The following is a 60,948-nucleotide window of genomic DNA, read 5'->3' as shown; positions in this document are numbered from 1 at the left end:
AACATGGACAGAAAATAACAGTGACCCCTGACCCCGGACTAGGACAGCCCACAACCTCCCCACCCTGCCCAGCCCTGGGGAAGGGCCCCTTTGTCCTCGGGCCCTGGGTCCACGGGAAGGAGGCCTCCCGCCACCAGGAGTGACTCCCACACAAGACAGAACCGAGTCCCCACAGAAGGGGAAGCGCCCCCACGGGGCTGTGCCTGCTCTGGCCCTGACCTGAGCCCTGACCCTGGTCTAAGTGTTGGTGCAGGAGATGCCACTTGAGTCCTGACCACGGACCAGCCCGGGAGCTGTGGTCAGACTCCCCCTGAGGACGCCGAGTAGAGGCTGAAGGTGCCCCGAGGTGAGGGGAGGCCATAGAGGGGAACCTGGCCTGGCCCTAGGGCAGGGGCAGTGGGCAGGGCAGTGGGAAAGCAGAGGTGGCCTCTCATGGGTTCTGGTCCCCATGTCACTCAGTGGTGTGTCTGGGCCTGGACACTAGAGGGCGCTGGGGGTTTGCTCCTGAGGGATCTGGGTGCTCAGAGCTGGGACCAGCCCCTGACAAAGCCCAGGACCATCTGCTCAGGGCTGTCAGCTGGGACTTCCCCAAACCTGGGCCCCACACAGCCCCACCCCCGCCCACACCAATGGCCATCCTCAGGCTGAGGGCCCTGCCCAGGGTCCAGGGAGAGATCAGATAGATGGGGTCTCATTTGCATGAATGGGCCCTCCCTCCCGCAGACTATGAAGAGGGGAAGGGAGAGGTGTGGGGAGCTCTGCTTCAGCTGTGGGGCCTCAGGAGGCAGGACTCAGGGATGACCTCCACCATGGCCTGGGCCCCTCTCCTCCTCACCCTCCTGGCTCACTGCACAGGTGACTGGATCAGGGGACGGGGGAAGGGGCTTGGGGAGACACATGGGCCCTGCTTCCTCCTCTTGTCTCTAGACCCAGACTCACCATCTCTGTGTCTCCCCCTCTTGCAGGATCCTGGGCCCAGTCTGTGCTGACTCAGCCATCCTCAATGTCGGGGTCCCTGGGTCAGAGGGTCACCATCTCCTGCACTGGAAGCAGCTCCAACATTGGGCGTGGTTATGTGCACTGGTACCAACAGGTTCCAGGAAAGGCCCCCAAACTCATCATCTATAATAGTAGCAACCGACCCTCAGGGATTCCGGACCGATTCTCTGGCTCCAGGTCTGGCAACTCAGCCTCCCTGACCATCACGGGGCTGCAGGCTGAGGACGAGGCCGACTATTACTGTGAGTCATGGGACAATAGTATCAACGGTCCCACAGTGCTCCGGGCCTGTGGGGAAGTGAGACAAAAACCCCTCTGGTCTGTGAGGGGGTGAGCTCTCCAGTGGCTTCTGCTCGACCTATGAAGCAGGAGGTCACTGTTTCATTCTTCATCAGGGCACAGGCCCGGGCTGCGGTGGGCAGGAGGCAGCCAATCAATGATTCTCTCTCACCATGATCTTTCACTCTCTCTCTCCCTCTCCCTTCCGCTCTGACATCAATAAGAACATATTGAAGAAGGGGATGTGATTCACAGTGTGATTCTAAGGACCAAAGTTTGGGAGAGAAAACTCTAGATTGAGCTTGAACAGATTTTACCAGAAGAAGAATCTGTCGATGTGAACCCAAGTCTTCCTTCAGGGCAATGGGATTGTGACCAGGACACTGTAATGACAGCTCAGTGACCCGGCTCTGTCCCGTCCATGGAACCTCACAGTGACAGAGCCTGAATGTGTCCCCAAAAGGTCCCTGAGGATGTGGAGGGACTCCCAGTGGATGCGGAGTGTGAGCAGGGCCTCCTGTTTGCACATGAAGTGTGAGCACCTCCGGGAAGGTGGGAGCTGCTGGCCTCAGGCCTTGACAGGGGAGCCTGTGAGCCTCAGGCAAAGGGCGTGAGCTGTGTCACGTGGGCGTCTCTGAGCCCCTGGGCAGCCCTGCGCTCTTCATGCCCGGGGGACATTTGAGGGGGTGGCCCTCTTATGGGATTTGTAGTTGAAAGTCTCAGTTTTTCATGCTTTGTTCTGATATTGTTTACTTCTCTGTCGCTTATCTCTTTCCTCTTCCTGAGGAGGTAACTCTGAATTCTTGGTCAGAATATTCATGCGCCTCCATTTCCTGGGTCCCTGAGGGCCTTTATTGGAGCCCGAGCCTGCTGTCCTAGGTGCTGAACCCACAGGGCCCGCAGCCCCGCAGGGCATTCATGCATTTGAAGGAGCAGCACCCCCACCCCCGGGAGGTCACGTGGCTCTGTGACTCCCAAGGGCTGATGGGATCGCCTCTCTGATGGCGGTCAGCAGGGGCTGTGTGCCTCACGGGGCTGCAGCTGGGCCTTTCCTGGGAGCTCCGTGGCTGGCTGGCCTGCAACCGGCCCTCAGGGGGGTGTCCTCATGTCCGGCCCCTGGTGGACAGGCCAGCCCCAGCGTCAGGGTAACAGCGCTGGTGCTGGGAGAACATCAGGCTCAGGGCCTCAGTGGAGTCTGCACACAGCCGGCCTGTGACCAGGTGTGGGGAGGGCTGGTTCCCAGGGTCCCTGGGAAGGTCCCTGCAGGGACAGGATTTGCCCCTGAACCGGGATCAGAGGGGCTGCCCTGAGGCTGAGGGTGGCTTCTGGGGCCTGAGCCAGCAGGTCGGGGCGGGCTCGGCTCTGCAGCCTCCTGAGCAGCCTGGTCTGCTCCCTCCAGGTCCAGGGCAGCGACGGTACAGCCCCAGCCAGGTCCCCACGGAGGCGGTCACGGCACACAGTGGCCAGCGAGCATCTTGGCCAGCGCAGTGACAGTGGGTGAGGGTGGCGGGGGCCAGGGGAAGGGCTCCAGGCTGTGCCACACCCACCCCTCACCCCAGGAGAGGGCACCAAGGCCAAGGGTGGTGAGCATCGGCCCCACCCCACACCTGCCACTCCCAACTCTCAGCAGCCGCGCCCACCGCTCAGAAGCCACGCCCACCGCTCAGAAGCCACGCCCACCGCTCAGAAGCCACGCCCACTGCTAGCAGCCATGCTGCCCCTGCCTCCCAGGTGCCTGTCATATTCACTCTTCCCTTAAGTCTCTTTCAACCACAATCATATAGGGCAGTGGTCCTCAACCTTGGCCGCACATGAGAATCACCTGGGAATCTTTCTAAAATCCTGACTTCTGGGCCTTATCCACTGACATAGGGCATGTGAAGGTGGCTGAGTGCTGACTAATATATAAAGTTATTAAATGAGCCCTAGCACAACAATTAGAAATTTTAACCGCATTTGTGCTCGGCACTTCCTGCATGTTCCCCTTTTCCTCTCAGACAAATGCCAACGTCTGACTGTGCGTTGAGAATGGATCCCATGAGTGACCACAGCCCACGGCTCATGGAGAATGATGGTGTCAGGAGGAGGAAATATGGACAGAAAATAACAGTGACCCCTGACCCCGGACGAGGACAGCCCCCGAGGGCTTCCTCCCACCCTGCCCAGCCCTGGGGAAGGGCCCCTTTCTCCTCGGGCCCAGGGTCCACGGGAAGGAGGCCTCCCGCCTCCAGGAGTGACTCCCACACAGGACAGAACCGAGTCCGCACAGAAGGGGATGCGCCCCCACGGGGCTGTGCCTGCTCTGGCCCTGACGTGAGCCCTGACCCTGGTCTAAGAGTTGGTGCAGGAGCCCTCACTTGAGTCCTGACCACGGACCAGCCCAGGGAACTGTGGTCAGACTCCCCCTGAGGACGCCGAGTAGAGACTGAAGGTGCCCCGAGGTGAGGGGCGGCCATAGAGGGGAACCTGGCCTGGCCCTAGGGCAGGGGCAGTGGGCAGTGCAGTGGGAAGGCAGAGGTGGTCTTTCATGGGTTCTGGTCCCCTTGTCACTCAATGGTGTGTCTGGGTCTGGACACTAGAGGGCGCCGCTGGGGGTTTGCTCCTGAGGGATCTGGGTGCTCAGAGCTGGGACCAGCCCCCTGACAAAGCCCAGGACCATCTGCTCAGGGCTGTCAGCTGGGACTTCCCCAAACCTGGACCCACACAGCCCCACCCCCGCCCACACCAATGGCCATCCTCAGGCAGAGGGCCCTGCCCAGGGCCCAGGGAGGGATCAGATAGATGGGGTCTCATTTGCATAACAGGACCCTCCCTCCCGCAGACTATGAAGAGGGGAAGGGAGAGGTGTGGGGAGCTCTGCTTCAGCTGTGGGGCCTCAGGAGGCAGGACTCAGGGATGACCTCCACCATGGCCTGGGCCCCTCTCCTCCTCACCCTCCTGGCTCACTGCACAGGTGACTGGATCAGGTGACGGGGAAGGGGTCTTGGGAAGACACATGGGCCCTGCTTCCTCCTCTTGTCTCTAGACCCAGACTCACCATCTCTGTGTCTCCCCCTCTTGCAGGATCCTGGGCCCAGTCTGTGCTGACTCAGCCATCCTCAGTGTCGGGGGCCCTGGGCCAGAGGGTCACCATCTCCTGCACTGGAAGCAGCACCAACGTTGGGTATGGTGACTATGTGTCCTGGTACCAACAGCTCCCAGGAACGGCCCCCAAACTCCTCATCTATGAGAGTAGCAAACGACCCTCAGGGATTCCGGACCGATTCTCTGGCTCCAGGTCTGGCAGCTCAGCCTCCCTGACCATCACGGGGCTGCAGGCTGAGGACGAGGCCGACTATTACTGCGCGTCCTATGAAAGCAGTCCTGCTGGTACTCACAGTGCTGCAGGCCTGTGGGGAAGTGAGACAAAAACCCCTCTGGTCTGCGAGGGGGTGAGCTCTCCAGCAGCTGCCTGTTCAGCTCAGCCTGTGACCTGTGGCTTCTGCTTATTCCCTCGCTGACGCCCTGGGCCAGTGATGGCGAACCTTTGAGCTCAGCATGCCAGCATTTTGAAAAACCCTAACTTAACTCTAGTGCCGTGTCACATATAGAAGTTTTTTGATATTTGCAACCATAGTCAAACAAAGGCTTATATTTTTGATATTTATTTTATATATTTAAATGCCATTTAACAAAGAAAAATCAACCAAAAAAATCAGTTCGCGTGTCACCTCTGACAGGTGGGCCCTGAAGGGGGTGTCCCAGTGGGTGAAGGGTCCAGGAGGAGACACTTCCGGCTGTGACCACCTGGCTCTGGGAGTGTGGACAGCATGGGGACCCGGCAGGGAGCGCTGTCACACTGTGTCTGTGAAAGCAGCCGAAAGACTGGCTCTTAAGTGTCCTCAGCACAAGAAATAGCAGAACTTGTCGCCACGTCTGATGGCTGAGGTCAAGGAGACGTATTCTGAGATGGCTTTGCAGTAAACACCTCACAGCGTCATTATGTCGTACACCTGACACTAATTAAGGTCAATTACATCTCAGTTAAAACTAAATTAAAATAAATCTGAATCTTCTGTTTCCCAAAAACCAGCACGAGGAAGTCTATAGCAGCTTTATTAACGCCCTAGACCAGCGGTTCTCAACCTTGGCTGCACATTTGAATCACCTGAGAATCTTCTTAAAATCCTGATTTCCGGGCCTCACCTCCAGAAATTCTGTTTCTTTGTTATGGGCGGGGTCACAACAGGCAGGTGCTTCTCCTCCTGGGACGGACGGAAGCTCCTAGAACCTCCCCGTGGGGGTCACTGCGCAGCGACTCGGGGTTTTCACCATCAGGACCCGATCACCGTGGTTTTAAGCACAAAAATGGGCAACTCACACTCTCTAACTATAACCTATTGGGGGTGTCAGAGGTCCAGCTCCCAACGCACGACTGAGATGTAAAGTGATGTTAGAAAAATGTGTCCTCACACCTTCTCACCCCAGAGCAGAAGGCATTTCATTTCCAAAGCTTTTCCATCAACACTTCTACCCACCATTTTCATCAATATGCATCATCCTTGAATTTTACAATCAGCCTTATTGTGACTTTTTACATATAATAACATACATGCATTTAAAAAATTTATTCATTTCTGAGAGGAAGGGATAGGGGGAGAGAGAAAAACATCAATGATGAGAGAGAATCATGGACCGGCTGCCTCCTGTGTACCCTGTACTGCTGAAGGATTCCTGAAACCTGGGCATGTGCCCTGACTGGGAATCCAACCCTGACTCCTGATACATAGGTTGATGCTCAACCACTGAACCGCCCCGGCCGGGCCAACATGCATGTGAAGGTGGCTGAGTGCTGACTAATATATAAAGTTATTACATGAAGCCCTATCACAGCAATTACAAACTTTAACCACAGTTTTGCTCAGCGCGTCCTGCATGTTCTCCTTTTCCTCTCAGATAAATGCCAACGTCTGACTGTGCGTTGAGAACGGATCCCAGGAGTGACCACAGCCCACGGCTCATGGAGAACGATGGTGTCAGGAGGAGGAAATATGGACAGAAAATAACAGTGACCCCTGACCCCGGACGAGGACAGCCCCCGAGGGCTTCCTCCCCACCCTGCCCAGCCCTGAGGAAGGGCCCCTTTGTCCTCGGGCCCTGGGTCCACGGGAAGGAGGCCTCCCGCCACCTGGAGTGACTCCCACACAAGACAGAACCGAGTCCACACAGAAGGGGACGCGCGCCCACCGGGCTGTCCCTGCTCTGGCCCTGACCTGAGCCCTGACCCTGGTCTAAGAGTTGGTGCAGGAGCTGCCACTTGAGTCCTGACCACGGACCAGCCCAGGGAGCTGTGGTCAGACTCCCCCTGAGGACGCCGAGTAGAGACTGAGGTGAGGGGAGGCCATAGAGGGTACCCTGGCCTGGCCCTAGGGCAGGGGCAGTGGACAGGGCAGTGGGAAGGCAGAGGTGGCCTCTCATGGGTTCTGGCCCCAATGTCACTCAATGGTCTGTCTGGGTCTGGACACTAGAGGGCGCTGGGGGTTTGCTCCTGAGGGATCTGGGTGCTCAGAGCTGGGACCAGCACCCTGACAAAGCCCAGGACCATCTGCTCAGGGCTGTCAGCTGTGACTTCCCCAAACCTGGGCCCCACACAGGCCCACCCCCGCCCACACCAATGGCCATCCTCAGGCTGAGGTCCCTGCCCAGGGCCCAGGGAGGGATCAGAGAGATGGGGTCTCATTTGCATAAAAGGTCCCTCCCTCCCCCAGACTATGAAGAGGGGAAGGGAGAGGTGTGGGGAGCTCTGCTTCAGCTGTGGGGCCTCAGGAGGCAGGACTCAGGGATGACCTCCACCATGGCCTGGGCCCCTCTCCTCCTCACCCTCCTGGCTCACTGCACAGGTGACTGGATCAGGGGACGGGGAAGGGGCCTTGGGGAGACACATGGGCCCTGCTTCCTCCTCTTGTCTCTAGACCCAGACTCACCATCTCTGTGTCCCCCCTCTTGCAGGATCCTGGGCCCAGTCTGTGCTGACTCAGCCATCCTCAGTGTCGGGGGCCCCGGGCGAGAGGGTCACCATCTCCTGCTCTGGAAGCAGCTCCAACATTGGGGGTAACTATGTGCACTGGTACCAGCAGCTCCCAGGAAAGGCCCCAAAATGCATCATCTATGAAAATAGCAGACGACCCTCAGGGGTCCCTGACCGATTCTCTGGCTCCAAGTCTGGCAACTCGGCCTCCCTGACCATCACGGGGCTGCAGGCTGAGGACGAGGCCGACTATTACTGCTCAGCATGGGACAGCAGTATCGATGGTCCCACAGTGCTGCAGGCCTGTGGGGAAGTGAGACAAAAACCCCTCTGGTCTGCGAGGGGGTGAGCTCTCCAGCAGCTGCCTGTTCAGCTCAGCCTGTGACCTGTGGCTTCTGCTTATTCCCTCGCTGACGCCCTGGGCCCAGGTTCATCCGGGGACCCTGCCTGGGGGTGAAGGTCCTCCCTCCCCTCCGGCCTCCATGTCACTCAGAGCAGCGCTTTCCCAGCTCAGGGTCCTGGAGGAAGGGAAGGCCTCTCCCCACCCACAGGGCCCCGTTCCCTCCCCCTGGGCTGCACTCACTGCGCCTGTGAGGCTGAGATGAGTGACAGCTGGCTGGCCCGCCCCTGCCTGGGGCTCAGCGCTGTGTGCTGTGCTGGAAGGACCCTGGCCCTGTCCCATCCCATCAGGATCTACTCCCTTAAGCCATGGGACTGGTTTCCATTTGCTCTGTGATTTTAAGCACAAAAATCGGCCATTCACAGCTGTCACTATAGCAGATTGGGGGGTGCCATGGTGGCGCTGAAGGGGGTGGTCCAAGTGGGTGAAGGGTCCAGGAGGAGACACTTCCGGCTGTGACCACCTGGCTCTGGGAGTGTGGACAGCATGGGGACCCGGCAGGGAGCGCTGTCACACTGTGTCTCTGCAAGCAGCCGAGAGACTGGCTCTTAAGTGTCCTCAGCACAAGAAATAGCAGAACTTGCAGCCACGTCTGATGGCTGAGGTCAAGGAGACGTATTCTGGGATGGCTTTGCAGTAGACACCTCACAGCGTCATTATGTCGAATACCTGACACTAATTAATGCCAATTACATCTCAGTTAAAAATAAGTTAGAATAGCCCTAAAAGGTTTGGCTCAGTGGATAGAGCATCACCTTGCGGACTCAAGGGTCCCGGGTTTGATTCCGCTCAAGGGCATGTACCTTGGTTTCGGGCACATCCCCAGTAGGGGTTGTGCTGGAGGCAACTGATCAATGCTTCTCTCTCATTGATGTTTCTAACTCTCTATCCCTCTGCCTACCTCTCTATAAAAAATCAATAAAATATATGTTAAAAAAATAAGTTAAAATGAATGTGAATCTACTGTTTCCAAAAAACCAGCACGTGGAAGTCTATAGCAGCTTTATAACTCTCCTAGAGCAGTGGTCATCAAACTGCGGCTCGCGAGCTACATGCGGCTCTTTGGCCCCTTTAGTGTGGCTCTTCCACAAAATATTGACTTCTGCGCACGGGCCATGAAGTTCAATCGCACTGTACACGCGCGCCTACACGTGGTAGTTTGTGGAAGAGCCACACGTTGCCGACCACTGCCCTAGACCTGTGGTTCTCACCTTTGGCTGCACATTAGTATCACCTGGGAATCCTGTTAAATCCTGATTCTGGGCCTCATCATTAGTAATAAAGAAGCAGAATTTCTGGCAGCAGGGGGGGGGGGGGGGCTGGCTGTGGGGGGCCTGTGAGGAGCCCAGGCTGCCAGCTTCATCCCAGGGCAGGAGCGGAGGCTCTGGCCCAGCTGGTTCTGCGAACACCCCGAGGGCGGGCACCTGTGGGCTCCCAGAGCCTCCTCAGCGTAATTACAGCCTCACCCACGCTCGCCAAGCCTCGCTCCCTGGCTCCCCAAGCTCCCCGGGCTGGGCTTGGTTAAATGTGGGGGGGCGGTTGAGTCCTGGTGTGTGATTAAGTAATTACGCTCAGGAGGCTCTGGGAGCCGCCAGTGCCTGCCCTCGGGTCTTCGCAGAACCAGCTGGGCCGGAGCCTCCACCCCTGCCCAGGGATGAAGCTGGCAGCCTGGGCTCCTCCCAGGCCCCCCACGGCCAGGTTTCCCCTCCCAGCCGCCGCCAGGCTGCTGTAGCTGCCATGACATGGGCACCGCCCCTGCCCTGCCTCACCTGAGCTCAATCCCGGGTGGCCGTGACGCCGTTGCCCAATTTTGCTTCCGTTAAAAATGTCTGTGTATTTCCAACCCTCAGCACCCGGCTTCCGCCATCGGAGGCAGCCTGCGCCCTGGGCGAGGTCACCCCTGAGGAGCCCAGGGGCCTGTGGCTGCGACAGAGGTGGTTGTGAGCACAGGGGCTGAGGTTGGGGCCACAGGAAGACTCCGAGGGTCTTCACGGCCCTCCCCCACGGGACCCCGCTCAGAGGAGAGGGACGCCGGCCTGGGCGGGGAGGGGCCCGGGTGCTGAGACGGCGCCCCTAGGATCGCTCTGGCTCAGCCTGCCTGGCTCCCGCTGGCATCGGCCAAGCCCCCTGGGCCGGGCATCAGCCACCAAACAGGAGCAGGAAGCCGGCCTCAGCGGGTCCCCCGTGCTGTGCGCTCCCTCCTCCTCCAGAGGGAGCCACCGAGGCGGAGGGAGGGAGGGCGGTGCGCGGTGCGGTCTCACCTGGCGCCTCCCAAAGCGGTGCTGGGTGTTCGGGTGGATGTTGGATGAGAGGTCCGGCTCGTTCTTCCAAGAACCCACAGTCCAGTGGCTCTTCGTCGTTCCCAACAACAGGAAGGCCACTGAAACGAACACTCCATTTCTCACCCCGCAGATGGGCACACCCACCAGAGGCCAGGGGCACTGGGCCAGGCTGGGAGCAGGCGCTGCACCCGAGGTGGGTGTGGAAGCGGCAGCATCGGGAGGGATCTATCTTGTCCCCACAGGTCGGGAGACACAGGGACCCGCAGCCCCAGCTCGGCAACTCGGTCACACCGGCCACCTGCACAGCGACCTACATGTACCATGGCTCCCGGGGCACAGCCCGCAGGGCAGAGGGCGGGAGGGCCTGGGTTATGGCGCCTGGGCTGCTGGGACGCCAGGCAGCTCTGAGCAAGAGCGAGAGCGAGAGCGAGAGTGAGCTGCCTGCTGCTGTGAAGGTCTTCAGAGCATGAGGCCAGGTGAGAAGCAAAATACAGACCTGCAGGTAGAGGGAGGAATGTGTCAAATGTGCTTTTATTTACATACACAAACAACAAATGATACAGCTGATGAGGGAACTGGGTGTGACAGAGATCTTGAAGATCATGCTGAGCTTTGAACTTCAAGCTATCAGCCGGTCACATGGTGTGGCTCAATGGATTGAGCATCGATCTGTGAACCAAGAGGTCCCGGGTTTGATTCCCAGCCCCCTGACAAAGCCCAGGACCATCTGCTCAGGGCTGTCAGCTGTGACTTCCCCAAACCTGGGCCCCACACAGCCCCACCCCCGCCCACACCAATGGCCATCCTCAGTCAGAGGGGGTCTCATTTGCATGAGTGGGCCCTCCCTCCCCCAGACTATGAAGAGGGAAAGGGAGAGGTGTGGGGAGCTCTGCTTCAGCTGTGGGGCCTCAGGAGGCAGGACTCAGGGATGACCTCCACCATGGCCTGGGCCCCTCTCCTCCTCACCCTCCTGGCTCACTGCACAGGTGACTGGATGAGGGGACAGGGGAAGGGGCCTTGGGAAGACACATGGGCCCTGCTTCCTCCTCTTGTCTCTAGACCCAGACTCACCATCTCTGTGTCTCCCCCTCTTGCAGGATCCTGGGCCCAGTCTGTGCTGACTCAGCCATCCTCAGTGTCGGGGTCCCCGGGCCAGAGGGTCACCATCTCCTGCACTGGAAGCAGCACCAACGTTGGGTTTGGTGACTATGTGTCCTGGTACCAACAGCTCCCAGGAACGGCCCCCAAACTCCTCATCTATCAGAGTAGCAAACGACCCTCAGGGATTCCGGACCGATTCTCTGGCTCCAGGTCTGGCAGCTCAGCCTCCCTGACCATCACGGGGCTGCAGGCTGAGGACGAGGCCGACTACTACTGCGCGTCCATTGAAAGCAGTCCTGCTGGTACTCACAGTGCTGCAGGCCTGTGGGGAAGTGAGACAAAAACCCCTCTGGTCTGCGAGGGGGTGAGCTCTCCAGCAGCTGCCTGTTCAGCTCAGCCTGTGACCTGTGGCTTCTGCTTATTCCCTCGCTGACGCCCTGGGCCCAGGTTCATCCGGGGACCCTGCCTGGGGGTGAAGGGTCCTCCCTCCCCTCCGGCCTCCATGTCACTCAGAGCAGCGCTTTCCCAGCTCAGGGTCCTGGAGGAAGGGAAGGCCTCTCCCCACCCACAGGGCCGGTTCCCTCCCCCTGGGCTGCACTCACTGCGCCTGTGAGGCTGAGATGAGTGACAGCTGGCTGGCCCGCCCCTGCCTGGGGCTCAGCACTGTGTGCTGTGCTGGAAGGACCCTGGCCCTGTCCCATCCCATCAGGATCTACTCCCTTTAAGCCATGGGACTGGTTTCCATTTGCTCTGTGATTTTAAGCACAAAAATCGGCAACTCACAGCTGTCACTATAGCAGATTGGGGGGTGCCATGGTGGCGCTGAAGGGGGTGGTCCAAGTGGGTGAAGGGTCCAGGAGGAGACACTTCCGGCTGTGACTGCCTGGCTCTGGGAGTGTGGACAGCATGGGGACCCAGCAGGGAGCGCTGTCACACTGTCTGTGAAAGCAGCTGAGAGACTGGCTCTTAACTGTCCTCAGCACAAGAAATAGCAGAACTTGTAGCCATTTATGCTGGCTGAGGTCAAGGAGATGTATTCTGGGATGCTTCTACAGTAGACACCTCACAGCGTCATTATGTCGTACACCTGACACTAATTAATGCTAATTACCTCTCAGTTAAAAATAAATTAAAACAAACCTGAATGTTCTGTTTTCAAATAACCAGCAGGTGGAATCTTTACCAGCTTTACGAAGCCCCTAGCAGTGGTCGGCAAACTCATTAGTCAACAGAGCCAAAAACAGAGTCAAAGATTGAAATTTCTTTTGAGAGCCAAATTTTTTAAACTTAAACTATTATAGGTAGGTTCATTGTTATTAACTTAATTAGGGTGCGTCTAAGGCTAAGGAAGAGCCACTCAAAGGGCCAAAGAGCCGCATGTGGCTCTGAGCCGCAGTTTGCCGACCCCTGCCCTAGACCAGTGGTTCTCAGCCTTGGCTGCACATTAGAATCACCTGGGAATCCTGTTAAAATCCTGATTTCTGGGCCTCATCGTTAGTAACAAATAAACAGAATTTCCGGAGGATGAGGCCCAGAAATCAGGATTTTAACAAGATTCCCAGGTGATTCTAATGTGCAGCCAAAGTTGAGAACCATTGCCCTAGACCAGCCGTCGGCAAACTACGGCCCCCGGGCCGGATCCGGCCCATTTTAAATGAATAAAACTAAAAAAAAAAAAAAAAAAAAAAGACCGTACCCTTTTATGTAATGATGTTTACTTTGAATTTATATTAGTTCACACAAACACTCCATCCATGCTTTTGTTCCGGCCCTCCGGTCCAGTTTAAGAACCCATTGTGGCCCTCGAGTCAAAAAGTTTGCCCACCCCTGCCGAAACCGGTTTTGCTCAGTGGATAGAGCGTTGGCCTGCGGACTAAAGGGTCCCGGGTTCGATTCCGGTAAAGGGCATGTACCTGGGTTGCGGGCACATCCCGGTGGCGGATGTGCAGGAGGCGGCTCATGGATGTTTCTGACTATCTCTCTCCCTTCCTCTCTGTAAAAAATCAATAAAATATATTAAAATAAAAAGTTTGCCCACCCCTGCCCTAGACTCTCTACTAGACCCGTGATGGCGAACCTTTTGAGCTCGGCGTGTCCGCATTTTGAAAAACCCTAATTTAACTCTGGTGCCGTGTACATATAGAAATTTTTTGATATTTGCAACCATAGTAAAACAAAGACTTATATTTTTCATATTTATTTTATATATTTAAATGCCATTTAACAAAGAAAAAACCAAAAAAATGAGTTTGCGTGTCACCTCTGCCACGCATGTCATAGGTTTGCCATCACTGCCCTAGACTGAGAGCAGCCAGGAGTCGGTGCCTGGCGTCTGTGACAGCTGTGAGTGGCGGGATTTCCTCCAACAAGGGCCTGATTTTAAAAGGCGGTGTGGCCCAGGGGTTGAGCGTCAACCTATGAACCAGGAGGTCATCAGTCAATTCCTGGTCAGGCAGGACACATGTCCGGGTTGTGTCCTCCATCCCCAGTGGTGGGTGTGCAAGAGGCAGCCAATCCATGATTCTCTCATCATTAATGTTTCGGTCTCCCTCTCCCTCTCCGTTCCTCTCTGAAATCATAAACATATATCTTAGAAAAAGAAGAAGAAAGGCTGGTTTGGGGGTTTTTAATTCCTAGATCTTAAAGGACATGAAGCACCCTTCTCCCTGCTGGTTAGGGTTCCTCCTACCTCAGACCCCGCACCCCCATGTCCTGTTAATGACTTAATTCCCCTCCGGCCTCCATTGGTTTCAGCGAAAACTGCCTGAATGTGTGGCCCAAAGGTTGAGAGGCCCATTGTCCGTGTGACCATCGGAGCTGGGTCTCTGCTTCCTCACGTGGCCCCCAGGCTGGTCACCCCGAGACTTGAACCTGCGGGTCTGCTGGTGACAAGGCCTCTCCAGTGTCCACCGTGGGCGTGTCCCGGTTCCTGCAGGAGCCTGGGGAGCAGGCGACAGATCTCTCAGCAGTGCCTGCGGTCCCTGTGCCGGCTGCTGGCTCCTTGGTCATTGCCCATCAGCTCATCCTGACCTGGAACCTCCATACTGACATGTTACTTAGGACATCTGTGTCCACATCTAGCATGATTGTCCTGTCATTTTTGGGTTTCTATCATTTCCAGGAGCATTTGTCGCTGTGATAACAGCTTTGAAACCAACCAGGACAGGTTACATCTTGTTAAATGTTTTAGAGAAATTTGGATGAAAATGAATTGGAACCATTTGTTCTGCTGACCCGTGAGAGGGCCTGTGAAACTGTGCCTTTCCCATTCCGTGAAGTTGTTGCTCAGCATTTTCTTTCTTTCTACTTTTTAAAATATTTTATTGATTTTTTACACAGAGGAAGGGAGAGGAACAGAGGGCTAGAAACATTGATGAGAGAGAAACATCGATCAGCTGCCTCCCACACATTCCCCAATGGGTATGTGCTTGCAACCAAGGCACACGCCCCAGCCTGGAATCGAACCCGGGACACCCGAGTCCACAGGCCAACGCTCTATCCACTGAGCCAAACAGGCCAGTGCAGCATTTTCTGTTTTATAAGAACATTGGTCTCGTACTTATTCCATTGTTGATGGAGCCACACTTGTGTCTTCCAAGGAAAGTAAGCATGTTATCTATCTATCTATCTATCTATCTATATAAAAGGCTACTATGCAAAGTGTCCCCGCTGAAGTTAGACTGGGAGACCTGAGTTCGATTGCTCGCTATGACGTGAGATGACCACCAGAGGGCGGTGCGGAAAATGGAGGGGGAGCAGGGTTGGGGTGCTGAGGGAGTGAGGGAAGGAGGAGGTGCAGAGGTGGGGAACCTGATCGGCACTGATCACCAGCAAGGCCTAGGGACCCTTCCTATGCATGAATTTCGTGCACTGGTCCTCCAGTCTTTAAATTAAGGTTAGAAAACTTAGCATTTTCATGTTTCTTTTTTGCACATGTGACCAGCAGGTGGCACTGTGGGACTGCCCTGAGGTTCATGCAAGCTGCTCAGTGAGGACCATTTACTGACAGGAGCCCCATGGCCATGCTCTGTGCTCCCTGAAGGGAAAGCAGCAGCCACATCCTCTGAGCAGGGACCCTGGTGTGGTCCCAGCAGGTGCTTCCTCCCGGGGCCCCCAAGGGGTGAGCCCACTTTCATGCTCCTCAGTCTGGGGTGTGAGCTGAGCTCCAGCCCCAGGGCCCAGGGAGGGGCTGGGCAGTCCCTGGAGGGACCCCCATTTGCATGGCAGCCCCTCCCCTGGCAGAGGGTGGGGGAGAAAAGGAGGCCTGGGCAGCCCAGCCCCACTGTGGGCTCAGGGCTGTGAGCACCATGGCCTGGACTCCTCTGCTCCTCGCGCTCCTCTCTCACTGCTCAGGTTGGGACAGGCCTGGCACCCGGCTTCTTCCCTTCCTGCTCAGGCTCCTGGGAAACGTCCCCTGGTCCCTGCCCATCACTGACAGTGTCTGTGTCTGCAGGGTCCCTCTCCCAGCCGGTGCTGACTCAGCCGCCCTCCCTCTCTGCATCTCTGGGAGCCACAGCCACACTCACCTGCACCCTGAGCAGTGGCTTCAATGTTGGCGACTATGGAATGGTTTGGTACCAGCAGAAGCCAGCGAGCCCTCCCCGGTACCTGCTGTCCTACAAATCGGACTCAGACAAGTACCAGGGCGCGGGCGTGCCCAGCCGCTTCTCCGGATCCAAAGACGCCTCAGCTAACGCGGCTGTTCTGCACATCACTGGGCTGCAGCCCGAGGACGAGGCTGACTATCACTGTGACACATGGGACGGCAACTTCAAGACTCTCACAGTGGCCCAGACCCACAGGGAAGGGAGACAAAACCCTCCTCTCTGCTCCCTGGGCCTGGCCTGGTCCCCCTGCTGGAGGCTCTGACCAAGTGCAGCTCAGCCGGAACTTGTGCTGTCAGATCCCCACCCAGCACCTGACTGTGGGTGGAAAGTCCTTTTGACAATGTCACACCTTTGTCCTCACCTTTCTGGTTGACGTATTGTTCTCATGTCCTTGCTGTGTTCATGTTTCAGAGACAAAATCTCCTTCCTGGGAGACAACACTGTCCCATGGGAGACACTGAGGAGGTCAAATCAGGGTGATTCAGGCCAAGCTCAGTGCAGGGTGCAGCAGGGGCTGAGAGAGGAGTCAGGTCTGAGCCCTGGAATCTGAATTCCGTGATACAAACCCACACACAGCAATAACCTCATCTCGACACACAGGCAGCGAGCCCTCCAAATGCACAGAATGACAGCAGCGCTGCCACCTGGGCAGCTGCCGGCGGGCGCCGAGGGCCGGCCACTGGGAGGAGTCCCCCCTCGGGCAGCACCGGCCAGGCGGGGCCTCTGCTGCCGAGGTTCTGTCCCCACCCAGGGCCCGGGGCTTGGGACACAGGGACACGGTCCCCGCTTGTCTTTGAGCTTTTTCATGACTCAGACACCGAATCACTGACAGAAACGCCTGCGGCCAGTGGGCCTCAGCCGCTGCTGCTGGGAGCTGAGGGAACGCGTTCTGTCCTGCGGATGCTGGACGCCAGGGCCAGCGACTGTGGCTGTCCCCCCAGAGACAGGCCTGGCGCCGACACCGCTGTGTCCTGGGAGCTCTGCCTGCGGCAGGACCTTCTGTTCCTGGGACAGATGGAAGCTCCTAGAAACTCCTCGTGGGGGTCACTGGGCAGCGACTGGGGATTTCCAACAATAAGGACCAGACCACAGCGCACAGCTCCCAACTCACCACTGAAATGTAAAGTGATGTTAGAAAACATCTACTCACACCTTTTCAATTCAGAGCAGAAGGCACTGCGTTTCCATGCTTTCCCATCAATTCCTCTACCCACAGTTTCCAGCAATATGCATCATTCTAGAATTTATAAATCAGCCTTATTGTGACTTTCACATGTAATAACATACATGCATGCGAAGGTGGCTGAGTGCTGACTAACATAGTGTGAAGTTTTAAAGAAGCCCCAGCACAGCAATTAGAAAATGTCAACATTTTTTTGACAAGCAGGTCCCACATGTTCCCCTTTTCCTCTCAGACAAATGCCAACGTCTGACTGTGCGTTGAGAACAGATCCCAGGAGTGACCACAGCCCACGGCTCATGGACAACAATGGTGTCAGGAGGAGGAAATATGGACAGAAAATAACAGTGACCCCTGACCCCGGACTAGGACAGCCCCTGAGGGTTCCTCCCCACCCTGCCCAGCCCTGGGGAAGGGCCCCTTTCTCCTCGGGCCCTGGGTCCACGGGAAGGAGGCCTCCCGCCTCCAGGAGTGACTCCCACACAAGACAGAACCGAGTCCCCACAGAAGGGGAGGCGCCCCCACGGGGCTATCCCTGCTCTGGCCCTGACCTGAGCCCTGACCCTGGTCTAAGAGTTGGTGCAGGAGATGCCACTTGAGTCCTGTCCACGGACCCGCCCAGGGAGCTGTGGTCAGACTCCCCCTGAGGACGCCGAGTAGAGACTGAAGGTGCCACGAGGTGATGGGGAGGCCATAGAGGGGACCCTGGCCTGGCCCTAGGGCAGGGGCAGGGGACAGAGCAGTGGGAAGGCAGAGGTGGTCTCTCATGGGTTCTGGCCCCCATGTCAGTCAATGGTGTGTCTGGGTCTGGACACTAGAGGGCGCTGGGCGTTTGCTCCTGAGGGATCTGGGTGCTCAGAGATGGGACCAGCCCCCTGACAAAGCCCAGGACCATCTGCTCAGGGCTGTCAGCTGGGACTTCCCCAAACCTGGGCCCCACACAGCCCCACCCCCGCCCACACCAATGGCCATCTTCAGGGAGAGGGCCTGCCCAGATCCCAGGGAGAGATCAGATAGATGGGGTCTCATTTGCATAACAGGACCCTCCCTCCCACAGACTATGAAGAGGGGAAGGGAGAGGTGTGGGGTGCTCTGCTTCAGCAGTGGGGCCACAGGAGGCAGGACTCAGGGATGACCTCCACCATGGCCTGGGCCCCTCTCCTCCTCACCCTCCTGGCTCACTGCACAGGTGACTGGATCAGCAGATGGGGAAGGGGCCTTGGGAAGACACATGGGCCCTGCGTCCTTCTCTTGTCTCTAGACCCAGACTCACCCTCTCTGTGTCTCCCCCTCTTGCAGGATCCTGGGCCCAGTCTGTGCTGACTCAGGCATCCTCAGTGTCGGGGTCCCCGGGCAAGAGGGTCACCATCTCTTGCTCTGGAAGCAGCTCCAACATTGGGGGTAATGGTGTAGAGTGGTACCAACAGCTCCCAGGAAAGGCCCCCAAACTCCTCATCTATGATAATAGCAATCGACCCTCAGGGATTCCGGACAGATTCTCTGGCTCCAGGTCTGGCAACTCAGGTACCCTGACCATCACGGGGCTGCAGGCTGAGGACGTGGCCGACTATTACTGCTCAGCATGGGACAGCAGTCTTGGTGGTGCCACAGTGCTGCAGGCCTGTGGGGAAGTGAGACAAAAACCTCTCTCATCTGCCAGGAGGTGAGCTCTCCAGCAGCGGCTGTCCAACTATGAAGCCGGAGGTCATGGTTTGATTTCTCATCCGTGGACATGCCTGGGTTGTGGGCTCCATCCTCAGGTTGGGGAGGGCAGGAGGCAGCCCATCCATGATTCTCTCTCACCATGATCTTTCACTCTCTCTCTCCCTCTCCCTTCCGCTCTGACATCAATAAAAATATATTGAAGAAGGGGATGTGATTCACAGTGTGATTCTAAGGATCAAAGTTTGGGAGAGAAAACTCTAGATTGAGCTTGAACAGATTTTACCAGAAGAAGAATCTGTCGATGTGAACCCAAGTCTTCCTTCAGGGCAATGGGATTGTGACCAGGACACTGTAATGACAGCTCAGTGACCCGGCTCTGTCCCGTCCATGGAACCTCACAGGACAGAGCCTGAATGTGTCCCCAAAAGGTCCCTGAGGACGTGGAGGGTCTCCCGGTGGATGCGGAGTGTGAGCCGAACCCTCCTGTTTGCACATGAAGTGTGAGCACCTCCGGGAGGGTGGGAGCTTCTGGCCTCAGGCCTTGACAGGGGAGCCTGTGAGCCTCAGGCAAAGGGCGTGAGCTGTGTCACGTGGGCGGGCGTCTCTGAGCCCCTGGGCAGCCCTGCGCTCTTCATGCCCAGGGGACATTTGAGGGGGTGGCCTTCTTATGGTATTTGTAGTTGAAAGTCTCAGTTTTTCATGCTTTGTTCTGATATTGTTTACTTCTCTGTCCCTTATCTCTTTCGGCTTCCTGAGGAGGTGACTCTGAATTCGTGGTCAGAATATTCATGCGCCTCCATTTCCTGGGTCCCTGAGGGCCTTTATTGGAGCCCGAGGCTGCTGTCCTAGGTGCTGAACCAACGGGACCTGGAGCCCCGCGGGCATTCATGCATTTGAAGGAGCAGCCCCCCCACCCCCGGGAGGTCACGTGGCTCTGTGACTCCCAAGGGCTGATGGGATCGCCTCTCTGATGGCGGTCAGCAGGGGCTGTGTGCCTCACGGGGCTGCAGCTGGGCCTTTCCTGGGGGCTCCGTGGCTGGCTGGCCTGCAACCGGCCCTCAGGGGGGTGTCCTCATTCCGGCCCCTGGTGGACAGGCCGGCCCCAGCGTCAGGGTAACAGCGCTGGTGCTGGGAGAACATCTGGCTCAGGGCCTCAGTGGAGTCTGCACACAGCCGGCCTGTGACCAGGTGTGGGGAGGGCTGGTTCCCAGGGTCCCTGGGAAGGTCCCTGCAGGGACAGGATTTGCCCCTGAACCGGGATCAGAGGAGCTGCCCTGAGGCTGAGGGTGGCTTCTGGGGCCTGAGCCAGCAGGTCGGGGCGGGCTCGGCTCTGCAGCCTCCTGAGCAGCCTGGTCTGCTCCCTCCAGGTCCAGGGCGGCGGCGGTACAGCCCCAGCCAGGTCCCCACGGAGGTGGTCACGGCACACAGTGGCCAGCGAGCATCATGGCCAGCGCAGTGACAGTGGGTGAGGGTGGCGTGGGCCAGGGGAAGGGCTCCAGGCTGTGCCACACCCACCCCTCACCCCAGGAGAGGGCACCAAGGCCAAGGGTGGTGAGCATCTGCCCCACCCCACACCTGCCACTCCCACCCCTCAGCAGCCAAGCCCACCTCTCAGCAGCCACGCCTACCGCTCAGAAGCCACTCCCACCGCTCAGCAGCCACGCCCACCGTTCAGCAGCCAGGCCTACCGCTCAGCAGCCACGCCCACTGCTCAGTAGCCACGCCCACCGCTCAGCAGCCATGCTGCCCCTGCCTCCCAGGTGCCTGTCATATTCACTCTTCCCTTAAGTCTCTTTCAACCACAGTCATATAGGGCAGTGGTCCTCAACCTTGGCCGCACATGAGAATCACCTGGGAATCTTTCTAAAATCCTGATTTCTGGGCCTTATCCACTGACATAGGGCATGTGAAGGTGGCTGAGTGCTGACTAATCTATAAAGTTATTAAATGAGCCCTAGCACAGCAATTAGAAATTTTAACCGCATTTTTGCTCGGCACGTCCTGCATGTTCCCCTTTTCCTCTCAGATAAATGCCAACGTCTGACTGTGCGTTGAGAATGGATCCCATGAGTGACCACAGCCCATGGCTCATGGAGAACGATGGTGTCAGGAGGAGGAAATATGGACAGAAAATAACAGTGACCCCTGACCCCGGACTAGGACAGCCCCTGAGGGTTCCTCCCCACCCTGCCCAGCCCTGGGGAAGGGCCCCTTTCTCCTCGGGCCCTGGGTCCACGGGAAGGAGGCCTCCCGCCACCAGGAGTGAATCCCACACAAGACAGAACCGAGTCCGCACAGAAGGGGATGCGCCCCATGGGGCTGTCCCTGCTCTGGCCCTGACCTGAGCCCTGACCCTGGTCTAAGAGTTGGTGCAGGAGCTGCCACTTGAGTCCTGACCACGGACCCGCCCAGGGAGCTGTGGTCAGACTCCCCCTGTGGACGCCGAGTAGAGACTGAGGTGAGGGGAGGCCATAGAGGGGAACCTGGCCTGGCCCTAGGGCAGGGGCAGTGGTTAGTGCAGTGGGAAGGCAGAGGTGGTCTCTCATGGGTTCTGGTCCCCCTGTCACTCAATGGTGTGTCTGGGCCTGGACACTAGAGGGCGCTGGGGGTTTGCTCCTGAGGGATCTGGGTGCTCAGAGCTGGGACCAGGCCCCTGACAAAGCCCAGGACCATCTGCTCAGGGCTGTCAGCTGGGACTTCCCCAAACCTGGACCCACACAGCCCCACCCCCGCCCACACCAATGGCCATCCTCAGGCTGAGGTCCCTGCCCAGGGCCCAGGGAGAGATCAGATAGATGGGGTCTCATTTGCATAACAGGACCCTCCCTCCCCCAGACTATGAAGAGGGGAAGGGAGAGGTGTGGGGAGCTCTGCTTCAGCTGTGGGGCCTCAGGAGGCAGGACTCAGGGATGACCTCCACCATGGCCTGGGCCCCTCTCTTCCTCACCCTCCTGGCTCACTGCACAGGTGACTGGATAAGGGGACAGGGAAGGGGCCTTGGGAAGACACATGGGCCCTGCTTCCTCCTCTTGTCTCTAGTTCCAGACTCACCATCTGTGTCTCCCCCTTTTCCAGGATCCTGGGCCGAGCCTGTGCTGACTCAGCCATCCTCAGTGTCGGGGTCCCCTGGAGAGAGGGTCACCATCTCCTGCACTGGAAGCAGCACCAACATTGGGAGTAATAGTGTGCACTGGTATCAACAGCTCCCAGGAAAGGCCCCCAAATGCATCATCTATGGTAGTAACAATAGACCCTCAGGGGTCCCGGACCGATTCTCTGGCTCCAGGTCTGGCAACTCGGCCTCCCTGACCATCACGGGGCTGCAGGCTGAGGACGAGGCCGTCTATTACTGCGACTCATGGGACGATAGTATCAACGGTCCCACAGTGCTGCAGGCCTGTGGGGAAGTGAGACAAAAACCCCTCTGGTCTGCGAGGGGGTGAGCTCTCCAGCAGCTGCCTGTTCAGCTCAGCCTGTGACCTGTGGCTTCTGCTTATTCCCTCGCTGATGCCCTGGGCCCAGGTTCATCGGGGACCCTGCCTGGGGGTGAACGGTCCTCCCTCCCCTCCGGCCTCCATGTCACTCAGAGCAGCGCTTTCCCAGCTCAGGGTCCTGGAGGAAGGGAAGGCCTCTCCCCACCCGCAGGGCCAATCCCTCCCCCTGGGCTGCACTCACTGGGCCTGTGAGGCTGAGAGGAGCGACAGCTGGCTGGGCCCCGCCCCTGCCTGGGGCTCAGCACTGTGTGCTGTGCTGGAAGGACCCCTGGCCTTGTCCCATCCCATCAGGATCTACTCCCTTTAAGCCGTGCGACTGGTTTCCATTTGCTCTGTGATTTTAAGCAGAAGAATTGGCCATTCACAGCTGTCACTATAGCAGATTGGGGGGTGCCATGGTGGGCGCTGAAGGGGGTGGTCCCAGTGGGTGAAGGGTCCAGGAGGAGACACTTCCGGCTGTGACTACCTGGCTCTGGGAGTGTGGACAGCATGGGGACCCGGCAGGGAGCGCTGTCACACTGTGTCTGTGAAAGCAGCTGAGAGACTGGCTCTTAACTGTCCTCAGCACAAGAAATAGCCAAACTCGAGCTACCTCTGATGGCTGAGGTCAAGGAGAAGTATTCTGGGGTGGTTTTGTAGTATATACCTCACAGCGGCATTATGTCGTACACCTGACACTAATTAATGTAAATTACATCTCAGTTAAAAATAAATTAAAATAAATCTGAATCTTCTGTTTCCCAAAAATCAGCACGTGGAAGTCTATAGCAGCTTTATTAACCCCCTAGATCCGTGGTCGCCAAACCACAGCTCTCGAGCCACATGCGGCTCTTTGGCCCCTTGATTGTGGCCATGAAGTTTCAATCTCACTGTATGTGTGTGCCCGTACGTGGTCTTTCGTGGAAGAGCCACACTCAAGGGGCCGCAGTTTGCCGACCACTGCCCTAGACCAGTGGTTCTCAACCTTGGCTGCACATTAGAATCACCTGGGAATCTTGTTAAAATCCTTATTTCTGGGCCTAACCATTACTAACAAAGAAACAATTTCCAGAGGATGAGGCCCAGAAATCAGGATTTTAACAAGATTCCCAGGTGATTGTGATGTGAGCCAAGGTTGAGAACCACTGCCCTAGACTGAGAGCAGCCAGGAGTCGGTGCCTGGAGTCTGTGACAGCTGTGAGTGGCGGGATGTCCTCCCATAAGGGCCTGATTTAAAAAGGCGATGTGGCCGTGGCCCAGTGGTTGAGTGTCAACCTATGAACCAGGAGGTCACGGTTCAATTCCTGGTCAGGCAGGACACATGTCCTGGTTTCGGGCTACATCCCCAGTGGGGTGTGTGCAAGAGGCAGTCGATCCATGATTCTCTCTCATCATTGAATATCCTGTCTCTCTCTCCCTATCCCTTCCTCGCTGAACTCAATAAACATATGTCTTAAAGAAGAAGAAAGGCTGGTTTGGAGGTTTTTAATACCTAGATCTTCCAAGGACATGAAGCACCCTTCCCCCTGCTGGTTAGGGCTCCTCCCACCTCCCTCCCCGCCCCCCATCTCCTGTGAATGATTTAATTCCCCTCCGGCCTCCAGTGGTTTCAGCGAAAACTGCCTGAATGTGTGGCCCAAAGGTTGGGAGGCCCATTGTCCGTGTGACCATTGGAGCTGGGTCTCTGCTTCCTCACGTGGCCCCCAGGCTGGTCCCCCCGAGACGTGCAGCTGCAGGTCTGCTGGTGACAAGGCCTCTCCAGTGTCCACCGTGGGCGTGTCCCGGTTTCTGCAGGAGCCAGGGGAGCAGGTGATGGGTCTCGTGGCAGGGCCTGCGGTCCCTGTGCTGGCTGCTGGCTCCTTGGTCATTGCCCATCAGCTCATCCTGACCTGGAACCTCCGTACTGACATGTTACTTAGGACATCTGTGTCCACATCTAGCATGATTGTCCTGTCATTTTTAGTTTTCTAACATTTCCAGGAGCATGTGTCGCTGTGATAACGGCTTTAAAACCAACCAGACAGGGTACAACTTGTTAAATGTTTTTGAGAAATTTGGATGAAAATGAATTAGAACCATTAGATCTGCTGACATGTGAGAAGGCCCGTGAAACTGCCTTTCCCATTCCGGGAAGTCGTCCCTCAGCATTTTCTGTTTTATAAGAACACTAGTGGCCCGGTGCACGAAATTCGTGCACTGGGTGTGTGTGTGTGTGTGGGGGGGTGTCCCTCAGCCCAGCCTGCCCCCTCTCACATACTGGGAGCCCTCAGGCGTTGACCCCCATCACCCTCCAATCGCAGGATCGGCCCCTTGCCCAGGCCTGACGCCTCTGGCCTAGGCGTCCGGCCCGGGCAGCGGGGACCCGCAGCTGCAGCGGCCCCACGATCGTGGGCTTCGCTTTAGGCCCAGGCAAGGGACCCCTAGCTCCCGGGACTGCCAGCTTCGACTGTGCCCAGCTCCCATCACTGGCTCCACCCCTACTTCCTGCTATCACTGGCCAGGGCGGAAAAGGCACTTGATTCTCCGATCATGGCTGGGGGGCAGGGCAAAGGCGGCCCCAGGGCCGCCTTTGCCCTGCCCCCCAGCTCTTAGCTCCCCCCTGGGTTTCCGATCACTGTCAGTGGCAGGGGGCTTCTTCCTGCTTTCCCTTTCGCCTCCCTGCATTGTGCCTACATATGCAAATTAACCGCCATCTAGTTGGCAGTTAACCGCCAATCTTAGTTGGCAGTTAACCGCCAATCTTAGTTGGCAGTTAATTTGCATATAGCCCTGATTAGCCAATGAAAAGGGTAGCTCGTACGCCAATTACCATTTTTCTCTTTTATTAGTGTTGATTGGGCTCTTAGTTATTTCATCGTTGATGCAGCCACACTTGTGTCTTCCAAGGAGAGTTAGCATGTTATCTATCTATCTATCTATCTACATAAAAGGCTAATATGCAAAGTGTCCCTCCGGGAGTTCAACCAGGAGATCTGAGTTCGATTGCTCGCTATGACGTGAGCTGACCACCAGAGGGCGGTGCGGAACATGGAGGGGGAGCAGTGGTTGGGCGCTGAGGGAGTGAGGGAAGGAGGAGGTGCAGAGGTGGGGAACCTGATCGGCCCTGATCACCAGCAAGGCCTAGGGACCCTTCCTGTGCATGAATTTCGTGCACTGGTCCTCCAGTCTTTAAATTAAGGTTAGAAATATTAGCTTTTCTATTTTTGCACATGTGCCGGGGTCCAACCCCAGCGGGTCCAGGGGTTCCCAAAGGCATAGACGGAGTCGGCGAAGAAGGAATGACACGGAGACAGTGTTCAGTTGATCAGCAGCCTAGCCAGGATCTCTAGCCCGGATCTCCAGCCAAGTTCTGGTCTGGATTTCCAGAGAGGTTCTGCTTCAGATCTCCAGAGAGGTTCTGTGGCCATGTTCCCTCACTAGGTTCTCCAGCCAGGTTCTGTCTGAGATCTCCAGCCAGGTTCGGTCACCAGGTTCTAGTCAGGCTCTCTCGCCAACCTCTGCAGTCAGGTTCAGTCCAGGATCCCTTGCCATGTTCTCTCCATCAAAGCTCCTCCATCTCCAGGTTCCGTGTAGGTTCTGTCTTCTGAATTCTGTGTTCTGAGTTCTGTCTCTTTCTGTCTTGTTACAACTGTATTTATACCAGTTGATTCAATCCCATCAATCTCTATTCCAAAGGTTAGGGCGTTTCTTATCTCCATTCCAGGGAGTAAAGATTATGTAGCTTAAGCATGATTGTTCGTAGTTAAAGTGATTAATTACCCGCCTGGCACTTAGTTAAGGGGTTTTATTCCCTCCCTAACTTCAGGGGAAAATCTCTACCTGGAGAAACAACCTTTCTCAGAGGTGACCTTGGTTAAAACACATAGTGCCAAGAAGGTGAGCAAACATATTAAGAAAAGTGGCACTGTGGGACTGCCCTGAGATTCATGCAAGCTGCTCAGTGAGGACCATTTACTGACAGGAGCCCCATGGCCATGCTCTGTGCTCCCTGAAGGGAAAGCAGCAGCCACATCCTCTGAGCAGGGACCCTGGTGTGGTCCCAGCAGGTGCTTCCTCCCGGGGCCCCCAAGGGGTGAGCCCACCTCCATGCTCCTCAGTCTGGGGTGTGAGCTGAGCTCCAGCCCCAGGGCCCAGGGAGGGGCTGGACAGTCCCTGGAGGGACCCCCATTTGCATGGCAGCCCCTCCCCTGGCAGAGGGTGAGGGAGAAAAGGAGGCCTGGGCAGCCCAGCCCCACTGTGGGCTCAGGGCTGTGAGCACCATGGCCTGGACTCCTCTGCTCCTCGCGCTCCTCTCTCACTGCACAGGTAGGGATAGGCCTGGGACCCGGCTTCTTCCCTTCCTGCTCAGGCTCCTGGGAAACGTGCCCTGGTCCCTGCCCATCACTGACAAGTGTCTGTGTCTGCAGGGTCCCTCTCCCAGCCTGTGCTGACTCAGCCGCCCTCCCTCTCTGCATCTCTGGGAGCCACAGCCAGACTCACCTGCACCCTGAGCAGTGGGTCCAACGTTGGCAGCTATGTTATAGCCTGGTACCAGCAGAAGCCAGGGATCCGTCCCCGGTACCTCCTGTACTACTACTCAGACTCAAATAAGCACCAGGGCTCTGGGGTCCCCAGCCGCTTCTCTGGATCCAAAGACACCTCGGCCAATGCGGGGGTCCTGACCATCTCGGGGCTGCAGCCTGAGGACGAGGCTGACTATTACTGTGCCACATGGGACGGCAGCTATAAGACTCACAGTGGTGCAGACCCACAGGGAAGTGAGACAAAAACCTCCTCTCCTTTCTCCTGGCCTGACCTTGGCCCCTGCTGGCGGCTCTGCCCAGTTCTGGCTCAGCCGTGACTGTGCTGATAGGTGTCCATCCGGCACCGGGTGATGCTGGGACCCGGGGTCCTGACAGGGTCACAGCTTTGACATCAGGTCAGCGTTTCCATTGATTTGTTGCTCATGGAATGTGTGCCAGGCTCACGGTCTCACAGGTAACATTCCTCAGGGATGAAGGTTCCCATGGAGACATCGGAGGAGGTTGAGTCAGATTCATTCAGGACGAGCTCAGATCCGAGTGGAGAAGTGACTGAGAGAGGATCCTGGTCTGAGGGCTCAAATCTGAATTTTGCATTAAAACCGACCTGCAGAAATGAAGTGTATTCTCTATAACAGCAGGGAACTATGAAAATGTAAAGATAGCAACATCCCATCTGCAGCCACATGCATATGAGCTCCCTGAGGATACGTCTGGCTGTGGGATGGGATGATGGATGTGAGGCTCTATGCCTTAGCTCTGGGGCCAAAGGACCAGGGTGTCAGGGTGTCTCCACCAGGTCCTGGGTCCCCCTTGTCCTCACGATTAAACATGACCCAGGGACAGGCTCCCGATGCTCATGCTCATGCTGGCAGCCTGCCCAGCCCTGCCCCGTGCCCTGCAGCGTGGACCCTGCCTGTGCACACGGGTCCCTGCATCTCCCTTGCTCCTCCAGCTCCTCCAGGGCCCGGAACCAGGACAGACAGCCCAGGCCTAGTGCCCTGGCCCAGGCAGCAGCACTGGGGAGAAAGGTGTCATTTTGATCCCTCAGCACCGGTGACATCTCAGCAACACTTTGCACCCAATGACACAGCCACATCCTCAGGACATGGGGGTCCTCCGCCCGGCCGGCGGGGCTCAGTGGCTGAGCATCTACCTGTGAACTAGGAGGTCAGGGTTGTATCCCAGGTCAGGGCACATGCCCAGGTTGCAGACACCATCCCCAGTGGGGGGCGTTCAGGAGGCAGGCAGTCGATGATCCTCTGTCATCTTTGATGTTTCTCTCTCTCTCTCTCTGCCTCTTCCTTCTTCTCTGAAATCAATAAAAATATATTTAAAAAAAAAGAAATGTTGGCTCTCATTTTGGTCCCATGTCAGCTACCGCAGAGGCCCCTGTCACAGCTTGAGGATGAGGCTGAGCATCACTGACCAGCCCACCCCAGGGCCCCGCCCTCCTCCCAGCACAGCCCCGGGGGTGTGAGTCCCCTTCCTGGGCTCCCAGTCTCTCCCGGGAGGTGCTGACTCCAGGTTGAATTATCATCATCATCATCATCATCACCATTACATTTCATAGGATTCTGCTAAGTGAGCACAAGAGAAATGAGTTGGTAGCTCATCTCCTTGCCGTCTCCCACCCACACCCCCGGGTCAGCAGGAGGTCACAGGTTCTGGCAGCTTCCCCAGGGGCAGGACAGACAGAGTAGAGCACAGCTGAGTCTGGAGGAGGAAGGTCACTGTCCTCACCCCCAGGTCAGGAGCGCCCTCTGCAGACTCGGGCGGGGAGGCCTGAGGGACACGATGGTGCCTGCAGGCCCTGCTCTGAGGGGAGGTCCATCCTGGAACCAGAAGGAAGATCTTCCGGGGCTTCCCCAGCGTTTCTCCAGGGGCCTGGACAGGAAGGCTGGTGTCTAAGGGTCTCACTGACATCCCATGGCTGTGTCTTAAAGGGCCGGACCGATTATCACACAAAATGCCCCCAAACAGGCATTGCTGGTTCCTGTGGCTTTTCCCCTCCCTCGATCTGCCATGGCCCCCCCACACACGCATTCAGTGTCTTCAGCTCTTTGTGTGGCCATTGCGTGGGGACTACGAAGAGACTGCTCCCCCTAAACCCACACCCAGCTCATCACAGAGGGCCCAGCGCAGAAGGCACTGCATCATCAGCCAACACCCCCCGTTCACGGGACGGATGAGCGAGTCCACAGAGACAGACTGAGTGAGTGACATGCGTGTCAGGAGGCCCTCCGTCTGTGAAGAGGGAGGAGCCCAGGGCTGTGTCCCAGGCTCATGTCCCTTCTCAGCCCCCCGCCCTCAGGACCCTCAGCACCATGACCTCCCCTGAAGGCTGGGGCACAGCTGACTGTTTATGAACGAGTGAGGCCGCATCTCTAACTGCCTCCCAGACCAGCACCTCCCAGTCACGTCCTTGCTGGCACCTCCCAGGCTGGGCCCAGGAGTGAGACGCTGCAGTGAGCGCCAGCCTCTGTGCCAGTCAGACCAGATGTGGGAACAGGCAGTGGCCTGGGAGCTGCAGACACCAGCTGGGCCCAGGGCTTTGGACCAGGGCGATGTAGTGTGTGCTGAGGCCAGCAGGGGGCGCTGTGGGATCGCCTTGTGGCCCCCACCCAGCTGCTCACTAAGGACTTTCCTTCCACTCACAGGGGCCTGGACCTGGGCGCTGGGCCCTGTGCGCCCTGATGGGGACTAGCTGTGTCTGTGCTGGCAGCGCCCCCTGAGCAACAGCCTCTGTGCTGTCTCAGCAGGTGCTTCCTCCCAGGGCCCCCCAGGGTGAGCCCACCTCCATGCCCCTCAGTCTGGGGTGAGAGCTGAGCTCCAGCCCCAGGGCCCAGGGAGGGGCTGGGCAGTCCCTGGAGGGACCCTCATTTGCATGGCAGCCCCTCCCCTGGCAGAGGGTGGGGGAGAAAAGGAGGCCTGGGCAGCCCAGCCCCACTGTGGGCTCCGGGCTGTGAGCACCATGGCCTGGACTCCTCTGCTCCTCGCGCTCCTCTCTCACTGCACAGGTAGGGACAGGCCTGGGACCCGGCTTCTTCCCTTCCTGCTCAGGCTCCTGGGAAACGGCCCCTGGTCCCTGCCCATCACTGACAGTGTCTGTGTCTGCAGGGTCCCTCTCCCAGCCGGTGCTGACTCAGCCGCCCTCCCTCTCTGCATCTCTGGGAGCCACAGCCAGACTCACCTGCATCCTGAGCAGTGACGTCAGTGTTGGTGACTACAGGATATACTGGTACCAGCAGAAGTCAGGGAGCCCTCCCCGGCTTCTCCTCTACTATAAATCAGACTCAGAGAAGTACCAGGGCTCCGGGGTCCCCAGCCGCTTCTCTGGATCCAAAGACGCCTCGGCCAATGCGGGGCTCCTGCTCATCTCGGGGCTGCTGCCTGAGGACGAGGCCGACTATTACTGTCTGATCAGGCACAATAGTGCTTCTCACAGTGACACACACAGATGGGGAAGTGCGACAAAAACCTCGGCCTCCCCAGGATCTTATTTCACAGCAACTGAACCTGTTAACATAACTCCCAATTGCAAACTATACATGGAAGTACTTCTGGTTTATAATGTGTCACTTTCCATTTTTTATCCCATGTACCTGAGCCAACACCCCAACCCAATGGTCATTATGTCCCTGAAAGAAGGCCTGTCCCCCGTGGGTCAGAAGCCCAGGTCCCGGGCGATGGCTGTTTCTGACGTGAAATAAGGGAACAGCTTTGGAAACGGTTCCCAGAGCCCAGGACCCTCCCAGCAGGCGGCCCGTCCCCGGAGCACGGACTCCGTGCCCAGAGGTCAGAGCAGGGACCCCTCAGTCCCCGGCTCCTCGCCCAAGGCCCCTGCCCAGCCCTGTGCCCACGGACCGGCTCTCAGCTGCGAGGGGCGGGGGAGCCTCGGGCCCAGGAGGAAGCCCCGGCACAGGGCTGGCCGTCACCTCTGCTGGACCCTGACCTTCAGGGCCGCTGGGGAGAGGGGCGGTCAGAGGGAAACGGGTGGCCGGGGCCCAGGAACCCTCTTTGGGTCTCGACGGGGTGAGCGAGCTGCACGGTGGCTGGTGCTGAGCTGCTCCAGGAAGGAGGCGGGCGCCAGGGTCTGTGGGGTGACGCTCTCACAGCTGACGCCACTCGGGCCCATGGGGCTCCCGGGAGTGGGGTTCCCTGAGCCTCAGGCTCTGACTGTATCCTCTCCTCTCACCCACTGGGCTTTCCTACCCCCAGGGTGTGGGTGGCTGTGGGCCATGGGGAGCAGGCCTTCCCAACGGGTGCCTGTCCCTCCCGCTGGGAAGCTGTTGATGAGCCCAGGTCCCAGGTCACCTTCTCCTGAACCTGGGTCAGCAGACACACTGACCGTTCCCATAGCAACGGTCCCCACAGCTCCCAGGCTGAGCGCCTACCGGACCTTGGGACCTAGGACAGAGGTGATTGACAGGCTGGGGTCAGCCCTCTTCCCGCTCTCCTGGCTTCTCACTGGGCCCTGTGACCAGCCCTGGTCTGTGGCCTGAGGAGGAGGCTGCCTGTCCCTGTCACGTGACTTCATCAACCCGCTGCCACACGGAGCTGCCAGCCCGGGGCCAGCTGAGGGGCATCTGCCCTCCTCTCCTGCAGGACCAGCTCACCCTGCCCCCGATTTCAAAGATACGACTGAGATTCCGGGCCGGTTGGCTCTGTGGGTAGCGCCTCAGCCTCCAGACAGAAGGGTCCGGGTTTGATTCTGATCAAGGCTCATGCCCGGGTTCAATGCTCCATCCCCAGTAGGGGGCGCGCAGGAGGCAGTCGCTCAATATTCTCTCTCATCATTAATGTTTCAATCTCTCTCTCCCTCTCCCTTCCTCTCTGAAATCAGTAAAAACATTTTTTAAAAAGGGAGAGGGCAAGGGACCCAGAGGCTTCTCACATCATCTCCAAAATGTCCGGATTCTGTATAAATTACTCCTCGTTATGTCCGGAACCAGGAGGTTAAAAGCCTGAAGGAGAAAAGAGAATCTACCGACACCAGCCCTGGGGCGGCCCAGAGGAGGGGGTTGTGGGCGGATACATGAGGACAGGGCCCCACAGTCCACGGAGGAGCAGCACACGCTTCTTAGTCCAAAGGGAGGAAGAGACACCCAGGATTCAATAGGCTCTGTGAACACAGCCAAAGGGCAGTTATAGAACCAAAGACAAAACGGGGGAAGCTCTCTGCAGGGAGTCAGAAGGAGGAAATACCTGGTTGGTTGGTTTGTTTGAAGGGGCATCAGTCCTTGTGTAGTTCCACCACCATGACTATTCCCAGGCCCTCTCCTTGGAGCCTCTGCCTTGCCCACCCTCCCTCAGGGGGGACAGGCCCTGAGGCCCCGCCCTCACCCTCTGACCCCACACCCCACGGTGCATCTCCTTCTCCTTCCATCCCCAAAAGTGCTCCCCAGGTCACCGTGAGGTCATCAATCAGTATCTCCCCTCACAGGCCCTGGTCCCGGTGGTGCTGTCACTGTCCCTTCCCCTCCTGTGTCCAGGGAGCTGGGGTCACAGTGAGTCTCAGTCAGACAATCAGACACCAGACTGTCCTACGGACAGAAAACAGACGAGTGGGAAATATTATATTCAATGTCCCTATCAGTGAGGATGCTGGTTACTAGGTAAAGCTGGACCGAAAAGCGTGTGCAGAAACGCAATATGTATAATCCACTGGACAAAAGGAAGGACACTGAGAGAATAGTATTTATGTGCTGGGAAGAGTGATTAATTTCTAACAGGGAGGAATCCCATAAAAAAATAAAACTGTGCCCTGAAAATTAGGGACCTCGCCTCCTGGGGACGGTCGCTGCTCTGGCCCTGATCCTGGGAGGAAAGTTCCCTAAGTGACACCAGCTCAGCTCTGACCATGAACAGCCAGGGAGACGGGCCCAGACTCCCAGGAGGAGGCGGAGGGGACATAGAGAGAGTCCTGAGGGGATGAGGAGGCCACCTCAGGGGGCACCTGGACGCCCTGAGCCAGGGGGTCAGAGCACAGAGCTGGGGGAGGCAGGACCTGTCCCTCATGGGCTCAGTCAGCAGGGGACACAGTGGTGCATCCAGGCCTGGGCACCAGGGGGCGCTCAGGGGCTGCTGCTGAAGGGCTGGGCTCATCAGAGCTGCAACCTGTTCCCTGCCCCTGCCTGGTGCCCTGTGCTCAGGGCTCACAGCTGTGACCTTGCCACCCCCTGGGCCCCACACAGCCCCACCCCTGCCCTCACCCTGTCATCCTCAGGCACAGGGACCCGACCCAGGGCCCAGGGAGGGATCAAATAGATGGGGTCTAATTTGCATGAGTGGGCCCTCCCTCCCCCAGACTATGAAGAGGGGAAGGGAGAGGTGTGGGGAGCTCTGCTTCAGCTGTGGGGCCTCAGGGGGCAGGACTCAGGGATGACCTCCACCATGGCCTGGGCCCCTCTCCTCCTCACCCTCCTGGCTCACTGCACAGGTGACTGGATAAGGGGACAGGGAAGGGGCCCTGGGAAGACACATGGGTCCTGCTTCCTCCTCTCGTCTCTAGACCCAGACTCACCCTCTCTGTGTCTCCCCCTCTTGCAGGATCCTGGGCCCAGTCTGTGCTGACTCAGCCATCCTCAGTGTCGGGGTCTCCGGGCGAGAGGGTCACCATCTCCTGCACTGGAAGCAGCACCAACATTGGGGATAACTATGTGTCCTGGTACCAACAGCTCCCAGGAAAGGCCCCCAAACTCCTCATCTATGGTGATAGCGATAGAGAATCAGGAGTCCCTGACCGGTTCTCTGGCTCCAAGTCTGGCACCTCTGCCTCCCTGACCATCACGGGGCTGCAGGCTGAGGACGAGGCCGACTATTACTGCTCAGCATGGGACAGCAGTATCGATGGTCCCACAGCGCTGCAGGCCTGTGGGGAAGTGAGACAAAAACCCCTCTGGTCTGCGAGGGGGTGAGCTCTCCAGCAGCTGCCTGTTCAGCTCAGCCTGTGACCTGTGGCTTCTGCTTATTCCCTCGCTGACGCCCTGGGCCCAGGTTCATCCGGGGACCCTGCCTGGGGGTGAACGGTCCTCCCTCCCCTCCGGCCTCCATGTCACTCAGAGCAGCGCTTTTCCAGCTCAGGGACCAGGAGGAAGGGAAGGCCTCTCCCCACCCACGGGGCCCTTGTTCCCTCCCCCTGGGCTGCACTCCCTGTGCCTGGGAGGCTGAGATGAGTGACAGCTGGCTGGGCCCCGCCCCTGCCTGGGGCTCAGCACTGTGTGCTGTGCTGGAAGGACCCCTGGCCCTGTCCCATCCCATCAGGATCTACTCCCTTTAAGCCGTGGGACTGGTTTCCATTTGCTCTGTGATTTTAAGCACAAAAATCGGCAACTCACAGCTGTCACTATAGCAGATTGGGGGGTGCCATGGTGGGCGCTGAAGGGGGTGGTCCCAGTGGGTGAAGGGGTCCAGAAGGGGACACTTCCGGCTGTGACCACCTGGCTCTGGGTGTATCGACAGCATAGGGACCCGGCAGGGAGCGCTGTCACACTGTGTCTGTGAAAGCAGCTGAGAGACTGGATCTTAAGTGTCCTCAGCACAAGAAATAGCAGAACTTGTAGCCACGTATGATGCAGAGGTCAAGGCAATGTATTGTGGGATGGCTTTGCAGTAGACACCTCCCAGGGTCATTATGTTGTACACTTGACCCTAATATAATGTCAACTACATCTCAATTAAAAATAAATTAAAATAAATCGGAATCTTCTGTCCACAAAAGAAACAGGCACATGGAAGTCTGAAGTTGCTTTAATAACCCCCTTGAGTGAGAGCAGCCAGAAATGCCTGGTGCCAGTGAGCGTTGGCCGCTGTCGCTGGGAGCTGAGGGGACACGTTCTGTCCTGCGGATGCTGGACACCAGGGGAAGCGACTGTGGCTCTGCCGCCCAGAGACAAGCCTGGCGCTGACACTGCTCTGTCCTGGGAGCTCTGCCTGTGGCAGGAGCTTCTGTTCCTGGGACGGATGGAAGCTCCTAGAAACTCCTCGTGGGGGTCACTGGGCAGCGAGTGGGGATTTCCAACCGGCAGGACCAGATCATAGCGCACAGCTCCCAACTCACCACTGAAATGTAAAGTGATGTTAGAAAACGTCTATTCACACCTTTCAACCCAGAGCAGAAGGCATTCCGTTACCAATGCTTTTCCATCAATTCCTCCGCCCACAATTTCCATCAATATGCAACATTCTAGAATCAGCCTTATTGTGACTTCCACAGGTAATAACATACATGCAAATGAAGCTGGCTGAGGGCTGACTAATATAGTGTAAAGTTTTAAAGAAGCCCCAGCACAGCAATATAAAACATCAATATTTTTTTGACAAGCAGGTCCCACATGTTCCCTTTTCCTCTCAGACAAATGCCAACGTCGGACTGTGCGTTGAGAACGGATCCCAGGAGTGACCACAGCCCACGGCTCATGGAGAACGATGGTGTCAGGAGGAGGAAATATGGACAGAAAATAACAGTGACCCCTGACCCCGGACTAGGACAGCCCCCGAGGGCTTCCTCCCCACCCTGCCCAGCCCTGGGAAGGGCCCCTTTCTCCTCGGGCCCTGGGTCCACGGGAAGGAGGCCTCCCGCCACCAGGAGTGACTCCCACACAAGACAGAACCGAGTCCCCACAGAAGGGGGGGCGCCCCCACGGGGCTGTCCCTGCTCTGGCCCTGACCTGAGCCCTGACCCTGGTCTAAGTGTTGGTGCAGGAGCTGCCACTTGAGTCCTGACCACGGACCCGCCCAGGGAGCAGTGGTCAGACTCCCCCTGAGGACGCCGAGTAGAGACTGAGGTGAGGGGAGGCCATAGAGGGGACCCTGGCCTGGCCCTAGGGCAGGGGCAGTGGACAGAGCAGTGGGAAGGCAGAGGTGGCCTCCCATGGGTTCTGGTCCCCTTGTCACTCAGTTGTGTGTCTGGGCCTGGACACTAGAGGGCGCTGGGGGTTTGCTCCTGAGGGATCTGGGTGCTCAGAGCTGGGACCAGGCCCCTGAGAAAGCCCAGGACCATCTGCTCAGGGCTGTCAGCTGTGACTTCCCCAAACCTGGGCCCACACAGGCCCACCCCCGCCCACACCAATGGCCATCCTCAGGCAGAGGGCCCTGCCCAGGGCCCAGGGAGAGATCAGATAGATGGGGTCTCATTTGCATAGCAGGACCCTCCCTCCTGCAGACTATGAAGATAGGAAGGGAGAGGTGTGGGGAGCTCTGCTTCAGCTGTGGGGCCTCAGGAGGCAGGACTCAGGGATGACCTCCACCATGGCCTGGGTCCCTCTCCTCCTCACCCTCCTGGCTCACTGCACAGGTGACTGGATAAGGGGAGAGGGGAAGGGGCCTTGGGAAGACACATGGGCCCTGCTTCCTCCTCTTGTCTCTAGACCCAGACTCACCATCTCTGTGTCTCCCCCTCTTGCAGGATCCTGGGCCCAGTCTGTGCTGACTCAGCCATCCTCAGTGTCGGGGTCCCTGGGCCAGAGGGTCACCATCTCCTGCACTGGAAGCAGCACCAACGTTGGGTATGGTTATGGTGTGTCCTGGTACCAACAGCTCCCAGGAACGACTCCCAAACTCCTCATCTATAGTGATAGCAGTAGACCCTCAGGGATTCCGGACCGATTCTCTGGCGCCAGGTCTGGCAGCTCAGCCTCCCTGACCATCACGGGGCTGCAGGCTGAGGACGAGGGCGTCTATTACTGCGCATCCTATGAAAGCAGTCCTGCTGGTACTCACAGTGCTGCAGGCCTGTGGGGAAGTGAGACAAAAACCCCTCTGGTCTGCGAGGGGGTGAGCTCTCCAGCAGCTGCCTGTTCAGCTCAGCCTGTGACCTGTGGCTTCTGCTTATTCCCTCGCTGACGCCCGAGGCCAGTGATGGCGAACCTTTTGAGCTCAGCATGCCAGCATTTTGAAAAACTCTAACTTAACTCTGGTGCCGTGTCACATATAGAAGTTTTTTGATATTTGCATGCATAGTAAAACAAAGACTTATATTTTTGATATTTATTTTATATATTTAAATGCCATTTAACAAAGAAAAATCAACCAAAAAAATGAGTTTGCGTGTCACCTCTGACAGGTGGGCCCTGAAGGGGGTGGTCCCAGTGGGTGAAGGGTCCAGGAGGAGACACTTCTGGCTGTGACCACCTGGCTCTGGGAGTGTGGACAGCATGGGGACCCGGCAGGGGGCGCTGTCACACTGTCTGTGAAAGCAGCTGAGAGACTGGCTCTTAACTGTCCTCAGCACAAGAAATAGCAGAACTTGTAGCCACGTCTGATGGCTGAGGTCAAGGAGACGTATTCTGGGATGGCTTTGCAGTAAACACCTCACAGCGTCATTATGTCGTACACCTGACACTATTTAAGGTCAATTACATCTCAGTTAAAACTAAATTAAAATAAATCTGAATCTTCTGTCCACAGAAAAACCAGCAGGTGGAAGTCTGTAAATAGCTTTATTACCTCCCTCGCCCCGCCCAGACTGAGAGCAGCCAGGAGTCTGTGCCTGGAGGTCTGTGACAGCTGTGAGTGGCGGGATGTCCTCTGATAAGGGCCTGATTTAAAAAGGCGATGTGGCCCGGCCAGCATGGCCCAGTGGTTGAGCGTCAACCTATGAACCAGGAGGTCACAGGTCAATTCCTGGTCAGGCAGGACACATGTCTGGGTTTTGGGCTCCATCCACAGTGGGGTGTGTGCAAGAGGCAGCTGATCCATGATTCTCTCTCATCATTGATATTTCTATCTCTCCCTCTCCCTCTCCCTCTCCCTTCCTCTCTGAAATCAATAAAAATATATCTTAAAAAAGAAGAAAGGCTGGTTTGGAGCTTGTTAATACCTAGATCTCCAAAGGACATGAAGCACCCTTCTTCCTGCTGGTTAGGGCTCCTCCTACCTCAGACCCCCCCCCCCCCATCTCCTGTGAATGATTTAATAGCCCTCCGGCCTCCAGTGGTTTCAGTGAAAACTGCCTGAATGTGTGGCCCAAAGGTTGGGAGGCCCATTGTCCGTGTGACCATCGGAGCTGGGTCTCTGCTTCCTCACGTGGACCCCAGGCTGGTCCCCCGGAGACGTGAAGCTGTGGGTCTGCTGGGGACCAGGCCTCTCCAGGGCCTGTAGCAGGTGCTTCTCCTACGGGGACGGACGGAAGCTCCTAGAACCTCCCCGTGGGGGTCACTGAGCAGCGACCCGGGATTTTCACCATCAGGACCCGATCACCGTGGTTTTAAGCACAAAAATGGGCAATTCACACTCTCTAACTATAACCTATTGGGGGTTGTCAGAGGTCCAGCTCCCAACGCACGAATGAGCTGTGAAGTCATGTTAGAAAAATGTGTCCTCTTACCTTCTCACCCCAGAGCAGAAGGCATTGCATTTCCAATGCTTTTCATCAACACTTCTACCCACCGTTTTCATCAATATGCATCATCCTTGAATTTTACAATCAGCCTTATTGTGACTTTTACATATAATAACATACATGCATTAAAAAATTTATTCATTTCAGAGAGGAAGGGACAGGGGGCGAGAGAAATACCTAAATGTTGAGAGAGACTCATGGATCGACTGCCTCCTGTGTACCCCCTACTGGGGAAGGATTCCTGAAACCTCAGCATGTGCCCTGACTGGGAATCCAACCCTGACTCCTGATACATAGTTTGATGCTCAACCACTGAGCCAACCCAGCCGGGCCAGACATGCATGTGAAGGTGGCTGAGTGCTGACTAATCTATAAAGTTATTACATGAAGCCCTAGCACAGCAATTAGAAACGTTAACCACATTTTTGCTCAGCGCGTCCTGCATGTTCCCCTTTTCCTCTCAGATAAATGCCAACGTCTGACTGTGCGTGGAGAACAGATCCCAGGAGTGACCACAGCCCACGGCTCATGGAGAACGATGGTGTCAGGAGGAGGAAACATGGACAGAAAATAACAGTGACCCCTGACCCCGGACTAGGACAGCCCCCGAGGGTTCCTCCCCGCCCTGCCCAGCAATGGGGAAGGGCCCCTTTCTCCTCCGGCCCTGGGTCCATGGGAAGGAGGCCTCCCGCCACCAGGAGTGACTCCCACACAAGGCAGAACCAAGTCCGCCCAGAAGGGGGGGCGCCCCCACAGGGCTGTCCCTGCTCTGGCCCTGACCTGAGCCCTGACCCTGGTCTAAGAGTTGGTGCAGGAGCCGCCACTTGAGTTCTGACCACGGACCAGCCCCGGGAGCTGTGGTCAGACTCCCCCTGAGGACGCCGAGTAGAGACTGAAGGTGCCCCGAGGTGAGGGGAGGCCATAGAGGGGACCCTGGCCTGGCCCTAGGGCAGGGGCAGTGGGCAGAGCAGTGGGAAGGCAGAGGTGGCCTCTCATGGGTTCTGGTCCCCATGTCACTCAATGGTGTGTCTGGGCCTGGACACTAGAGGGCACTGGGGGTTTGCTCCTGAGGGATCTGGGTGCTCAGAGCTGGGACCAGCCCCCTGACAAAGCCCAGGACCATCTGCTCAGGGCTGTCAGCTGTGACTTCCCCAAACCTGGGCCCCACACAGCCCCACCCCCGCCCACACCAATGGCCATCTTCAGGCTGAGGGCCCTGCCCAGATCCCAGGGAGAGATCAGATAGATAGGGTCTCATTTGCATAACAGGACCCTCCCTCCCCCAGTCTTTGAAGAGGGGAAGGGAGAGGTGTGGGGAGCTCTGCTTCAGCTGTGGGGCCTCAGGAGGCAGGACTCAGGGATGACCTCCACCATGGCCTGGGCCCCTCTCCTCCTCACCCTCCTGGCTCACTGCACAGGTGACTGGATAAGGGGACAGGGAAGGGGCCTTGGGGAGACACATGGGCCCTGCTTCCTCCTCTTGTCTCTAGACCCAGACTCACCCTCTCTGTGTCTCCCCCTCTTGCAGGATCCTGGGCCCAGTCTGTGCTGACTCAGCCGTCCTCAGTGTCGGGGTCCCTGGGCGAGAGGGTCACCATCTCCTGCACTGGAAGCAGCACCAACGTTGGGCGTGGTGACTATGTGTCCTGGTACCAACAGGTTCCAGGAAAAACCCCAAAATTTCTCATCTATGGTAGTAACAATAGACCCTCAGGGATTCCAGACCGATTCTCTGGCTCCAGGTCTGGCAGCTCAGCCTCCCTGACCATCACGGGGCTGCAGGCTGAGGACGAGGCTGACTATTACTGCTCAGCATACGACAGCAGTTTGGATGGTCCCACAGTGCTGCAGGCCTGTGGGGAAGTGAGACAAAAACCCCTCTGGTCTGCGAGGGGGTGAGCTCTCCAGCAGCTGCCTGTTCAGCTCAGCCTGTGACCTGTGGCTTCTGCTTATTCCCTCGCTGATGCCCTGGGCCCAGGTTCATCCGGGGACCCTGCCTGGGGGTGAAGGGTCCTCCCTCCCCTCCGGCCTCCATGTCACTCAGAGCAGCGCTTTCCCAGCTCAGGGTCCTGGAGGAAGGGAAGGCCTCTCCCCACCCACAGGGCCTGATCCCTCCCCCTGGGCTGCACTCACTGGGCTGTGAGGCTGAGATGAGTGACAGCTGGCTGGCCCGCCCCTGCCTGGGGCTCAGCGCTGTGTGCTGTGCTGGAAGGACCCCTGGCCCTGTCCCATCCCATCAGGACTTACTCCCTTTAAGCTGTGCAACTGGTTTCCATTTGCTCTGTGATTTTAAGCACAAGAATTGGCCATTCACAGCTGTCACTATAGCAGATTGGGGGGTGCCATGGTGGCGCTGAAGGGGGTGGTCCCAGTGGGTGAAGGGTCCAGGAGTAGACACTTCCGGCTGTGACCACCTGGCTCTGGGAGTGTGGACAGCATGTGGACCCGGCAGGGGGCGCTGTCACACTGTGTCTGTGAAAGCAGCCAAAAGACTGGCTCTTAAGTGTCCTCAGCACAAGAAATAGCAAAACTTGTAGTCTCGTATGATGGCTGAGGTCAAGGCGACGTATTCTGGGATGGTTTTGCAGTATACACCTCACAGCGTCATTATGTCGTACACCTGACACTAATTAATGCCAATTACATGTCAATTGCAAACATATTAAAATAAATCTGAATCTTCTGTTTCCCAAAACCAGCACGAGGAAGTCTATAGCAGCTTTATTAACCCCCAGTGGTCAGCAAACTCATTAGTCAACAGAGCCAAATATCAACAGTACAACGACTGAAATTTCTTTTGAGAGCCAAATTTTTTAAACTTAAACTATATAGATAGGTACATTGCTTTTAACTTAATTAGGCTACTCCTAAGGCTTTGGAAGAGCCACACTGAAGGGGCCAAAGAGCCTCATGTGGCTCGCGAGGCGCCATTTGCAGACCACGGCCCTAGACTGAGAGCAGCCAGGAGTCGGTGCCTGGAGGTCTGTTACAGCTGTGAGTGGCGGGATGTCCTCCAATAAGTGGCCCGTTTTAAAAAGGCGATGTGGTCCGGCCTTCATGGCTCAGTGGTTGAGCATCGACCTATGAACCAGGAGGTCACGGTTAGATTCCAGGTCAGGGCACAGGCCCAGGTTGTAGGCTGGATCCCCAGTGGGGGGCGTGCAGGAGGCAGCCGGTCAGCGATTCTCTCTCATCATGGATGTTTCTATCTTTCTCTCCCTCTCCCTTCCTCTCTGAAATCAATAAACACATATTACACAGATATAAACACAGAACACACCCCGGGCTCTAATGGGGGAGCACTTGGACAGTGTGTGTGCAGGGGGTCCCCTCCGGCAGGAGGCCTTCCGGGGACCACAGCGTTGTGTCCCCACCAGAAGGCGAAGAGGCGGGGGAGCTTCAGGGGGTGGAGGGGCTGAGAGAGGCGGCCATTCGCAGTGAGTTAAGGTTGTTCCTGGCTTTGGGGATAGGGGAAGGGGCCTTGGGAAAGGGGAGCAGGGACTGAGCAAGTCCTGTTTCTATCCATGACCAGGAGGTGGCGCTGCAGAGCAGGACGCGTTCCCTGGCCAGGTTGTGCTGACTTCAGCTACAGTGAAAACTATCACAGGTGTAAAAATTGCAGTTGGTTGTGGTGATTTAACAAATATATATATATTTGTATTGATTTCACAGAGGAAGGGAGAGGGAGAGAGAGAAACATCAATGATGAGAGAGAATCATGGATCGGCTGCCTCCTGCACCCCCTCCCCCCACTGGGGATGGAGCCCACAATCTGGGCCTGTGCCCTTGACTGGAATTGAACCTGGGACCCTCCAGTCCGCAGTCCGGAGCTCTATCCATTGAGCCACACCGGCCAGGGTGGTTGTGGTGATTCTTTGGACAGATGATGCGGAGTGCTGTGCTGTAAATCTCCCCCAAGCACTGTGCCAGTGACCTGGCCTCTGAGGTTCATTCATAGAAAACCCGGCCCACAGGTACTCTCACGCTTTCTCTCTCCTTCTCTGCCAGAGAGCCAATAACCTGTCACCCTTGTCACTGGCTCAGGCTTCCTGGGACGGTCCAGGCCGCCCACCAACGTAGGACAAGGAAACGCAGGCACAGACCGCGTCAGGGACAGAACCCAAGCTCGGAGCGGCCTCCTGCTCGTTCTCCTGCAAGCGAAGCCCTCTAGGTCCCCCGGGAAAACGCAGCAGGTTGCCACACCCACAGCCACACACACAGAGACACACACACAGACACACAGACACACACACAGACACACACACAGACACGCAGACACACACAGACACACACAGACACGCAGACACACACAGACACACACAGACACGCAGACACACAGACACACACACACACACACACACAGACACACAGACACAGACACACAGACACACACACACACGCACACACACACACACACACACACACCCCCCACACAGAAACAGACACACACACACGCTCAGAGTCGGATCTTTCGCCTGAGCCTGTCACAACCAGGGGTCCCCAGGATGGACCCGTGACCGGTCTGCCTGGATCCCAGACGTTCTCAGAACCCAGAACATTCCAAACCAACTGTCCCGTGGCAGCTCTGCCCAGAATGAGCCGATACATCCACTGCCCAGCCCTGGGAGAGGGCTCCTGCCTCACACGGGGAGGGCGGCCGGCGGGCCGGGGCCTGGCTGGGTTCACGTGTGGAGTCTGTGGGGCCGGGTGCGAGGCTGACTCGGGATGGGAGGTACTGTCTGTGCAGCCCTGACGGAGGCCCGGGAGCCCCCAGGGGCTGCCCTCACACGTGACTTTTCAGTGACTCAGTCCCGGGTGGTAGCAGTGCTGATGGGCGAAGAACGGCGCTTGTCCACAGGAAATGGAAAGGGGGGTGTGAGAACGTGGGGGTGACAGTGGAGAAACCTGACAATATCGAGTGTTGCCAAGAGTCAGGGAACTAGGACCCCCACCCGGCTGGTGGGCATGAGCACCGGGGGAACGGGGAGCAGGGACTGAGCATGCGCACGCCCTCCGCCTCCGCGGCCATGTCTGGGTATTATTGAGAATATTGCACTGTTTGTTGTAGCAAAACGTGGAAAACTAAATATCTACTCTATACACACACACATGGCATATACCATATGCTGGCATTGCATATGTACCTAGGATACTCACAAACGTGGATATATGTGTTGATTTCGGGTGATGCCTGAGATGGGTTGTATAGCTTCTACGTCACCCCGTCTAGAGAACTACTTGCCTCACGCTGCTCATGCGACAACAAAGACCTTATTGTTTAAGCCCCAGCAGAGGTTCATACCGACGTAAAACACACACACACACACACACACACACACACACACAGATCGGTACAGTGGTACCTGCATATGCTGAACGCTTCAGCAATTAGTAGCAATGACCTGGCTCTATATGTGATCACGGCCAGGTCTCCAGAACACAATGTTGAGTGAAAAAAAAAATGCAGCCGAGTCTCACGGACAGCAGAAACCTATCCTGTGTGGAACGGAAAACTCGGGAACAAATTCCCAATGCGTATCGCAGCCTCCCGCGGCCTGCTGCTCTCTCCGAGGTCCGTAGCTGTAGACTCTCTCGCTCTCTAAAACATAAGGCGAGACTCTGTCGTGTTTCCTTCTCCGTCCACTCCTGCCCCCACACCGTTGGTGGAAGGAGAATTGTCCATCCCCCTCGGAAAACCGCTGGGTGGCTGCTGAGGACGGCGGCTCACTGCGTCTCACAGGGCCCGGTCATGCCACTCCCAGGTGTAGACCAAGAGAAAAGGACACCTACATGTCTGTACAAACACTCGCACACACGTGCTTAGTAGACCAGTGTCTGGCACACAACAAGCCTTCAATAAATACTTGAATGAGTGAGTGAGTGAGTGAGTGAGTGAATGAGTGAGTGAGTGAGTGAGTGAATGAATGAGTGAGTGAGTGAGTGAATGAATGAGTGAGTGAATGAGTGAGTGAGTGAGTGAATGAATGGTTCAGAAGGAAAAGGTGCCGTGTAAGGGGCGGCTGGGGAAGGCAGGGGGCTTCGGGGAACAGCTGTCGGAGCCTGGCTGGCAGGACAGCTGGCCCCTGGCCAGAGAGTAGGGGCCAGGGCTGGTGCCCAGAAGTGGCGGACCATGCCCAGAAGGCGTGGGAGGCAGGCGGTGGTCTTTTGTCCCCACGGGAAGCTGGACTTGTTGCAGGAGTGGCTGCCAGGCGGACAGCAGGGGGCCTGCGTGCAGAGCTGGAACCGGTCAGTCAGGGTCACTGAAGGGAGACCGGCCATCCCCGCCCCAGTCGCCGTGTAAGCGATTGTGCTCAATAAAAAAACAGAGAAAGCTGGAAAAGATGGGAGAGGCCGACTCGGGGCTATGGCCTTGCAGTGTGCCTCCGGCACCCTCTATTGGCAAAGCCTGGTACTGCACCAGCTGGCAAAGCCACTGTTTTCATCGGAGCATCATCTCGCCTTTTTACAAAAATCTCCCCTCCCTCTCCAGTGAGGAGACACATGCTCCCATGAGTCGTGGAGCACACGGCGAACTATATTAACTTCTCCTCAAGGCCAGCCACAGTTCCACTGACTATCCTCCTGGCCTCCAACAACCTGAATGTAAACACCAGAGGCTCAAGGCACGAAATTGATGCAAGGGGCTCGGCCCTCGCAGCCCCGGCTTCCTCCGGAAGGTCACCTGGAAGGACGTCCGGAAGGCCATCCGGCTGTCCGGGTCTAATTAGCATTTTACGCCTTTGTTATTATAGATAGCAATACTGAGAAGAAGAGAGAATGTGGCTAAGAAATACAAACACATACGGACACAGAACGAGCCAAGAAAAAAAGGTGTGAAGTTCCTGCAGTTCTTGGGGCATCGGTCATGAAAATGGGGCTGTGAGATAAGCCACAGGCCGTGCAAACAATGATTTTATTTTTTAGTATAAGGATGTCCCAACTATTTCATGTGACACAACTTACACGAAAAAGATTATTCGTTGTTAAATGAAATCCGCATTTAACTGGACACCTGTGTTGTTGTTTGTAATTTGCTAAACCTGGCCAGCCTCGTCATGAGGTCATCCTTACTATCTACGACCTGTTTCTCCCGCCGCCGATGTGATATTGTTATTTCTCTGGCCCTGAGCCGGAACCTCAGCCGTCATGGATCTCCTGGCGGTGGCGGCAGATCTAAACCTTCGTGCTTTGAGGCTCTGAGTCCTAAGAGGTCCCGAGAGGCCTATGGAGCCCGTGGTGCCCTCAGGTCTGCACAAAGTCCTGGTGTAGCCCCGCAGCCTGATTTCTATGAGTCCAACCCGAGCCTCTTCCCTGCCCGTTGCAGCGCCCCTAGCGCCCCCTGGTGGGAGCATGATCCGCAGGGAGCTAAGCTCTCCGAAGCCGCAGAGGTCAGAGTGAGTGCATCCGCTGGACTCTGTGAAAGAAGCCGTTCCTGCCTCCACCTCCCGGCTCCCAGGGCTAGGAGCTCGGCTCAGGGAGAGGGGCCGCACCCCAGAATGGTCTTTGATTCGCAGCGCGCATTGCAACCCAGACGGCCACCCCTCAGGGTGTTGCTCCCACCGGAGAGCCCTCAGTAAGCCGCTCTGCTTCTTGCATGAGGCCGGTCGCCTCTGGGCAACGGGGTACATATATCTACGCTCAGACTCAGACGAGAGAACCCCCGGTGCAGGCCCTTGGCTGGGGACAAGTCCCCCCGTTAGACGCGGTGCTCTGGGGGACAGCCGCGATGGTGGCTGAGACGTCCCGAGCGCCCAGGGATGGCGGCGCTGGAAGAAGCATCACAGGCGGGGACAGCAAGTCCGGACCCAGAGTCTGTGCCCCTTCCGTGATGCAAGAGGTGCCATGGCATCAACTCGCCACCAGGCGGCTCCCGGGGGCGCCCCCAGGGAATGGTGCTCTGCGTGGGGTGGGGGTTCCCTGTGGTTCGCAGTTCTGGGCGGGTGAGCCACTAGGTGGCAGCAGCACGCGGGCCAGCTGGGTGAGGGGGAGACCGTGCCCACTAGCTGTGCCTGCCACCTGGGTCCCTCTGTTCACGGGCCGTTGGGCCGACGCTGGCAGGGCTGGGAGCCAGGCCGGCGGGCACCCCGCACTGCGTCCCCCTGGTCCCTGGTCACCGAGCCTCCTTTGCAGGGCGCTCCGCTGCCCGTGGGCGGCAAGGGGTGGGAGTATCTTTACGCGTGTCCATCCCGGGGGCCCGTCCTCCACCTGCCTCCGCTCCCCGGGGCCATGTCCTTTCCAGCCCTGACCTGCACCCCTGCGCCCCGGCTGTCCTGGTTCGGCTGCCATGACAGAACCCCGGGGACTGGGTGGGTGCGCTGTGGGCATCGCTTTCCGCAGTTCGGGGGGCTGGGGTGCCGCAGATCCGGCGTTTGCAGGTTCGGTGCCTGATGTGAGCCCGTCTGGCCTTCCGTCTGCGCGTGGCGAGAGGGGAGCTGGGGATGGACGTAGACGCTGACGCCTCTCTCCCCCTCTCCTTCTAAGGGCATCCCCCCCATCCCCAGGGTCCCCCCCTGACCTCATCCAACCCGAATTTCAGCCCAAAGACCCCTTCCCCAAAGACCACCATGTGGGTGCTAAGGGCCGCGGCCTGTCCTCTGCCGGGAGCACCCCCTCCCAGGCACCTTCCCGGCTAGTGCCCCGGCGGCACCCAGGGTGGCCTCTGTGACCACCATCTACACCAGCAGCGCAGCTCTCCCCGCCCCACGTGGCCATGTGGGGTTCGCTTGGGTCTGTGCCCCCCGGGACTGTGCTGCAGGCCTCTGTCTCAGGGGCCACTCCGGGGCCTGAGGCAGCCCGGGCGCTGGAGCTGCTCAGTAGCGACGGGTGGAATGAAAGGCGCTTGTTTTTTCTCTGGGGGAGGAGGCAGCCCACGGGACCCTGTGCCTGTGGAAGGTGGGGGGGGGGGTACAAGACCCCCCACTGTGGCAGGGCCCTGGGAGCTGGGATCTGAGCGCCCAGGCTGAGTGGAAGGGGCGAGAGCACTGGCTTAGGAGTCGGGGGCAGGGCTCCCCCACCCGCCTCCTGTCTGACCTTGGCCAGGTCACATGCCTCCTGGGAAAGGAGAGAATGACCTTCAGCTTTGTGCAGCCTGGTTTCCCATGAGGCTCCTGGGGACCTTTTAGGGCAATGACAAGAGCGGCCACTAGAGGGCACTGCCGGCTCGGGTGTGCGCCTGGGTGAGTGTGTGGGCTGTGTGTGCCGCGTGGGCTGTGTTGCCTGTGGATGTGTGTGTGAGCGTGTGCGTGTGGATGTGTGTGTATGGACGTGTGCGTGTGGATGTGTGTGTGTGTGAGCGTGTGCATGTGGATGTGTGCGTGTGGATGTGTGTGCATGGACGTGTGTGTGTGGATGTGTGCGTGTGGATGTGTGTGCATGGACGTGTGCGTGTGGATGTGTGCCTGTGAGCATGTGCGTGTGCGTGTGGATGTGTGCCTGTGAGCGTGTGTGTGTGGACGTGTGCGTGTGGATGTGTGCCTGTGCGTGTGGATGTGTGCCTGTGAGAGTGTGCGTGTGGACGTGCGCGTGTGGATGTGTGTGCGTGTGGGTGTGTGAGTGTGGATGTGTGTGTGTGTGAGCGTGTGCATGTGGATGTGTGCGTGTGGATGTGTGTGCATGGACGTGTGCGTGTGGATGTGTGTGTGAGCGGGAGGGGGCACTGCACAGGGACACTCGGGGGGTGATGACCAGGAAGGCAGCTGGTAGGGCCCGCCCTGCGGCCCAGGGAGCACAGTCAGGGGAGGAGGGTGACATCCCCGTGGGGGCGCCACCCCTGCCGGGTGTGTGGTGACGGCCTGGCCGTCCTGCTCCCGGGTCAGCTCCTGACCCCCCTCTCCCCAGGGGTGCACTCGAGCCCCCTGGGCTTGGGAGAGCTGGGGTGGGGCCTGGCCCACCGGGAGGCCCCTGGGGCCTTGGGGTCTCTGTGCTCCCCGAGGCCCGAAGGGGGTGGCAGGAGGAGCCAGCTTCTGCTCCCAGAGGTTGTGTAGCTCGCCCATGACCACAGACACCTTCCCGGGTCCCCTCGGGCCGGGCCTGGGACCGCTCACAGGGAGGCCCCCCAGGCCCCTGCTCCAGTCGGGCTGCCCCACCCTGACCTCCCTGGGGGGGTGCGAGCGGGAAGCCGAGAGCCTGGAGCTGACCTCAGCCTGGACTGTGCTTCAGGCCTGAGGCCCAGGAAGGAAGCCGGGAGGCCGGGAGGGCGGCAGCCCCTTGGCCTCGACTGTGGCCCCTGAGCTCCTCAGCCCCCCCCGCCCCCCCCCCCCCCCCGTGGCCAAGCCGCCTCAGGGTGCAGGTCGCAGGGGGAGCTCGGCCGAGAGGGGCCCCTGAGGCCAGGGCGTGTGGGTGCATGTTGGGGAGAGCAATGCGCCTCAGTCCCGCTCCTTTGCGGCCTGTGGGCCTGGCTTCTCCTGTGAGCTGCGTGGCTGGCACCCACTTTCTGTGGCCCCTTCTGGGTTCCCTGTGACCCCCTGGCTTCCCTCTGGCTTCTGGGGCAGCTGATGAGTCTGACACCCGGGCTCTGAGACGGGGGGGGGGGGGGGCTGGAAGCCTCCTGCTGAAGCCCCCACATTGAGGCCGGACGGGGGGGGCCTCCGACCTCAGAAACGGGGACCATGTGCTATTCAGGGAGAGGGGACACCCGCCCTCCCTGCGCTCTAACCCTGGGAACCACCAACAGGGCCTCGTGTGTCCCCCACAGCCTCACGGGCAGCCCCCGCCCCGCCCCCACCCACTGACCCTGGGACAGTCCCAGGCCCTCGCTCGCAGCCTTGCAGTCTCCCCCCCACCCCCCCCACTCAGCCTAGCCCCCCGCCCCCACCACCAGCCAAGGGCTGAGCTCACAGCCCAGGGCCCTCTCCTACCCGGGGGCTCCTTCTGACAGGGCTACACGGGGAACAGTGTGTGTGTGTATGTGAGTGTGTGTGAGTGTGTGTGTATGTGTGTGAGTGTGTATGCGCATGTGTGTATGTGAGCCTATGTGTGAGTGTGTGTGTGAGCCTGTGTGTGAGTATGTGTGTGTGTATGTGTGTGTATGTGTGAGAGTATGTGTGTATGTGTGTGTGTGAGAGTATATGTGTGTGTATGTGTGTGTGAGTATGTGTGTGTGAGTGTATGTGTGTGAGCCTGTGTGTATGTGTGTGCAACTGTGTGTGTATATATGTGTGCATTTGTGTGTATGTATGTGTGTGAGCCTGTGTGTGTGTGTGTGAGCTTGTGTGTGTGTGAGCTTGTGTGTGTGTATGTGAGTGTGTATGTGTGTGTATGTGTGTATGTGTGAGCCTGTGTTTGAGTGTGTGTGTGAGCCTGTGTGTGAGTGTGTGTGTGAGCCTGTGTGTGAGTGTGTGTGTGAGTGTGTGTGTGAGCCTGTGTGTGTGTGTGTGAGCCTGTGTGTGTGTGTGAGCTTGTGTGTGTGTATGTGAGTGTGTATGTGTGTGTATGTGTGTGTGTGTGAGCCTGTGTTTGAGTGTGTGTGTATGTGTGTGAGTGTGTGTGTGAGTGTGTGTGTGAGTGTGTGTGTGAGTGTGTGTGAGCCTGTGTGTGTGTGTGAGCCTGTGTGTGTGTGTGTGAGCTTGTGTGTGTGTATGTGTGTGTATGTGTGTGTATGTGTGTGTGTGAGCCTGTGTTTGAGTGTGTGTGTATGTGTGTGAGTGTGTGTGTGAGTGTGTGTGTGAGCCTGTGTGTGAGTGTGTGTGTGAGCCTGTGTGTGAGTGTGTGTGTGTGTGAGCCTGTGTGTGTGTGTGTGTGAGCCTGTGTGTGAGTGTGTGTGTATGCGTGTGTGTGAGCCTGTGAGTGTGTGTGTGAGCCTGTGTGTGAGTGTGTGTGTATGCGTGTGTGAGCCTGTGTGTGTGTGTGAATGTGTGTGTGTATATGTGTGAGTGTGTGTGTGTGTGAGAGCCTGTGTGTGTGTGTGAATGTGTGTGTGTGTGTGAGAGAGTGTGTGTGTGTGTGTGAGAGCCTGTGTATGAGTGTGTGTATGTGCGTGTGTGAGCCTGTGTGTGTGAGAATGTGTGTGTGTGTGTATGTGTGTGAGTGTGTGTGTGTGTGAGAGCCTGTGTGTGTGTGTGTATGAGTGTGTGTGTGTGTGTGTGAGTGTGTGTGAGTGAGTGTGTGTGTGTGTGAGAGCCTGTGTGTGTGTGTGTATGAGTGAGTGTGTGTGTGTGTGAGTGAGAGTGTGTGTGTGTGTGTGTATGAGTGTGAGTGAGTGTGTGTGTGTGTGTGTGTGTGAGCCTGTGTGTGAGTGAGTGTGTATGAGTGTGAGTGTGTGTGTGTGTATGTGTGTGAGTGTGTGTGTGTATGTGTGTGAGTGTGTGTGTGTGTGTGTGTATGAGTGTGAGTGAGTGTGTGTGTGTGTGTGTGTGAGCCTGTGTGTGAGTGAGTGTGTGTATGTGTGTGTGTGAGCCTGTGTGTGAGTGTGTGTGTGAGCCTGTGTGTGTGTGTGTATGTGTGTGAGTGTGTGTGTGAGCCTGTGTGTGAGTGTGAGAGTGTGTGTGTGTGTGTGTGTGTGAGCCTGTGTGTGAGTGAGTGTGTGTGTGTGTGTGTGTGTGTGTGTGTGTAGAGGTCAAGGCCTCCTGGGGAAGGGGCCAGGCCTGCTCAGGTCCCTGGTGGGGGGACTCCGAGGAGCTGGGAGAGGCCTCAGGCCCTCGGGCCTCACCTCACAGCAGAGCTGGGGTTGGGGTGGGACGGTGGGAGGGTGGTATCCCCAGGTTCCTCTCTTTCACGGCTGTGCAGCCCCTTCCTTAGACCCAGGGGTGCTCCCAGGCTGGGGGTGGAGGGGAGGGGGGTGGTGGAGGCGCGTGCTCCCCTCTCTGGAAGGTATGGGAGGGTCTGCACCCTCCTTCCAGGCCCTTAGAGAGCCTGACCTCTGTTTGATTCCTGGGGGGAGGGCTCAGGAGGGCCCCCCTGAAGTCAGTGGTGGGACGGGGATAGGGGCCCACGGTGGGGTGCACGCCCAGGTGACCCACACCGGCGGGGGTTGCTGCTCAGCGCGAAGACAAACTCTTCCTGGAAAATATGCTGAGCGAAAGCAGCCAAACGGAGGACGACTAGTAGCACATGAGCTCCCCACGCGTGGGATCTAACGAACAAGGTGAACCGGCCCACAAAACAAGACCCGACGCCGGAGGCATGGAGCAGCCCGCCACGCCCCATGTGGGGCTGGGGGACGAGAAGAGAGAAACCCCAGAACTTACATGGTTACACGCACAGCGCATGGACAGGGGCATTAGGGGGGTGAAGACCTGGGGGGGGGGTTAGGGGCTGGGAGGAGATGGGGGGAAACGGGAGATATCTGTAATACTTTCAACAATAAAAAATACATTGAAAAATAAAAGAGCATTTCCTATCATTAAAAAGAAAAAGAAAAACTCTTCTGTCTGTCATCTATCTGTCATCTATCCATCATTTATCATTATCATCTATCATTTATTATCTATCATCTACCATTTACTATCTATCATCTATCATTTATTATCATCTATATTTACCTATCATCTATCATCTATCACCTATCATTATCATCTATCATTATCATCTATCTATCTATCTATCTATCTATCTATCTATCTATCTATCATCCTATCCTCTTTGTGAAATTCAAGGTCATAGTTGGAAGGACACACACCAGATACAACCAGCACGGAACTGCAGGCTGTGCTGGAAACTTGTTTATATTTTTACTTCTGTTTTATTTTTAAAGAGTATTTGGATTTCTCTGTATACCCAGGGAGAAAAACTAAGCTGTCTCCATTTCTGAGAACAAAACAGAGAAGGAATGCGCTGCACAAGTGCAGGGCCCTGGACTGACCCCCCAGGCCCCGGCGGACGGTGGGGCCGCAGGGTGTGGGCCTCCCCCGGCACCGCTGGGGCTCGGGCGCCCGGGGGCGGGCGGGGAAGAAGTCACCCGCCGCCCAGCTCAGCCTGGCGACGCTCAAAAGCAGAGAAATCGCTGGGTTAAGGGCACCCACCGAGGAGGTAAAGCTAGAAGGGAGAGGGGAGAACGCAGGATCCTGGGGTCTGCCCGCGGTCTGGGTCAGGGATCTAGCGGCCGGGAAGTTCGCCTCCCCTGGAACTCGCCATTTTAAAATCAGCAATTAGGCCCGGCGGTGGGGCTCTGTGGTTGGGTGTAGAACTGTGAACCAGGAGGTCAGGGTTCGATTCCCAGTCGGGGCACAGGCCTGGGTTGCGGTCTCAATCCTCAGTGTGGGCATGCGGGAGGCAGCCGATCCATGATTCTCTCTCATCATTGATGTTTCCATCCCTCTCTCCCTCTCCCTTCCTCTCTGAAATCAATAGAAATGTATTAAAATGAACAATTCGGTCACTAGTGCATCCAGGGCGATACGCAATGGTCACCACGATTATTATGACTCTTTAGCTCTGCAGGTGCATTTTATTTATCGATGGTGCTCATCACAGTTTACAATGAAAACAGGAGGCCCGTCCGAATCACAGCAGCGGCTCTCCTGGGCCGATGTGGGGGCACATCTCTGCCCCCCTGTTTGTTTCTCTGTCCTTTTCACATTGTTTACAGCGAGCAGTTATTGTTTTCAACCCGAGACCGAGACCCAGACTCTATTTTGAGAGGAACTCGGAGAACAAACAAGGTGATTTCCCTCCCGGGAGCGGCACCTGCGCCCTCCTCGCTCCTTCACGCCCGGGTGCCTCCACCTGGGCCCGGCGTGGGGGGCCGGAGGCACCTGAAGGTCTCTGGCGGGAGGGACCCCAAACTGGAGAGAAATCTCTTCCAGGCTCGGCGGTGTACCCCCTGGATCCCCTGCTCCCGGCCCCCCAGCCCCTCCATGTCTGACAGACGCTTGGCCCCCGATGTTTGTGAGCCCAGACCCTGAACTGGAGAATTGGAGGCCCCTGAGGGGGTGGGTGGAGATGTTGTGCCACCAGCCACCTCCTCTTTCTCCGTCGCCTTCCTGTTGAAGTCCCGCAGCAAACTGAACGACAAATTTAGGAACTCGAGCCCTAGCTGGGTTGGCTCAGGGGATAGGGCGTAGGCCTAGGAATGCAGGGTTCCAGGCTCGATCCCCAGTGGGGGCCATGCAGGAGGCAGCCGATCCATGATTCTCTCTCCTCAGTGATGTTCCTATCTCTCTCCCTCTCCCTCTCCCTTCCCCCCTGAAATCAATACAAATATATTTAAGAAATAATAATAAATAAATAAACATTTAAACAGAAAGTTGAGAGGCCCCACAGTGGATGCAAATGGTGGCCCTGCTGTCCCCCCAACTCTTGCGGCCCCTGCCTGTGCACGCTGCTCCCAGGAGGTGGCCATCCTGCCAGGGCCAGGCCCCTGCTCCCGGGCAGGGAGGGTCTGCCACCAGGATGAGTGCCCGAGCTCTGCTGCCCCCTGAGCCCCCGGATGCTCTTGGGTGGGTCTCGGGTATCAGTCTCCTTGACCAGGGGCTTGGGTTGGGTGGCGAGGGTGACCCTCTCTGGGTCACGGCCTCTCTCGGCAGAGCCCGGAGCTCTCCCCACCTGCACGTTTATGTGGACACATTCCTGCCTTTAGCAGCCCCTGGGCTGGCTGTCCCGGGACTCCTCGTGCCTCCAGGACACTCTGCTGTGAGGACGGGGTTGGTCTCTTCTCTGTGACCCCAGAAGGCCGGCCTCAGGTCCATCGCTGCACCCCTGCCTGGTGCTGTGCCAGGCGCTTTCTGGAATTACCCGCCTGTACCCTCACTCAGCCCCGAGGGATGGTCGCCACCGTCATCACCTCCGTGTGACAGAGGAGGACACCGAGAAGGTGTCACCAGGCCAAGGCTGTATGCCTGGAGAGTGGTGGAGCCAGGACTCAAACTTGGGTCTGTCTGGGTTCCAGGCTCAGATGCTTACCACCGACTGGGACCCAGCCCTGTAAGGTGCCCCCAGTGCCAAGAGTGCCCTCGAGTTCCCACCAAGTCTTCCTGGACGTGTGTCCTTCCAGCAGCGTGTGAGGTGAGCAGGGCAGGACCAACTCCCTCTTTGTCACGAGAAGACAAGGCTGAGAGACATGAAGGGATGGTCCGAGGTCATACTCACGTCCGTGTCGGATCTGGGGTTGGAACCCACGCGTTGGGTTCAGCATTTCTCCACAGGAACCAAGGTTCTGTGTTTCTCATGATCAAGACCTCCCCCCCGCCCCCCCTCCCAACAACCGTCCATCCACTCACCACCCAACTACTCATCCACTCTGGCACCCACCAACCCACCCACTCACCCATCTAGCTATTCATCATCCATCCATCTGTCCACACACCTACCCATCCACCCTCACAGCCATCAGTCATCTCCCTATCTCCCCATCCATTCATCCAGCCACCCAGCTCTTCATCTATCCATTCACCCATACAACTACCCACCCATACAACTACCCACCCATACAACTACCCACCAAACCACCCACCCAACTATTCATCTATCCATTCACCCATACAACTACCCACCCATACAACTACCCACCAAACCACCCACCCAACTATTCATCTATCCATTCACCCATACAACTACCCACCCATACAACTACCCACCAAACCACCCACCCAACTATTCATCTATCCATTCACCCATACAACTACCCACCCATACAACTACCCATGCATAAAACTATCCACCCATACAACTACCCACCAACCCACTCAGCCACCAAACCACCCACCCAACTATTCATCTATCCATTCACCCATACAACTACCCACCCATACAACTACCCACCCACCCACTCAGCCACCAAACCACCCACCCAACTATTAATCTATCCTTTCACCCATACAGCTGCCTACCCACACAACTACCCACCTACCCACTCACCCACCAACCCCCCCACTCATCCACCCACCTAACTGTTCATCTATTCATTCACCCATACAATTACCCTCCCATACAACTACCCACCCACCCACTCAGCCACCAAACCACCCACCCAACTATTCATCTATCCATTCACCCATACAGCTACCTACCCATACAACTACCCATCTACCCACTTACCCACCAACCCACTCACTCATCCACCCACCTAACTATTCATCTATTCATTCACCCATACAACTATACACCCACCCACTCAGCCACCAATCCACCCACTCATCCATCCACCCAACCACTCATCCGTTCACCCATCAGTTATTTACCCAAGCACATGTCCATTCACTTACCCCTCTCTCCTTCCCTCCCTGCCTCCCTTCCTCCCTCCCTTTCCTCATTCATTTTACTGAGAGCCTCGAAGCTCCCAGGCACGGGGCCGGGGTGAGATGAAGAGCCTGCAGACCTGTAAGGAGCCGCATCTCTGGGGGCCGATAGCTTTCCTTCCCTCTGTCAGGGCGGGCTTTGGAGGGGGACCTGAGGCAGGGAGCAGGCAGGGAGCAGAGATGGCCAAGTTCCTGCCATCTGGGCCCCAGGTCACAGCACTGGACTCCCTGAATTGGGTTAAAAATGGCATTTTTCTGGGGGAGAAGTGAGGAGGGAACCACGGGGGTCTGTCCACCTGTCACTTACGGAAGGGAATGCTGGCAATGCCCTCGGGTGGAGAGTGTCTCTAAACAGAGGTTTCATGAACAGAAGGACAGGTACACAGCGCCCAGGCAGGCAACACAGATGCCATTAGCATGAACGAGCAAACCAGGAAACAGAGAGTGAGATTCCAGCAGCCGTTTCTAACCCGCTCCGGCCCTCCTTACACCAGGTCTCGTGGCGGGATCTGTGAACATGCCCTCACGCTCCCCACCTGGACATGCATGTGGCGACGCCTGTCATCAACATCGACGGGACCAGAACACGAGGAGAGAGACCGTCACGGCAAACGGTCACCCCCACAGTGAAGTTGGCCCCGGTCTCCCCACCGCCACCACCGCCAAGCTGCGGCCTGTCCCAGGAGCTGGCGGAGACTCCCTGGGCCGCGTCAGACGCTGCTTCTCTCCCCCGACTCCCGCCAGCCCGGGCCGGCCGGTCCGTGCCCATCGCTTTATACGTGGGAGCGTTTGCAGAAAGGGTTGGTGTGCAATCGCTCACTCCTCTGTTGTTAACTGTATCGAAACGGGGTTGCCTTCCTCCAATCCTCCCTGCTGGATGCCTGGAGACCTCCTCCTCTCCTTTCAACGGCCCAGAAACTTCCTCCTGCCTCCTGCCTCCTGCCTCCGGCCTCCAGCCTCCGGCCTCCTGCCTCCTGCCTCCGGCCTCCTGCCTCCTGCCTCCTGCCTCCTGCCTCCGGCCTCCTGCCTCCTGCCCCTGCCCCTGCCTCCTGCCTCCTGCCTCCGGCCTCCTGCCTCCTGCCTCCTGCCTCCTGCCTCCTGCCTCCTGCCTCCTGCCTCCAGCCTCCGGCCTCCGTGTGGAGCGGGAGCTGTGAGAGAGTTCCCAGATCTGGGCAGGATAACGCGAAGGAGCAAGAATCCACATCGGGCCTTGAATGACCGCCCTCCAAGCGTGTCCCGCGGGGCCCCTCCCGGGAGAGACGGCGCTCTTGGTCATCAGCGCAGTCCCGGGCACGCGCTGGTCTCTGTCAGATTTAGGGAATCGGACTAAGCGTGCTGAAGTGAGAGAAAAGCCTGTTGTCCATAATTGCACAGGAAGGGCGCACTCACTGAACAGCAGTCGCAAAAGTCAAATGTGGAAAAGAAAACGTTATAGTTCCCCCCGGGCAGCCCCGGGCAGCAGACGGGCTCCGAGAGTGATCTTAAATCAGCTCATTCTTCTGTTTGCTGATTATAACGGTGACACACGCTCTTTGAGAAATCGGAGAACAGGGAGGAACGTGCAGAATGAAATAGAGCAAACATCTCTCTCCCAGGCTCTCCTCTGCATGCAGTCCTGTCGTTTTCACAAAGATGGGCTCGTGCGAGGCCGTCCCTCGTCACCTGCCAGGACCCCACCGCTCCCCATCTGGAGTCTGCCCGTGGCCCGTCTCCAAGGCCGCCCAGGCCGTGGCACTAGGCCCTCAGCAGCGTATGCTGCCGGACATGCACTGTGAGGCATCTCCGTGCACTTGGCCCTGTGATGTGTTCATGGTGCATTTCTACCAGCGAGGCTGCTGGGGTCAAGGGGACAAAGAGGGGGCGCCTTCCGGGCCCAGGACACAGGGGCCACAGTCCCTCCTGCAAGGCTGGATGTGTCTCCCCGAGGCCCCTCGGAGTCCCGGGGTCTCGGGGAGTCCGGCTGCCTGTGCGCCCCGCTCGCCCACTCAGCGGTTCATTCAGCTGCAAGAAGGGCCTGGGGTCGGGGCTCAGGGCGCGGCCCTCCCTCTGTGCCCACTCACTCTGTGAGCCTCATCCCCTCCCGGGACCCCGCTGACCAGGGGGCGGCTGGTGTGTCTCTGAGATCCCTCGGGGTGGGGCCCTGGGGATTCCAGGAGCCAGGATGGAAGTGGGGAGGACTGGGGAGGCAGCCAGGGGGCAGCACCAGGCCCGGCCCTGCCCGGAGGGGGCCAGGGTGGGGGAGGGCTCTGCACCCCCACCTGTGAGCTGCACAAACATCCGGGGACAGCCTGAAACCGCCCCCTGCCCCCTCCGCCCCAGCTGGCCCTGTTTGTCGCTGGTCCCACGCCCTGCTGGCCACCGGCTCAGTTTCTCTTCCCCTTCCGTCTCCCCTTTTGTCACCCCGAGTTCTGGTTTCAACCAGCACGGGGTTAACTTTAGCCTGGGGATTCCCAGGGGTGGCCAGCTGCAGGCTGGGCCTGCACCCCGCCTCCCTCCTCGCCCCCACCGTCCCCCAGCCTGCTCCCACCTCAGGCCTCGCTGCCGAGCAGGCCCAGGGCCTTCCCGCTCAACCCCTTCACCCGGGAATCCTACGGTTTTCCTGTAGGTTCTGGCCCTCAGGACCCCTCCCCCAGCTCCCCCCTGAGCAGAGGGCAAGGCTGGGCCCAGAGAGGGGAAGGGACTTGCCCAGGGCCACACAGCATGTCGGAGGCAGCCCCCGCAGGAGTGGGAGATACAGCAATGGCGGGGGGTGGTGAGCGCCAGCCTGGGCCAGGCTGGTCAGAGATATCGTCTTTAACCTTCAAACCCACCCTGTGGGGAGGAAACAGGCCCACAGAGGGGAAGCAAACCGCCAAGGTCAGGGCTGTGTGGGTGGGGGGCTTCCCTGTCTGCTCTGAGGTCTGGGCTCCCACTGCTGGGTCTCCCCCGGGCCCGCGGCCAGCCAGCCTCTCCTCCTCCCGGTCGTCGGGTGAAGGGGTGGCCACCGGGCCTGCTCTTGGGCCTCTTTCCTGCCCCCCTGAAATGGGGTCAGGGCTGGGGAATGACGGGGGGAGGTCACCCCATGTGAGCACAGAGGGCAGCGCTCCACACAGGCCGCCCCTGTGTGAGCCCAGGCAGGTCCAGTCCTCTGCTGGCCTCAGCGTCCCCTCCAGCAGATGGGAGGGCCCAGGCTGGACGCTGGGACACCCCGGAGCTGATTCTATCTTGCTCTTTGGGATGTGAGTCACACTGAGCCTCAGTTTTCCTACCTGTGAAATGGGACGATGATCCTGGCTGCCAGCTCAGTATATGGAGCGGCGCAGCCGGGTAGGGGAATTCCCGTGTTTTCTAAAAGGCATGGGGGCAACAGGCCGCTCAGCAGTGCCCAGGGTGCAGCAACTTCTGGAACCACAGATCTGGTCAACACTGAGGCCCCCGGGGTCTCCACCTCGGCCTTGCCTCTCTGACCCTGTCCCTGCTCTGACCCTGTCCCTCCTCTGACCCTGTCCCTGCTCTGACCCTGTCCCTGCTCTTACCCTATCCCTCCTCTGACCCTGACCCTCCTCTGACCCTGTCCCTGCTCCTCAGCCCTGCCATAGCACAGACCACGCTCTCACCCAGAGCCTCCTGCGCACCCCGGGGCCTCACCCTGGGTCTGCATCCCAGCATCCTCTGCACGTCCCCCCGCTGCCTGCATTCCTGTCTACGTCCCCTTTTCCTTCCTCCCCAAGCCAGGGCCTGGCCCCAGGGCACACAGGCTTTCTGGGTGGGGAGCAGGGTGTTGGGTCTGGGCTGGCTGAGCTGGAGGGGCGAGAGGGCTTCACGGAGGGCCTGTATGTGCCAGCTGAGGGGTGCCGCAGTCCCTCCCTGCCTTTGCACCTGCTGACCCCCCAGGCCCTTTCTCCCTTTGTCCCTCAGCCCTGGGGTCCAGCCCCCAGGCCCTGTTTTGAGGCTCAGGTTGCTGCTGCCACCAGACCGCCTTTGCTGGCTGCCCAGGGCCTCCGTTTCCCCCACCCAGGGGTGGCCAGCTGCAGCCTGGGCCCGCACCCCGCCTGCCTTCTCGCCCCCACCGTCCCCCAGCCTGCTCCCACCTCAGGCCTCGCTGCCGAGCAGGCCCGGGGCCTTCCTGCTCAACCCTTTCACCCGGGAATCCTACGGTTTTCCTGTAGGTTCTGGCCCTCAGGACCCCTCCCCCAGCTCCCCCCTGAGCAGAGGGCAAGGCTGGGCCCAGAGAGGGGAAGGGACTTGCCCAGGGCCACACAGCATGTCGGAGGCAGCCCCCGCAGGAGCGGGAGATACAGCAATGGCGGGGGGTGGTGAGCGCCAGCCTGGGCCAGGCTGGTCAGAGATATCGTCTTTAACCTTCAAACCCACCCTGTGGGGAGGAAACAGGCCCACAGAGGGGAAGCAAACCGCCAAGGTCAGGGCTGTGTGGGTGGGGGGCTTCCCTGTCTGCTCTGAGGTCTGGGCTCCCACTGCTGGGTCTCCCCTGGGCCCGCGGCCAGCCAGCCTCTCCTCTTCCCGGTCATCTCCACTGATGCCTGCGGCGGGGAGGGTCTTGTCTGCACCCTGAACTCTGGGCTGAGCAGGGGTGAGTCTCTCCGAGCTGGCTGCACCCCAGGACCTGGCCTGGGCAGGGGAGCTGAGGGGTGGGAGTGAGTGAATAGCAGTTGCTGAGCCGACGGATCACGGCTGAGCGGGGCGCACTCCCCAGGCTCTCGGGTGGGGCACTTGCCCAGCCGACACTGCACCTCTTCTGGCTCCTGGCTTCCCCGGGCTGGGGGGCTGTTGCCAGTGTCCCCCAAGCACAAGCTGGTGAAGTCTCACCGGTGGGGGTGAAGCCAGGAAACGGTGGCTGAGTGCCTGTCCGCCCCCCTCCACTCCTATGTGGACCTTGGAGCCCTGGATGACCTGGGGACCCCTCTAATTGGGGAAGGACAGGGAGAAGAGGCGAGAAGGGGAGAGTCGGCTTAAAGGTTGGATCAGGGGAGCCTGTAACTGGGGTGCGTGGGGAGCCTGGTCACCCTCGGGCAGGGGTGTCAGGCCTTCCCACACTGGCCCCTTGTCACACCTCTCAGCACCCTGGCTTTGCCCTCGGCATCTAGGCCCAGCCCAGGGCACCCAGTGCCTGATGCCCGCTCCTCACATGGTGAACAAGCACATTCCAGACCTCACTTTGGCCTTGACTGGGCCAGTCCCGCTTTGCCCGGGACATGACAGCTGGGAGCCCCACGCGGACCAGGCGCCCAGCCTCAGGGAGGCTTGTGGATGGATGGATGGAAGTATGGATGGTGGGTAGGTGGACGTATGGACGTATGGATGGTGGGTGGGTGGATGGAAGTATGGATGATGAATGGGTGGTGGGTGGATGGGTGGGTGGACGGACAGATGGACAGACACATGTATGAACAGATAGGCAAGTGGCTGACCAGTCTGAGGTCCTGTCCACCGGGGGAGGCCCTTGTGAAGTCTTTGGGGGACAGTGAGCTTCTGTCCCCAGAGCCCAGGCTCCCAGGGCAGCGACGTGAGGGCCCACAGGTCTCACCCCCCCTCACTTGGCCCAGACCCCCGAAGAGGCCAGGCCTGGGGATGGCGGTGGAGGTGTGACCCGCACCCAGCCCTGGCCAGCCCTGCCCTCGTGTCTGAGCTCCAAGGGCCAGGCTGTGTCCCACGCTCTGAGCACGACCTGCACACACACAGGCTTCTGGGCCTGGCGGTGCCTCCTGGGGCTGATGGACCATGACCTCGAGCCCTGGCCCCGCTCGGGCCTGGACACACGGGCTTGGTGGCCTCGGGGCTGGGATGTGGGCCCTTCTCCAGCTGGGCTGGTGGAAGCTTCCAGAGCTGGAGCCCCCCACCTCACCCCCACCCTGGGGAGCCGGGCACCTGCAGCCCGGGCTGGGCCGGGCCGGGGTTTCCCAGCTATTTTGGGGCATCAGAA

The 60,948-nt window shown here is 58.1% G+C and overlaps 12 gene segments (V, D, J or C); all 12 read left to right on the top strand.

Annotated features, from left to right (window-relative positions):
• Nucleotides 1-729: 729 nt before the first annotated feature.
• LOC132221587 (immunoglobulin lambda variable 1-40-like) lies at nt 730-1,348 on the top strand. The segment is given in 2 exon segments: nt 730-855; nt 966-1,348. Coding segments are annotated over 2 exon segments (426 nt in total).
• Nucleotides 1,349-4,092: 2,744 nt separating this feature from the next.
• Nucleotides 4,093-4,800, top strand: LOC132221601 (immunoglobulin lambda variable 1-40-like). The segment is given in 2 exon segments: nt 4,093-4,231; nt 4,342-4,800. Coding segments are annotated over 2 exon segments (495 nt in total).
• Nucleotides 4,801-7,045: 2,245 nt separating this feature from the next.
• LOC132221596 (immunoglobulin lambda variable 1-40-like) lies at nt 7,046-7,649 on the top strand. The segment is given in 2 exon segments: nt 7,046-7,157; nt 7,267-7,649. Coding segments are annotated over 2 exon segments (426 nt in total).
• Nucleotides 7,650-10,837: 3,188 nt separating this feature from the next.
• On the top strand, nt 10,838-11,516 carry LOC132221588 (immunoglobulin lambda variable 1-40-like). The segment is given in 2 exon segments: nt 10,838-10,953; nt 11,065-11,516. Coding segments are annotated over 2 exon segments (495 nt in total).
• Nucleotides 11,517-15,362: 3,846 nt separating this feature from the next.
• Nucleotides 15,363-15,952, top strand: LOC132222101 (probable non-functional immunoglobulin lambda variable 5-48). The segment is given in 2 exon segments: nt 15,363-15,421; nt 15,522-15,952. Coding segments are annotated over 2 exon segments (462 nt in total).
• Nucleotides 15,953-17,961: 2,009 nt separating this feature from the next.
• Nucleotides 17,962-18,655, top strand: LOC132222103 (immunoglobulin lambda variable 1-40-like). The segment is given in 2 exon segments: nt 17,962-18,044; nt 18,155-18,655. Coding segments are annotated over 2 exon segments (426 nt in total).
• Nucleotides 18,656-21,382: 2,727 nt separating this feature from the next.
• LOC132222104 (immunoglobulin lambda variable 1-40-like) lies at nt 21,383-21,978 on the top strand. The segment is given in 2 exon segments: nt 21,383-21,487; nt 21,596-21,978. Coding segments are annotated over 2 exon segments (426 nt in total).
• Nucleotides 21,979-26,239: 4,261 nt separating this feature from the next.
• On the top strand, nt 26,240-26,968 carry LOC132222069 (probable non-functional immunoglobulin lambda variable 5-48). The segment is given in 2 exon segments: nt 26,240-26,298; nt 26,400-26,968. Coding segments are annotated over 2 exon segments (480 nt in total).
• A 2,510-nt stretch (nt 26,969-29,478) lies between these two features.
• Nucleotides 29,479-30,226, top strand: LOC132222265 (immunoglobulin lambda variable 5-45-like). The segment is given in 2 exon segments: nt 29,479-29,533; nt 29,634-30,226. Coding segments are annotated over 2 exon segments (639 nt in total).
• A 2,630-nt stretch (nt 30,227-32,856) lies between these two features.
• Nucleotides 32,857-33,434, top strand: LOC132222070 (immunoglobulin lambda variable 1-40-like). The segment is given in 2 exon segments: nt 32,857-32,955; nt 33,066-33,434. Coding segments are annotated over 2 exon segments (426 nt in total).
• Nucleotides 33,435-35,712: 2,278 nt separating this feature from the next.
• LOC132222068 (immunoglobulin lambda variable 1-40-like) lies at nt 35,713-36,417 on the top strand. The segment is given in 2 exon segments: nt 35,713-35,811; nt 35,923-36,417. Coding segments are annotated over 2 exon segments (495 nt in total).
• Nucleotides 36,418-39,164: 2,747 nt separating this feature from the next.
• On the top strand, nt 39,165-39,766 carry LOC132222308 (immunoglobulin lambda variable 1-40-like). The segment is given in 2 exon segments: nt 39,165-39,275; nt 39,386-39,766. Coding segments are annotated over 2 exon segments (429 nt in total).
• The last annotated feature ends 21,182 nt before the right edge of the window (nt 39,767-60,948 follow it).

Source organism: Myotis daubentonii, chromosome 19, assembly GCF_963259705.1.
Source record: "Myotis daubentonii chromosome 19, mMyoDau2.1, whole genome shotgun sequence".
In the NCBI taxonomy this organism is placed as follows: domain Eukaryota; kingdom Metazoa; phylum Chordata; class Mammalia; order Chiroptera; family Vespertilionidae; genus Myotis; species Myotis daubentonii.
This window is presented reverse-complemented; position numbering and strand designations above follow the sequence as displayed.